This window comes from Musa acuminata, chromosome BXJ1-5, assembly GCF_036884655.1.
Source record: "Musa acuminata AAA Group cultivar baxijiao chromosome BXJ1-5, Cavendish_Baxijiao_AAA, whole genome shotgun sequence".
NCBI lineage: Eukaryota > Viridiplantae > Streptophyta > Magnoliopsida > Zingiberales > Musaceae > Musa > Musa acuminata.
This window is the reverse complement of record NC_088331.1, coordinates 35,462,990-35,535,078: the sequence shown is the minus strand read 5'-3', so window position 1 is coordinate 35,535,078 and position 72,089 is coordinate 35,462,990. Positions and strand designations below refer to the sequence as shown.

The following is a 72,089-nucleotide window of genomic DNA, read 5'->3' as shown; positions in this document are numbered from 1 at the left end:
ATGGGAATAATTTTTCTTAGATTTTTGAATAAGGATAACTAAATTGTAACAGCAGTAAGATAGGAAATCAGAACCTATTGCAATTCACGGGGAGATCAAAGGATGATCCGCGGTAGTGGAGATGACGATGGAATTTGGTGACGATCTTTAAAGCAACAATTGTGGGAATTGCTTTGGGCAGTTATGGAGGGCTGATGGATGGTTATAGAAGGGCAGCGAGATGCCAAGAACGCTATTTTGATACCAAGTGTTAGAACCCTTGCAGATTCTAAACTTGGGGTTGATCTCTTTAGGGGATCGGCCTCTTTGGAACTCTATAAGGGTTCCTCCCTCCAAGTTGCTACTCAAAGACCGCAGAAAATATTCATTTATTGCTTTTCAAAAGAGGATAAATATATGGTTGTTTATAGGATTTATAAATCCTAACTCCTACCCAAGATTCCTACTCAATTAAGACTCATACTCAAGACTCCTATTCCTTTACAACTCCTAATTCTTCTCTAAGAAATAACCTTCAAACCCTAGCCAACCTCTTCACCTCTTTAATAGGGGTTGGCTTAGGTAGGTTTTACATGAATGCCCCTCTTAATTAGGACTCTCCTAGCTAGAGTCCTAACATCATGTAGACAATAGTTATGAAGACAAATAAGAGACAAGAATATGTAATGCAAATGGGGAATCAATTTGGTTTAGGGATTACCTTTGTAGTTTTTCCTTCTTGTGATCACCAAGAGGGTGTTTGAGATTGATCCTTGATTTAGCAAAAAATGGAGATTCTTTTGAGTTGTTAGAGGGAGAGCAAGAGGACCAAGAAGTTTAGGGCACTTTGGAAAGGTGTAGAATGAGTTGGGGTCGGTTCTACCACCGGCCCTAGCTTGTTGTTTATATAGGGCAGGTTGCGGGCGGTGGCACTGCCAGTTGGGCGGTGCAACCACCTACAACCCGTGACCAGCTGGGCAGTGCTACCGCCAGTTGGGCGGTGCCACCGCCTACAGGCAGTGAGCACTGCTTGCATTGAGGTGTGGTGCTGACATTGTGTGGTTCCTTCTTGCAAGATTTTTATCATTATGAGGTGCACACACTCATTTGCACAAACATCATAAATTCTATTCTTGTAAGAGGTGAAAATTTGCACCATAAGTTCATGATTCATATACACATCATATAAAATTCATACCATAAGTTCATGCATCATATAAAATTCATACGCAAACATCGTATAAAATTTGTTCGCATACTATAAGTTCATGATTCAAGTGAATGATCTTGTAAAATAGAATTCGATAAGAAAATCAGGAGAAAAATTTAAAGGGGAACTAATGTATCCGAGAAATTTAGCATACCTAATTCTCTTCTTATAAAATCAAATTGTTCCTCAATCAAAGGTTTTATAAAAATATCAGCTAATTAATATTTTATGTTAATAAATTCTAAGATTACATCATGATTATTAACATGATCTCATATAAAGTGATGCATAATGTTAATATGTTTAGTTCTAGAGTACTAGGATTTTTCATTAAACATATTACACTTGTGTTATCACACTTTATAGGTATATTCTTTAAGTGAATTTCATAATCCTCTAAAGTGTTTTTCATCTATATAACTTGAGCATAGCATGCACCTGCTGTAATATACTTAGCTTCAGTTGTGGATAATGCAATTGAGTTTTGTTTCTTAGAAGACTAAGAGACAAGTGTGTGTCCTAAAAATTAACATGTTCTGGATGTGCTTTTTCTATCTATTTGGCAGCCAGCAAAATCAACATTGGTATAACCAAGCAATTCAAAATTTTTAGAGTTTGAATATTATAATCCTAGTTTAGGAGTTCCTTTTATGTATCTAAAAATCCTTTAGACAGCTTTTAAATGAGATTGCTTGGGGTTAGATTGAAACCTAGCACAAAGTCCTTTGCTAAACATGATGTCTGGTCTAGTTGCGGTGAGGTATAGTAAACTATCTATCATACCCCTATAAGCTTTTTGATCAAAGCTTTCTCCACCTTCGTTAATGTCTAACTTAGTGGAGGTACTCATAGGAGTATTGATAGCCTTTGAACTATCCATATTAAATTATTTTAGCAATTCTAATACATATTTTGTTTGACTCATAAAAATGTCATCATTAAGTTGTTTGATTTGCAAGCCTAAAAAGAAAGTTAAATCACCCATTAAACTCATTTCAAACTATTGGTTCATACTTTTGGTAAATGATTCATATAAAGATTCATTCGTGGAATCAAAAATAATATTATCAATATAAATTTGAACAATAAAAAAATTATTTTCAAAGTTTTTAATAAATAATATAGTATCGACCTTGCCTTTAGAGAAATTATTTTGGATAAGAAATGAGCTAAGTCTCTCGTACCAAGCCCTCGGGGCTTGTTTTAATCCACAGAGAGCTTTAGTCAATCTAAACACAAGATTTAAAAAATTATCATTCTCAAATCTAGGAGGTTGTTCAATATAAACTTCTTCGGAAATAAAGCCATTAAGAGAAGCACTTTTAACATCAATTTGAAATAATTTAAAATTATTACTACTAGTATAGGCAAGGAGCATCCTTCTGGCTTCTAATCGTGCCACAAGAGCGAAGGTTTTTTCATAATCGATATCTTCTTCTTGGTTGAAACCCTTGGCCACTAATCTAGCCTTGTTTCTAACCACGATACCAAATTCCACTTGTTTGTTTCTAAAGACCCATTTAGTACTAATAACTAAATGGTCATTTGGCCTCGGAACAAGCTTCCATATCTTATTTCTCTTAAATTGGTTTAACTCTTCTTACATTGCGATAACTCATGAATCCTCTTTCAAGGCCTCGTCAATGCATTTAGGTTCAATTTAGGAGAGAAAAACAATGTTGGCACAAAAATTCTTAAAAGAAGAACGAGTTTGAACCCTTTTGATGTGTCTCCTATAATTAGCTCATTAGGATGAGCATCTATATACTTCCATTCCTTGGGTAAAGATGTTTTAGAAGAAGATGCATCCAAGTTGCTAGATGGAGAAAGAGTTTCATTTAAATTCAAAGCATCAAAATTAACATCATCATAAAAATCATTTTTCTTAACTTCAAAAACTTTATTAAAAACAACATGAATAGACTCTTCTATAACCAAAGTTCTTTTGTTAAAAATACGAAAGGCCTTAGAAATAGAAGAATAGCTAGGAAAAATCCCTTCATCGGATTTTGCATTAAATTTTTCTAAGGCATCTTTTTCATTCAAGATAAAACATTTACACCCAAAAACTTTAAAATATAAAATATTAGGTTTTTTGTTGTTCCACAACTCATAAGAAGTTTTAGAAAGTAATGGTCTTACTAGAACCCTATTCATGACATAGCACGCTGTATTTTCGGCTTCGGCCCAGCAATATTTAGGTAGGCTATGTTCGTTTAACATGATTCTTGCAATTTCGTGTAAGTTTCTGTTTTTTCTTTCTATTACTATATTTTTTTGAGGATTTCTTAGAGTAGAAAAATTATGGTTGTATCCATTAGATTCATAAAAATCATAGAAATCACAATTTTGAAATTTATCACCATGATCACTTCGAATTGATGAAATCATAAAATCTTTTTCATTTTGAACAAGTTTACAAAACTTAGAAAAATACCTAAAGCAATCACTTTTGTGTGCCAAGAAATAAGTCCAAGTATATCTACTATAATTATCCACGGTGACAAAGGTGTATTTGTTATCTCCTAGTCTTGATATAACAATTGGTCCGAACAAGTCTATATGAATTAATTGTAATGGTCTAGAGGTGCTTATTTGGTTCTTTGATTTGAAACTATCTTTTATTTGTTTTCCTAGTTGACATGCATCACACACATTGTCTTTTACAAACTTAATATAATGAATTATTCTTACAAGTTCTTTAGATGAGATTTGAGAGATTAGTTTCATGCTAGCATGACCTAATCTCCTATGCCAAAGCCAAGGATCGTCATTCAAAATTGAAAAACACATTTCATTACAAAGATCATAAATGTCGATAGTGTGTACATTATTTTATTTTAGGGCAATTATAGATATGTTTTTGTGTGCTTTTTCAATAATGTAAGCATTCGATTCAAATCTAATGATGTATCCTTTATCACATAATTGACTAATGCTCAAAAGGTTATGCTTTAAGCTATCAACTAATAACACATCTTCAGTAAAGAAGTTGGATTTGTTACCTATGGTTCCTTTACCAATGATTTTACCAATGTTGTTATCTCCGAAGGTGATATATCCTTTGTCTAGACTAGTGAACTTAGAGAATTGAGATGAATCTTCGGTCATATGCCTTGAGCATCCACTATCAAGGTACCATCTCTTGCTCCTAGCTTATGACGATAAACATTTCTCGTCTCTAATAGCCATTAGTGCATAGTGAGCAACTTGCTTAGTGTTGGTTCCTCTTCTTCAGATGCACTTGAGTCATCCCACGTTGCTTTAAGAGCCTTCTTCTTCTTTGGTTGTTTCTTCTTTACTTAGGGACATTTGCTTTTGAAATGTCCCAGCTTTTTGCATTTGTAGCATATGACTTGTTCTTTCTTGTGTTCAAATTTATTTTTAGTATTATTTCTAATTTTATTCCGTTTTATGAATTTTTTGAACTTTCTTATCAAGAGTGACAAGTCATCATCATAGTCCTCATCACTTGAATTTTCTTTCAAGTGGTCTTCTTGAGTTCTTAGTGTCATATCCTTTCTGTTCTTTGGAAGGTTGTTCTTAAGCTCTTTATGAGCATTATAAGTCATCTCATAGGTCATTAGTGACTCGATTAGTTCTTTAAGAGGAAAGTTACTTAAATCCTTGGCCTCTTGAATGACCATTACTTTAGGGTCCCAACTCTTTGGAAGAGATTTTAAAATTTTATTAATAAGTTCAGAATCCAAGAAATTTTTACTAAGTCCTTTTAGACCATTGACAACATTTGTAAATTGGGTATATATGTCTCCAATGGTCTTACCTGGTTTCATCTGAAACAACTCATAAGTATAGACAAAAAGATTAATTTTTGACATCTTTACTCTACTAGTGTCTTTATGAGTAACTTTGAGTATGTGCCAAATATCAAAAGTCATTTCATAAATAGATACTCAATTGAACTCATTTTTATCTAAAGCACAAAACAAGGTATTCATAGCCTTAGCATTTAAAGTGAATGTCTTCTTCTCCAACTCAATCCAATCGTTCATTAGAATAGAAGACTTTTGAAAACCATTTTTGATAATGTTCCATAGGTTAAAATCTATAGAAATTAGAAAAATTCTCATTTTAGTCTTCCAATATGTGTAACATATTTCATTAAACATGACAGACGTGTAATTGAGTGACCCTCTTGGTTGCCGACAAATGATATCTCTCTTAGGTTTTAAACCAAACAAGAGTGACCGAGTTCTGATACCAATTGTTAGGATCAAGAGTGGCACTGGGGGGTGGGGGTGAATTAGTGCAGCGAAAAAAAAGCATTGATTTCAAAGAATATGTGTTTCTATTCAATTCATTTCGTAAAGATATTGAACTTGAAAGCTTTTGTAAGAGTGCAAAGAGAAGGTTAAGGAAGTTTGCAGTAATGTAAATTGCACAAATAGAAAAGCAAACCAGAATTTAGAGTGGTTCGGTCGTTGTGACCTATATCCACTTCCTCCTCCGTCGAGGTTACTGGTGTCCACTAATGGTCTTCCTTCAATAGGCGAAGACTAACCACCTCTTTATAGCACTTTCTCCTTTTCATGGTTTTAGGAGATAATCCTTACAAGTCTCATACCTCTCTTGAATGATCTCAATACTTAAATTGAAAGTTATCACTTTTTTAAATTTGAGTTTACTTTAATTCAATATGGTATATTGATAGGGGGAGTTTAGTTAAACTCTATCATCAATTGGTTGTCATCATCAGAAAGGGGGACATTGTTGACTCTTAGATTTTGATGATGAAATCAATTGGTGAAGTTATAATCTAATGTGCATTTGAGTGACGTAGGACTAACTTCAATGATAAATCAATTAAAGTAGGAGAATCAAATATTAAGCTAGAGTGGAATATGTCAGAAGATTAGACGTTGGGCCTAAGGATCAATTGACATGCTGATAGAAGGACTTCGTGCTGTAAGTTTAGGCATCGAGCCGGAAGAATCGAACATTGCACTAAGATTGGATGTTGCGGAAGTCAACATATCGAAGAAGAGGATGATGCACCGAAGGATCAGATGAAGCATCGGATGAACTAATGACATGTCAGATAATATAATATTCACATTTTGTAATCATGTGTGTCTAGATCAAAGTAGGTTAGGTCATAATTGAGTTAGTTTTATGTGTAACCCTAAATCAATTAGAGGCCCATTGGGCCTGATTTGGGGCTGAGTTAGGCTCATTGAGAGGCCTATTCAGTGACCCACATATGGATTAAGAGGTGGCACCACTAGAATATACGGTGGTACCGCTCAAACATAGTCTCCCAGACCATGTCAGGTGGTGGTACTACCCAGTGTCAGTGCTACAAGCGATGGTACTGCCCAGCATAAGTGGTGGTACTACTAGAACCTAGGAAACTCGGGATGAGATCTTTTTTGGCTCTATTTTTGAAGTCATTTGGGGTCTATAAATACCCCACTCTTTTGTGCTTAGGTAAGCAAGAAATTGAGTAGAAAATGGAAAAAATATATTTGAGAGAAAAAGGTATAAACTCTCTTGAAGTATAGAGTCTTTTCCTCCTAGGTTTAGGAAGTCTTCTAAAGGGAGGACTGATGTATAATGTAAAAGAGAGTTGTAAATGTTCTCTCCCGAGCCTATTAAAAGGAGAAAGAGTTGTAAAGGTAGTTGATCTTCAGCTATTGAAAGAAAATCGGTAGTGAATGCCGATGGCCTCGACTGAAGAGGAATCAAGAGTGGACATAGGTCGGGACAACCAAACCACTATAACCTTAGTTTGTATTTGCTTTATGCTTTTCATTTATTTTGTAAACTGATTTAATTGCTCTCTAACGAATGTTTCAAGTTAAACTCATCTTTCCGATATAAGCTTTATCAAACTAGATTTTAGAATCAACGTAATTTTTTGAAAGCACTAATCACCCACCCCCCCGCCTCTCTTAGTGCCGAAATGGTCCTAACAACATCTTCTAAGTTAATACAACTAATCCAAAAGATGACATCTTTTGGGTTAATACATAATATATAACCCTAAAAATATAACAAACAATATGGGTTGAACATTTATATCATTAATTTCTACTAACACTTGAATGAGAGAAAATAGTTAATATTATACTTTTGGATATTAAGATATTGAATACCCAAAAATTATTGATTCAAACATTTGATTATCCTGCAATTGTTAGATTATGTAGCCCTATCTACTTAGGTAAGATATATTATAATCTGACTAGATTCTAATGATGGTAAGATATATTATAATCGACTAAAAGAAAGAAAATCTAATTATAATAAGATTCAGTAGGAGATTACTTTAATGGGAGGAACTATCATAATTATCATCACTCTTTGCTCCACTTATAAAAGGATAGGGCCTCCTAGGGACAAAACACTAATTATTAAGATTACATATCTATCCTTAATCTCCCTAATCTATCCCTCATAGCAATCTTGTGACGAATAGGAAGAGAGGAGAATATGAGTTTATTTCTCCTTATAGATTGGTATTACTGTGGCTTTCAGATTTAATAACGATGCACCTACAGATTAGATAAAGGCATCTTGAATGACATCGACCTGAATGACATCCTAAATGACATCCTGAATGAAATCAAATTTATTATGATTTTATGTTTACAATTGGTATCAAAGTCATATTTCTGAAATCAAATATCTTAGATATGTTTATTAGCATCCATCTTGATGCTAATAACTTGTCACTTGATTTTCGATGGTTGAATGATCTATCTACATTATTGATCTATTTTCCTATCACATCCATCTTGTCACTTGCTTATGGGCAATGTAAGATTCCACATGTTTGATCAATAGATTATTATTGACAACTTACTATTGACAGCATAGTTGAGAGTGATGGCCTCTAATGATCATTGGTTTAGTCGTTGGCAGCGATTGCATACAGGTGTTGCTATACAAAGTAGAAGCTCAATGGGGTGTGACAAAGGTGGTGGTCGCATGCACGGTTGCCTCTATACAACAGTCTTGCGATGGTCAGCTTACCTTAGTCACAAGAAGTTATAGTAGTGCTGCTACCTACAACAACTATAGTGCTTCCTTTGTTCAATGGCTATAATAATGCCGCTATAGTGGCATTTACTAGCCATGACCGGAATTGATTGGAAGTCAAAGGTTGTAGTTTCTAACGACTAAGCGGCAAACAAGAATAGCTATGGAAATCAATGGGGTCGTCGAGTAGATATGATAGCACAACTACATGCCATGGCGATTGTGTGAGCTCGTTAATCCATGCATATGTACAATCGCATGGTGGGATGACGATCGATGGCACTCGATCACCTGCACATGGTAGCGGAAGTGTTCTATTGGTTAGGAACCCGTGCGCAATGAGAACAACCATGCTTGGGTGGTGCCACTGTAGCACAGCACAGTGACTAATGAGATCGTTGATCGATTGCATGAGAATAGTTGTGCCACCGTAGTAGGCATAGGTGGTACGTAAGCGGAGGACAATCGTGCACCGCAACGGTCACATGCCTCATGCAATAACAAACGAGAAGAGAAGGAAAAAAAATAGTGTCTCATTTATTAAAATTATAGTTTGTCATTATAAATATTGTAATTTTAATTTATATCCTTTTGGTAATTTTTCATTTCAAGAATAATATATTTTCACTATATATCCCAAAATAAAATTATAGTTTTATTCTTCAAAAATAAAAAAAAATTCTTATATGTCCTCAATTACAAAATTGACTAATTTGATTTATTTCGATCAAATATTTTGGTCAAACTTGATCCTAATTGTATTTTAATTACTTGATTGGATTTAGATTTGATCAATCATGTTTTGACTGAATTTGAGAATAATTAATTTTTTTATCAATTTTTGACTTTAGTCAACTTTAATTTGACAAACTTAATTGGGCTAATATTTAGCTCAACTTTGGGCCTACCTGATTAAATATAATTGACTCGTCTAATTTAGGGTTCTATAAAAAAATTAAATATATATATATATATATATATATATATATATATTATGATTTTTTAATATTTTTCTCATATGATATATTGATAAAATTTTATATGTGACAATTAAATTCTAATTATTATACTTGGATATTTATTTAGGTATTACATGCATATGTTTAAAATTATTAAATAATATCTATTTTTATATAAAGGTATAATTTATATTTTATCATGATTATAGTTATCATATGAGATTTTTTTTCTTATGTTAATTAATATTTAATAATTATTATAGTTATTTTTAATTATTATTAAACTATTTTGATATAAATTAGATTAAAAAATATTTGATGAATATTATTTGTAATTTATATCCTTAAGTATTATTTAATTGGTAATTGCCAAAGTGATTTACGATGGTAGACTTTTGAGATATAACTTATAATAAATATTTTATCATTTATAGGATATTTTAAATTATAGTATTAGTTTTGTAGTTATCAAAGTGGCCTAGACCAATAGCTTATAAAATTATATTAAAGAATTAGTTCTAAATAATATTAAAAAAATATTGATAATGATACATACTTAAGAGATTTAGATAATCCTAAAGAAAAATCTATTTTAAATAATTATGTGATGGGATAAGATAATACTATTTTGGACATCCTTGTAGTTTAGAGTTGTATACCTAAAGATAGCAATACTATTTTACAAAAATGATATTAGACAACCATAAATAATTTTGAGTAAACACTACATATATCTATACTTTTAGCCAAAGATAAAATATAGATAATATCAATAGTTTATTATATCTTGAAAACTCAAAGTGTTAATGTTGTTTTACATTTTACGTTGATACTTCCTTTTATACACTCTTATGCTTCTAATATTCCTGTATTATCTGGTTTAAATTACTCAAAATGGTTAGAGTATGTGTAGTTCATATTAGGTGTATTAGATTTTTCTTGGATATTCTTCTATCTTTAAAGCTTATAGAGTTTTCAATAAAAGATCTATAGTTATTGAAGAATCTATTCATATTATTTTTGATGAATTCTTGAAGCTATGAAAAGTGATTTTAATGATGATTTTAAATTTGATAAACTGAATTTGAATGAGGATTTTACTCCCTAAGACAACTTGGATATATCTACTTCTAAAGAAGCCTTATCTAAGGAATAAAAGTATATAGATACACATCCTAAAGAATTAATTATTAAAGATATATTAAAAGGTATTTAAACTCATTCTTTGCTAAAAAATATTTGTGTAAATGCTACTTTTTTTATCTCAGATTCATCCTAAATGGATTGATGATGCTCTTAAAGATGACTCATAGGTCTTGACAATACATGAAGAGTTAAATCAATATGAAAGAAATATAGTTAAATCTTAGATCTAGTGATCATCTTATAATTGGTACTAAATGAGTCTTTAAGAATAAATAAGATGAATAAGGTATTGTAATCGAAAGCAAGACAAACTTAGTGGCCAAAGATTTCAACTAAGAAGAATGCATAAACTAGGAGGAGATCTTCACTTCTATAGTTAGACTTAAAGCCATAAGGATACCTCTTGTCTATTTCAAATGGATATCAAAAGTGATTTCTTAATGGTTTTATTTCTGACAAAACTCATGTTAAACAACCACTAGGATTTAAAAATGATCTTTTCCTAAATCATGTTTATAAATTGTCTAAAGATCTATATAGGTTTAAACAAGCCCGCAAGGCTTGGTACGAGAGATTTAGCTCTTTTCTTATTCATAATATTTTTTTAAAAGATAATATCAACATCATATTATTTATTAAATATTTTAAAAATAATTTTCTTATTATTTAAATTTATATTGATGACATATTATATATAGCATAGATTCCTTTATATATCTAACTTGAATCTCTATCTAATCAATCCAATACTTTGCTTCCGAGTTCCTACTCAAATAGTCATCGCCTCAGTGAAGTTCCTCCAAGCACACTTTATGGATTTTAAGGCATGTTCGGCTATTTCAATCTTTTCTTTATGATATTTAATTTTACTTTTGCTCGGTTTCAATGCTCTGGATTATACTTCTCTCGTGAAGAGTAGTCAACTTGTTCCTCACTATTTTAACTATCACACTCCTCTCGAGCAACTCTAGTAGTTTGAGGGTAACTCTGCACTTGTACTCATGTTGTGATCGTTTGAGGTTATTGCCCCTCTTATGTAGCCTTGATCAATTCGTCATCGTCTGTGTGTGAACTTTGTTATTTGCGCAAATCACTTATCCACTCTAATATTAAAAATTATGAATTTAATAGAAATTACCTAAATCATAAGGTATTCTTATGATATTTATCCATAAAGGATCAGTCAAGTGTAAACTCGTAAAGTCTTAAAGGCCTAAAAAAAATAGGAAGTTAATTATATTCGAAAACAAGTAACAGACAAAACAAAACTTACGTCTCGCTCAAAATCACATTTTAAACAATTTAACAAGCACTTGGAAGAAAAGAAGAAAATAAGAACATTGAACATTAAAAATATAGCCATATGTCCAATAGCAAGTGCTTAACCAACCAGACATTGCGGTGAGTGGCAAACCTACACAAACTTTCAAAATTAGAGCGTAATACTATTAGAAAGCCTCGTTTAATCTTATGTCATGCGGATGGTTTTAGGGTGCTTGAGACGATTAATGTTTTATGACATTCATCATACACCACATTATAGGCTTGAAAAATCAGATTATGAGACATGAAAACGAGACTGCTTTGATCTAATTGTACCATCTTCGGTAAGTGTTCACCACAGTAGTGTTTTGCACACAAGGCAGCAAGCCGTAGAAGCGAACAAAAGCCAACAGTATCCTACGACTTAAGCGGATGACGGTTTGTCGACAAAGCCAAACAACCATACAAACGAACAAAAGTAACGAAGATGTTGCGGGAGATAGCGGTTTGTTGACAAAGCTAAAAAAGACCCGCGCAGTGGCCGTCCATGACAAGGCGGCCAACTCACAAGTGTCAAAAGTGGGAGCGAGTGGTTTCAGGCAGGTACATGAAAGGAGGGTTCTAATGCCACGGTTTCTACATGGAACCGAAACGACTCTATAAAGCCACCCGTTACTGGGTGGATAAAACTGGCTAGAAAATGAAAGCGGGTAGCATGCAACGTTACTGGGAAGGGGTTAGAGCTAGATTGGGATTGGGATTGGGATTGGGATAGCATTGGATCGATCCAGCTGGAAAAACGATCTAAAGAACATTTTAATGCAGATTTTAATTACCTGTTTTATACATGCACCACTATGTTAATATATGACAATACCAACTATTAAGTGTAAAGTGGAAACCCCACCATTAGATCATGAATCTCTTAACTTCCAAGTTCAAATCAGATTTCAAGACTGACTCACAGATTTTAAAGTATTTTTTTTTATCCATCACAGCATCATATGCCAAAGGTCACTTGCTGGGCAACTCCATCGTCAAATATACACATTTTGATTTGAATTACCAACACATTGGTTATTCTCGTCCACTGTCAAAGAATACATGCATCAGCTTCAAAAATCGAGAGAGACAACTCGGTTGGAAGCTAAAAAGAATACTCTCTCCCTACATACGTCTGTTATTGTACATAGACACTACTTTCTACAACAAATTGCCTTTGATCGCTCCTAACTGACATGACAACACCATCGCCATAACAGATTGATGCAGATGAAAGCTAACGAACCACTGAGATCTGAAGAACTATTTCACGACACATGAAGATTCTGAATTTCAACTTTCATAGCTTGGAGATTCTGTTCAACCTTTGCCAACTCATCTTGTGTTTTCGCCAGCCAATCTATTCTGTCCTGAGCTGCTTCAGCATATGGTTTACCGGTAGCTTCCACAAAGTGATTCAGCTTCTCAATGCTATGCTGCAGGTCCTTCTGCATAGCCTTCTCAATTTCATGCGCTAACTTATCAGCGACCCTCTTGACCTTCTCTACTGCTTGTCTCCTTCGTGCTGGAAAATTTGAAATTGCTAACCACCTACAATATTATATGGCAAAACATAAGAAAATGATACTTCATGTTTCGCCTAAAAAACTAGTATCATTTTTATGCTCCTCCCTTGTATTGATCAATAACATGCAATCTCCAATCAAGTCCATGACAAAACTGAAGTTAGAGATATTACTTGAATTGTGCAAAAGTAAAAACAGTTACTGCGAATTCCAAATTAACACTATTTTTAGTGTAAATCACTGCAATCATTAGAAAATTTACCAAATCTAGTTTTATTTAAACAAAATTATTAGCTACTTAGCCATGTATAAACACATATGTATTATAGAAACACACACAAGAAGCTGTTAAGTCCCAACTTTCGGGCCCAAATACATGAATCTTTCTTACCATTGAGCAGTATCACTTGTTAAAATGCCTTTTCATTCCTTTTACAGTTCCTAATAAGATTTTAGTAGGTCTTCCTAAACGTCTTGGCAACAATGTCCATATGATCGATGCTCGTTCAGCATCCAATTCACAACCTTCTCCAAGAGCCTCAAATCTCATCTCTGGCAATCATCTCCTATCATCCATCCATCCCTCCTCTTTCCCTCGGTCATCACGACACAGTAGCAGCACAATACAAATCCTCAACATTGCACTTCATGAATTCCTGACCCAATAAATTTTGGACCAAACTGATCAAAGTTGGAGGACCACATTGAATATTACTTTTTACATCCTTCTTCCTGAATATTAACTTATATCCACTTGGAGATGCTTTAAACTTTAAGAGCATGAGATAATGCAGAAACCAAACAACTAAAACATTTGAAGGCAAAAGAACTAATTATATGACAAGAGAGGAAGAAAGAAACATTGAGAGTTACAAGGTTTGAAATATCATACCGTACCGGCGTTTCAACATTCATTCGGTACGGTACGATACTGTATACCAAGTGATATACCACTCGGTATATATATATATATATATATATATATATATATATATATAATTCGGCAACGTTGTCTCTCCCTTCTTCCCAAGCGGGGCGACGTCGCCTCGTTTATATATATATATATATATATATATATATATATATTTTTTTTTTTTTTTTTTCCTTCTCCCACACGGGGCGACGTTGCTGAGGCGACGTGACATCGCTTTAAAAAAAGAATATATATATATATATATATATACCGTCCGGTAACGGGCGGTCCGTGTACCAGTCAACTGACGGACCGGTACATACCGTCCGGTACAAGCGGTATTATTTGAAACTGTATACCTTGGAGGGTTAGCAAGGAGAAAAGGATTAAAAAATTAATGATGTTCAATCAAAGGTGTTGTGTTAATTGCTGCAGAATATCTTCAAGTCAGAAGCCTGACAACCTCTCATCAGAATAAGAAAGTAAACCATTAATAGTTTGCAACAGTTAAACAAATTACAACTACTGAAGTGTTGTAGTAGCATGTGATGGTCAAATGCAACCCTGAGAATATAAAGCTTAGCTAATCATCTGTAAATTCAGAGGCTCAGATAGATACCAGTTATATTTGTAGAATCCAATTAGTCAAAGTTATATATATGTACCAGAAAAAATGATGCAGTTCAGTGCAAAACTCAGTACCTTAAACCCATAATGGGACAATCATAATTTGCCAACCCAATTTGGAATCCCTTTTGGCTGGCAATTTTTATTTTTATAGAAAGAAAAAACTAGAGAACTAAGTGATGAACATCCATAACATTGTTTTTATTACCTCTTGAAAAGATTTTCTGAAATATTTGGAATTAAAATATTTTTATTTAATAAATACAGTGCAAAAATTCATGATCATTGAATTTGTGAGTTCAAGATACAAAGTTCTCCTGCTTTACACCAATTGTCACGATCTAATCTGATGGGATAATTGACCTCTTAACCAAGGATTAAAATATCATACCATACCAGAGTTTCGACATTCGGACGGTACGATATGATATTGTATATCGAGCGGTATACCGCTCGGTATATATATATATATAATTCGATGACGTCGCCTCATATATATATATATATATATATATATATAAGATTATATATATTTATATATAAATATTTTAATATATATTAAAAAATATATATATATTTATATATATATATATATATATATATATATATTTATTTATTTATTTATTTATTTATTTATTTATATTCCGTCTGGTAACGAGCGATCCGTGTATCGGTCAGCTGATGGACCGGTACGTACTGCCCGGTACAAGCGGTATTATTTGAAACTGAATACCTTGCTCTCAACAAGCTTGAACACTTGACTCAAAATGTTTAAGCTTAACAACAGTATACTCATTAGACCCTTTAAGTTATTCTTAATCTTATCCTGCTTTCAATGTGGACTAAATCGGGATGTTATAATATCTTTAACTTAAAGGTTTAATGTCCTCATCAAGGTTTGAATCAAACACTAACATGATGTATGTGAGGGTTAGCCCAATTGTAGCTCCATCCATAGAGAGCTCTTTCTACTTAATCCTCTCACCATACTCTAATATTAACTCGACTTTGATACCAATTTTATCAGACATCTCTAAAAGCCTTTCACTGCTAAATATTGGAAGAGATACTTAAGAAATGAACATCAAAAGTATTATGTGAACCCTAAAAAAGAACGAATGCAAAATTATCTTATTTAAAAGGAAAAATACAAAAAAAAGGAATGTTATGAACAAGGCCAATGTTCTTTAGTTCAGTGTTAGTGAATGTTGCCAGCTTCGTAATATTTAGAAACAAAAAGTACAATCAATGTACACTTTAGGTTTTCCTATTCAACTTTGATGTCACTTGTCATATCAGCATCAGCATCCAAATCAATCATGTATAGCAAATCTGCACAGATCTTCATTAGTTATTCACTGAATCCACATATCTTCCAAACCTTTTTTTTCATTCACTCGATTAACATTGATTATTAGGTGCAACAGATTGTAATTGTACATTTTGATATTGGTTCTAGAGATTATCATAGATTGTTTTGAATCATGAAAGAGATTACAAGAAACCATGTACTGTATAACTCAGATCAGCTAGGAAAAGAAAAAAACATGAGTTGTTCTCACTCATGCAAAAAGTTCTAGCTATTTTACAGAATTAGCATTGCATGCAACCTGGGACTACTCTGAAAATTAAAAGTGCTATTGAGAGAAATATCTTATTTTTTAGCAGAAATCCAAAATAAGAATAAATACCCAAAAGAAGGGATCTTTTCTGGATAGTGGGCTTTCTGTGAAGTGATCAAATTATATGAAAGAGATATGCTAAACAGATATAGGAGAGAAAAAAGATCAAATAAAGGTTTAAGAACCCAGTTGCTCATTAGGAACTTTTGAGTCTAGCACAGATTAAAGAAAGCTAATTTCTTGGAAAGGCTTAATACTCACCCACCAGCAGAACAAAAAGCAAGAGCAAGAAGATCTTCCAGTGTGGTTGGCAGGACGGATGTAAGAAGAGAAGCAGATAGTCCTGCTGCTCCTAGCCCTCCAAATGTTCCTACAACCTGCTTAGAAATTTAAAACAGTCAAATGGTTAAATTTATAACCAATAAAGAATTTCATTCAAATAATTAGAACAATATAATTGTCATCTCAAAATATTTCAACAACAATAATATACCTAAGAAATATCTTAATATTCCTAAGTCATACATCAATATTCAATGCTTATTACCATGAAGAACCATAATAATACACAACTCGATTCGAGTTAATAGTAAATAGACACCTCAAAAAATGTTTCAACGCACTTGGACTTTTTATGTTGATGACCAGTCATTGTAATCTAGAATTTTGATGACGACAAGTGTTACGGCATACTAGTGTACTATGGCCAAAAAGCAAAGAATTTAATGGTATAACCTGATCTAGATTCCAAGCTAAACAGTTCTATATAGACTTCTATACCTGACATGCCTTTCTCATTGAGGAGTCCATTGATTGAGAACCATAATTATAGCCCTCGGCTAGAATTTAGTCATATATTACAAACTGAAATTTACAAGAAATATTAATATATGACATCAAAGCAGGATATTTTTCTTTCAATTTTCCTTCAAAGCATATTTATTCAATAACCTCTGATCCTCTTCTTATGTGCTCTCTAAGCAATGCGTATGGGAATAAACTAAACCATACATACTCATGTTGTGGGAAGAACAGCTAATCCCTTCGCCCTACAAACTGTCCTCCAAAAATGACATAGATACGTTCTGAATTGGTATATAACTAACCAATCGAACACTCTATTTACCAGGGCTTTTTTGCCCTACTTGAACCTTGTTTGGGACTCTAGGGACCCTCTGATAGCAGTTGAAGATAATGACAAAGTTGTATTAATTTTGCTAGAAAAGAACTACGGTTTCATCATATGGATGCCTCCTTTTCTTTCTTTATGCCCTTGGTTTTTCTCCTTGAGTCCTCCCAGCAGAGTTAGATTGAAATAGGGCTTTCCATATAATGGTAAAGCTGGACTGCTATGTTCCAAATCCTAATCCAGCTAAAGTTAATATACCGTTCTTGCTTGCATCCAGCTAAGGGGAAAGGTACATATCCTTTGAAAATCACCAATCTAAAAAATATAGAATATATTGATGTCAAAAAATGTGAACAACCCTAAAACCAAAATTTCGCTAGTAAACTAGTAATATAGCTTCCTATATATTTGATAAGTAGACTATTTTTACATGAAATCCCTAAAACCTACAATGTTAGGTGCTCTTTTGGGCTTCCCTTCTGTTAAATGTCATAGAGAAACAAGGAAAAACAAAGAAGCCAGTAAAAAGTAACCTTTTTGCGGAAGACAAAAATGTGAATGTCACATATCACTCTTTTTGATAAACCATCTTGAACATCAAATTTTAGTTTCTATGCCCTGTTAGATAAGTATTTATTTGCAATCATGTTCTTATAAATTCCAAAATATACTAGAAGTTTAAAACCGCCAATTAAATTCCATAAATAAGTTTGGATAAAGTAAGATCCTATCACAATCAAATTAAATTCATATATAATGAGAAAATTTTGCTAGGATCTATCGAACTCATCATCTTAGGAAACAAGTTAAAGGTAAATTGTGAGAAACACAGTACCTAAAAGCAAGGTTTGCTATATCAAAGTATACTGCCTGGTACGGGAGGTACGTATCGGTCCGACAAGTGACCGGTACGTAGACCACCCTATAATGGGCGATACCATTACATGACCCCTTATCGCCCGGCACGGGGTTTGTATCGGTAGGTAACAATCGAAATCCAATCATTACCGATCAGTACAAGTCGGTAATGATCAGATTTCAACTGTTACCAGCCAAGTGTTGAGATTGCCCTGTTTCAAATGGTCTAAGTAACTGTTTGAACCATTGGAAAGGGTTTTTAAACCCTTTCCGCACTTCTCTTTTAGTCCATTTTACTCTCTCAATCTCTTCAACTCTCTTAAACTCTTTTTCACTTATATCTCTCTCTCATTCTCACATATTCATTCTCCTAAACTCAACAAAATTATGATTTATGGATTAGATCAAATTTGGGAGGATTAAGAAAAAGAACACTCTAACCAAGAGATATGTGTTCTCGTTTTAGATTTTTATTGATTTATGAGATGATTATATTCTATATGCTCAATGACTTAATGTCTAATATGTTGTTTAATATATTTTTGATGGTAGAATAATGTTAATTAAAGACTAATTAAGGCCTTTAATATTGTGATTAGTGTGTTTAATGCTGATTTTTTCAAAATTAGACACTTAATGGGTCAAATCTTTGTATTTCATGGTGATTTATATGTTTGTGATGGTATAATAGGTGTAATTAGGTTTTAATTAAGATTTTTAATACTATGATTAGTGATTTTAATAATGATTTAATCAAAATTTAATCATTATTACGTCAATTCAATGCCTTTAATATCTATTAGGGTGTTTGAGATGTTTATAGCGGTAAAAAAAGACTAATTACGAATTAATTAACTATGTTAGTACAGTGATTAGTGTATTTAATTACGACGATATCGAACCCATATTGGGTCAGTTAAATGTCAGTGTTTGGCATATTTATAATGATGATAGAAGAATAATTAGTGGGTAATTAACTATGTTAATGGTGTGATTAGCATATTTAATGATGATTTCATCGTAATTTAGGATCAAATACATGCATTTAATGCTTCTTAGGGTGTTTGATATATTTATAGTGGTAAAACAGAGCTAATTAGGGTTTATTTAAGTTTTTTTGTTGCTTAATTAGTGCATTTAATGAAAAATTTAATGGTATTGAGTTAATTCTACGTATTTAATGCTGAATAGGCTGAGTGACATGTTTATAATGACAAAATAAGGTTCAGTACGTATAATCGCACCTTATTATTTGGTTCAACCTTGGTAGAAATATGGCACCAAAGGAACAAACATATTAGTTATTTGAAAAGTCCTGGGTGCCAAAGTCCCACAAAGCTTGAGGTGCTAGGCACTAGCTTAGGCGTCTGCCTGAGCGAAGCGAGATGCTCTAGAATATTATAATTAAAATAATATATAACTAAATAAAAATATGCTAAACATGTTTATGAAGACCAATATTAGAATTAAACTGCTTTGTACACTTGTTATTAATTCTAAAACCTAATATATAATTTCAAAACAATAAAGATTAGAGATTTAACAATTACAATTAACAATAGTTAAGAGGGGAAAAAAATCGTTAACAGTAGTAGAGGGCGGAAAAAACAAGAGAAAAGTATCATCGATGGTTGACAGTGGGGAAGGATAAGGCAGTGGTGATGGAGGAAGCTACGGACGACAACAATAGCAGCAGAGGAAGCTGCGAATGATAGTCACGGCAACGGAGGAAGTTGCGAATAGCGGCGGAAGCTGCGGACAACAGTAGTGGCATCGACGGCATCGACGAGAGCTATGGACGACGACATCGTGGACGGAGGAAGCTTCCGAAGTGTATGTCAATCGCGGAGGTAGCTACGGTCCTCTCCCTCGATGGTAAAAGGAACTGCTAGCAACAGAGGCAGGAGCGCTTTCTAAGGTTGATCGCTCGAGGTCACCCATGCATGCGGGGGTGACTTTTGCAAGTAAGAAAGGGGATCACTGGGTGTCGAACGAGACTTAAAAATTTGGTTTGGTTCAACTATTTTGAACCAGGCACTCGCTCGAGGCACCCAACGCCTAGGTTCGGGCGAGCACCCAAATGGTACCTCATTGAAGCACGCTGCCTGGTTTATTGTTGAGGCGCTCGGGCCTCGCCTCACCTTGCCTGAGAGCCTAGGCGAGTGCCCAAGCGCCCATTTAAATCACCGAGGCACATGATAACGTTTAGGATCATGCCCGAAAGATAGACGAGAACCATTATTATCGGCAATGCATTTATTGTGATTACATCGACAAGGGTGGAGAAATAACCAAGGTAAAGATGCATTTGGCCGGTAAGTATCCTAATGTTGCAACATGCAAGAAGGTTCCGATAGAGGTCGATAAATCATTTGAAGACAAGTTATAACAAGCAAGGGAAGATACAATGAAAAAGAAGGCAAGAGTTGAGGAAGAATACGATGGGGCTACACAGGAGTTCATTTATGACGAATATGAGAGTCGTGATATTGAAATTGACCCAGATCTCAAAGCTGGTAGTCGTGCATCATTAGAGCATTAGTACATATACGAGAAAGCAATGAGGCATCGACGACCTGACTCATAATGGGAGCATGGCGATGGTAGTGGGCTTGTGCCATAAGGAATCTAGAGGTCAACCAGCGTGAGACAACCAACTGCCCCTCAATTAAGCTGAATTGGTAGCATGAAGTAGGGTGGAATACATGGTTTTATGAGAGGACTTGGCAGGAGGTCAGTATCAAATATTATTGATATTAATCTGCAAGCCTATCCTCCACAAATAACAAAGCATACATGGATTGATGATGCATATACAAAAGAAAAGAAACGGGATATTAGGAAGGCAATTGCAAAATGGTTCAACATCCATAGGATTTTGTGGATTTATAAGAGGATTTAATAGAAGGTCAGCACTAGATATTATTGATATTGATCCGTAAGCTTATCCTCCACAAATAACAAAGTAGACACAAATTAACAATGTATATACAAAAGAAAAGAAACATGATATTAGGAAGGCAATTACAAAATGGTTCAATTTCTATAAGATTCCAACAAATACAGCCTAAGGTCCATATTATCAGAGCATGATCTCCTCTATTCAAAAGTCTGGCACGAGGATCTAACCTCTAACACCGAAGGAGTTCACGATGTATATTTAGATAAGGAGATGGCAGAATTGAAGGATTGAATCAAATCCTTCAAGAGGAAGTGGGACGAATATGAGATAACACTGATGTGTAATAATTGGATAGGGCCAACAAGAATGAGTATCATTATTTTTTTTTTTATTGCAACAAAAGGGTGGTTTTTCATAAGTCAGTAAATGATTCCAAGAAGATTCAAGATGCAAACTATATTGAAAACCTAATTGACATCATATTAGAGGATATCGGACCATAGTACATTGGCCAGATAGTCATCGACAATAGAGCTAATTTCAAGAAGGCTAATTTACAATTGATGGAAAAAAGAAAAATATTGTTTTGGACTCCATGTGTAACTCATTATATGGATCTAATGCTGAAGGATATTAGTGAGCTACCATCAATCAACAAGAGTGTAGCTCGAGCACAATCGATCACAAAGTTTATATATAATCATCATTAGGTCCACTCTTTAATGCAAAAGTATATAAATGGTGAGATACTCAAACTTGGAGTCTTTCGATTTGCTACAAATTTCATTGCCTTAAGGTCAATACAACAAAAGAGGCAGGGCCTTAAGGCAATGGTCACCTTACAGGAATGGTCTAATTCCAGGTATTCGAGATCGAGCGATAGGAAAAAAGATGGAAAAGACTAATCTTTCTTTTAGATTTTGAGATACCATGAAAGAAATCATAATAGGAGTAGAATCATTTTATGTTGTCCTCCGTAAAGTCGATATAGACAAGCGTCTCCGAATGCCCAATCTTTAACATATGCTAATTATAGTAATAGAGGAGGTCAAGAAAGTATTCAAAGATGATTTTAAGGCCAAGCAATACTTACAGATCCTCGATCACAGGAATGAAGTTCATATGGACTAAGATATCCATAATGCAAATAAATTCATATTCAATATAATTTAATTCATATTTTTTTAATATTTAAAATATTCTTAATAACAAAATTATTTGTCTTGTAGCATATTATCTTAAATCCAACTATACTGGTTGATACACGCAATAATCATTTTTTAATTTTGCATGTTGATGTACCAAATTTTTGCAATAACATTATAGTTAAAATTGGTCTAAGAACATTCTGGTATAGATATTTGTAATATTATTTAAGACTTTGTATGGAAAAAAATTATTAATTAACATATACAATAATTTCAAATGTAAGGTAGACTAGTAACAAGCATACACCAAGTTTAGTATTCATATGTATGTAATTTACGAAACTCATCATGGTAAAATAAAACTCATTAAAAATATGATGTCCAGCAACTGTTCATATATGGATTGACGTACTAACCAAACATGAGAAGAACTTCAGCCTTACATTCAACTTACCACTTCACGAATCTCCTGCTCAAAAAGTCTTGCAGCTGCAGCAGAACTGAAATTCTCTAACACCTTCATGCTAAAGTCCTCTGAGGTATCGAGACTAGCACATGTTTCCAAATACACCTTACGTTCATAATCAACTGAAGCAGGCCACCGTTTTTCAAAGCATTCCATATAGAGATTTGCTTCATCAGAATTTCTAGATTCTAACCACATTGAGTAGTCAACAAGAAGTCTCTGAAATATCACCATCACAAAAATAAATGACAACGATGTTCAAAGAGATCTTGATTAAAGAAAATGAGGTGATATGGCACAAATACAACATGCTTAAGATGTACTTATTTAGAATGAATACTGGAACGGCTTGTGATTGATTGAATGAGATTATCTATAAGTTATTCTGTTAGCTATAGGCTTTATTTTGAAACAAGTTACTGGTATAATGGAACAAGTTATGATTATACATTGGCTCTCCTTCAGCATGATCCAACTTTCAGAGGGGTTTTAGATAGAGATCCTTCACTCTATACAGGTTGCTTGGGAAACATAAGCACATTAGTCTGTTATCCAGGCTGATGTAGAGACCAGCTGAGTAGCAGTTAGCTCACTAATCTTTTTTATCAGATTCAGTCCTACTACGTCTCAGTTTACACATGCATTTTGCTGCTAAACTAAGTTTCAGAATTTGTATGGATATTTGGCATTACTTGGGGATCCCAGCCTCTCTCAGAAGTTTAAAGGCAAATAAATTTCTAGGTTTGCTTACTAGAATGCTTAACAGAACAGCAACTTGGAATGTCTGCAATTTCTTTTTTGCTGGAAGGTTAACACTAGTATATTCAGTTTATTTCTATGTCAATTCATACATCTCTTCTTGTTGGATTTTAGTAAAAGTTTTGTAAAACTCCAGTTTAGTTTCATATCGGAAGTGGGCTAAGAATAAGATTAAGGTCTGATAGGTATACTAATATTAACTTCAGCCTAGTGATTCAGGATCAATGAAGTTGATAAGTCAATTATCTCATCAAATTGGGTCATAACTATTGGTATTAGAGCTGATCTAATATTGAGCCATGATGAGGGACTCAAATAGGAAATGACTATCCATAGACGAGATACATCACAGCATTGAGCCACCACTGGGCTATGCCACAAAAACACCATGTTAGGCTTTGATTTGAGTTATCCTAGGTCTTAACGAGGACATTAAAACCTTAAGTGGGAAAATTGTAACACCACACCATGTTAGGCTTTGATTTAAGTTATGTTGGGCCTTGATGAGATTATCAAGCCCTTAAGTGGGAGAAATTGTAACACCTTGATTTAGTCCTACACCGAAAGTGGGCTAAGACGAAGTGTGCTAAGATTAAGACTAAGATTAAAGTCTGATGGGTGTACTACTGATAATTTTAGTTTAAGCATTTTGAGTGTATTAGGCTCAATGAAGTTAACAAGTTGTTGTTTCATCAAACCGGGTTATGATAAGTTTTCTAAATAGGCTTGAGTTGTTGATTAGAACATTCCTATCAGGTAAGAAAATGGCAAGAAAAGAGGCCTGCATATTACATTGGGAGACTCTTACCAAGCCTAAAGTCTTAGGTGGTCCTCGCATAAAATATATTTTAATACATTGTTGAGCTAAAGTTATTTTATAAAATAGAATTATTACTTTTATTATGTCCAGAAATGGTCCAGCAGACCATTTTTATTACTTTTAATGGGCTCCCAAACTGGTCTGTCAGAAATTGATCAATCCAGCTCATACCGGTTCACACTGACCTCTATTGACAAGGTATAGGTCGGTACTAGGACCATATCAGCCTACTTAATGAACATTATTGGTACCGGACATAAAATTTAGAACTTTATGGTAAGTATCTTATATTTGTCACCTATCAAATGTCTGGTTACTTTGAGAGACAGTATCCTTGAGAAAAGTGAGAAAAAGATATTAAGAAGAAAAAGAAAAAGAACAGAAAAGAGAGAGGTAGAGAGGTAAAGGGGATTTTATTGATAGTAATACTTCAATTGTATCCCTTAAAGATTACATAGTTCATCTGTTTAAAGAGGTACAGCACTAATTCTACTCCATCTAAGATTATTCAGTCTTATGACCGATCCTTTCTTGAGTCCCAATCAAATTAAAAAAGGGTGAGGTGTCAATTAGTTTGCTGTCCAAACTTGTCCATGCCTTTAGTTCTCTTCCATACCTCTGACAAGTCACAAACTTCTCAAGACCTTATCCTCTTAGCTGTCCCTCCTGGTGTGAGTTGAAATTGACCTGATTTAAGTTCGGATCAAGTTAGGACTCAAAAGTGAACAAAAGTTTGGGCTGCTGCAGTCTAAGTTTGACTAGGACTTAAGAACATCCTTTGGAAAAGATGGCCATTTATAATTATTTACACATAATGGCTACTGTGAATTCATAGTCATGCCTTTTGGCTTGACTCATGAATATGTCTACGTTGTGAGGACTAAAGAAAAATAAATACTAGACTCTTCTTTTGTGGGACATATTTGTTTTTCTTTCCAATAGATACATGGACAACAGAGGTGGGGAAGACCATTTTTGCAGCCCCTTTGCAACAGGAGATATTTCACCATCACTAGTTGTTCCTGGTGAGAGAAAATGCTTTTTGGCATGATTTCAGTCAATTAATTTTTATATCATCTTAAAATGGATGATTACATGTGGACTGCCACTGCCACTAAAGCATTGAAAGTGCAGAAGCAGACTATGGCATCTATGCTAGCATTGGTAGTTCCAGTTTGACAAGACCTTTAAGATCCAGATGGACACATCCAAGACGAGAATACACAGAGTCCTATAAGATCACCCGATAGTATATTTTAGTCAAGCTTTGCATGGGAGATCACAAACAATCAACTTCTAAGGGAGAGCTTCTAGTAGTTGTGACAGCAATTAGAAAATGATAACCATACTTGATGATATGAGAAAATAAACCAACCCCCAACGGAAAGCTTATGTGTGGACTCCCAAACCACGAAGTACTCAACAAACTCCATTATAATTTGGCCAACTCTTATGCCACATCACCTCAATAGTGTATATACGGGAAATCAGAAATCTTCCTCATGGTTGATCCATATGGGGTTCCAATGCTTTGAAAGAGACTTCCTCGCAAAGTAATGGAACAGACTTCTCTCTCTAGAATTTTAGTTTAATTTCTTCATCTCGTCCCTTACTTCACAATAAGAACCGACTTTAGTCTCATTGAAGAACCTGTCGGGCAAATTCCTGACACCCCTCTGTTACGATAGGCTTTTTATCTATTAGTTCAGCTTTCTCACCCTTGGTACTCATATACATTGATTCTCCTTAGTGCAGAAGAATTCATATATGGTTACAAGTCTTATGGCAATATGGCAAGTCTTACATGTCTCAGTTCTAGGAAATGCAAATTTACTTGGCATTTCACTGTTTAACATGTCCTAGAATCCAATGGCTGACTTTTGTAAATTATTATATCAAGATGCATTACATAAATTTTTCTAATAAGGTTGTGTGCACTGACCCTCCCTAGACCTTACATTAGCAGGAGCCTCATGCAGTAGGTTCACTCCTTTTTTGAAACCATGTTGGGCTTAAAATCTATAATGAACCTTTGTCAAGACCATGTTACAAGGTTCTAAATTTTAATTCAGTACTGATATCAGTCTTTGGGCAGACCAGTTCCATACTAATACAATAGGGTCTACCATGTGTCTGTATACAGGCACGAAGAAGAGAAGTGATGGTGGAGAACATACTAAAACCACGCATATCGCTTAGTCTTCACCCAAGATTAGCTGATGGACCAATAAACACCAGTCCAAATCAACAAGTACAAATGGTATATTAAACCTTGTCATGTTATACCATTTACCAAACTTAATTTGTATCCTAAGGTTCCCTTTGGCGGTTCCTACTTTCTTGCTTTCCTTGATGAAATTATCACTGCCAAAAATGCTAGCTAGCTACAGAAATGAATTATCATCCTGAGCATCACATGAGACAGAGGACCTTGACCTCTGGCATTCTCAGTTTCCAAGCATGAAGTAGTTTATCACAGTATGATATACCAACAAGAACTATTTTCATCATATTCCATAATCCATGAGTAATCCTTTATGATATAACAAGTTCCAGCACCACATTTGAGTATGTAACAATTATTACAGCATATATCATTGCTATCAACCCAAAGAACATTCCATCAGTGCCTCACATCCAATGCTTTTGACTAGTTATGAGGAATCCCAATGTGTTTGTCTTCACAAACGTAAGCTGTTTTCAGTAACAGTCAGCTCAAAATTTTGCTACAACAATAAAATTTTCTAATAAAATGTACATTGGAATTTATTTTTATCAATGTATAAATCAATTCACCAAAAGAATTTAGACAAGGACAGTTGAAGTTGAAACCATCAATACTGCAACGTTGGAATTTAGGAACATTGGTCTTTAGTGTAAAGTATTTAGTTAGGACTTATGGCTTTGTTGTTGTTATTGTTGTAAAGAATAATATTATAAAATTCATATTTATGTAAGTATATATAGTCAGTAGATTCCATCCAAACAAGGGCCATTACTGTTGTTGATAGATATATAAGATCATATTTCTTGTTAAGAACAGATAAATAAATTGCATTAGAAACTTAAATTTAAGTTAAATTAGTAGAAAACAACTGTACAAAACAGAGATGAGGATTAAAAAAATATACTTGTGCATCCACAAGGGCTGGGCTGATTATATCATTTTGGACAGCTGAAGTGGCAATTGTGGAACCTGCTTTTTCTCCTCTCAAGGCATATGTAGGAAGAAGGTCAATATTTGATAATCGAAGAATGGAATCTATCAGGTTGACTGCTCTGGCTTTTGCTGTTGCAATCTGGACTATTAGAAGTATTAGTTCATTAAGAGTTGAAAAGAACTGCTAGATAAATCAAGTATTGAAGAAACCATAATCTAGGAATTTAAAACTATCATTTATGGTGACAATTCTTAGTGTTCTGACTAATGTGTCTACTATCACACATACCAGAGACATAATATTCGTTCTCCATGAAACACTCTCACTTTCAATTCTCACAGCATAGTCTTTTACACTGCCGATAACTCCATTAATTGATGTCAAGTCTTCAATGGCATTTTCATACTCTTGCTTCACAATTCTTTGGCAAGACGATAGTAACCGGTCAGCAATTGCAAGTGGCGTTTCAAGTTTCAGCTTTACTCTCTCCATTCCAGTTTCTGTTGTTCCATCTAGAAGACTAAGTAAGAACTTCTCAAGTGCATAAAATCTACTGCTTATCCAACGATGATCATTGGATAAAACTTCTTCATAATCTCCCACACTGTAAATTGAAGAAGACAGCTTGGCTTCCAATGCAGACCGTGCAGACACAGGAAATAACATGATGTTTTCGGCATTAAGCAGCTTACGAGCATTCTCTTTAACAAAACTGGTAGCTTCCTCAAGCTACATCCAATCAGCAATTAACAGAGAATTAGTTGAATGGACAAATCTGAATAGGAGATGAACAAAACAATAATAATAATGACAATATATATATATATATATATTATAAAATTATTAATAACTTGAACAGTAGAGGCTTTAATAAATTAAACCTCACTGGCTGTTCGATAAAGATCTAATTTGTTTAAAACAAATATGACTTTTTTCTTCCACTGTTGGACATACAGGAGAAAGGTGACCTGAAAATTGGAAAGATGAACTGTCAGATACCTTAATACAAAAATAACAGCAGATATACTTCATTCCACTGCTTGAAATGCAAAAAAATAAATATTATCCAGCTAAAGCAAGAAAATGTAAGCAAAATAACCAGCTGAAATGCATTTGAGCATTCATGTAAACAACACTACAAAATAAAGATATGTTATTACTAATAATATATGGAGAACAAGGTCATCACAACATAGAAGTTATCCAGGAAGCACCCTACATAGCTATTGACAGATTCTCAAGTATAACCTCTCAGTAAATAAATAGATTCCAACATTGTGGCTATATTCCCTGTACAAATTTTTGCGTGTACTAGATTAAAAAAAATTGACATAATATAATAATAATTATTTTATTTTTCCTGATCGATAAAATCCATGGCATGGAAAAGAAAGAAAAGAAAAAGAACAAACCAAACCCAATTCGATAAGTTTCTATATCGAATATAACTTATCCTAAGGGTTCAGACCATGGTTTATAATTTCGTACCATACCGGAGTATCGAGCTCAGCTTGGTACGGTACAGTATGAGTATACCGAGCGATAAATTTTGAGGTACCGCTATATATATATATATATATATATATAAGTAAAAAAAAAAAGGTGACATCACCTCAGTTTTCTACTCGCGTGGGGAGAAGGAAACCTTCTCCCCATGCAAAAAAAGGCGAAGAGGCGACGTCGCCTCGTTTCTTCTGCCTACGTGGGGAGAAAAAACGTCGCCTCGACGATGCTCGATTTCTTCTCCCCGCAACGTCGTCGAGGCCTCGTTGCCTCAAATGAGATGGGAGAGCGGCGCCGGATCTCCAGGTTCTCCCTCTTATTTCTTCTCCCTCAGCTAATACCACTCGGTAGCGGGCGGCGACAGTCGAAATCAACCGTCACCGACCGATTTAGAGTGGTAATGGGGCGGAAACAGCCCCAATCAACGGTACTGCCCGATAGTGGGCAGTATTATTCAAAATTAAAATCCTTGGTTCAAACAATCAAGGATGACTTTCAAACTTAATTTGAGATGAACAGTCTAAAGTACATGAATGAGGATTAAGATTAAAATCACTATATCTTGTTATTAAATCTGTTGAAACAGACTTTTGTGCAATATGACTGGCAAGTGGCATAGATCTAAGAAGACATATCCATACTTCAAGTTGGCACATCAACTAGCTGTGTCATTGGGCATGATAACCACAAAGGAGATGCTGATAAAGTAATTTGTGCCATCGATCGATTCCAGTTTGATATGCCTGGTATATTTTGATGTCGTCTAAGATGTTCTTTTTCTTTTACCGATTCCTCAACCATAAGTCAGAAATCAGTTTGAAATCAATGAGGCCAAATCAAACTCATCTGGAATTGATAAATTGTGGTCAATAGTAGCCGACTTCCCAGCCTCAGAGAAGGAAAACGAAGTGGGAAAGAGCAGGGAGGAGGAGGAGAAAACAAGAAGCCATGATGCAGATAAAGACAAGAAATCATCTATGGTTATGAAATAAAGAAGATTTGTTATGTACCATAACTATTACATTGCTCGTCATCCAATATCACATAAGATAAAAAAGAAATAAATTAGGGAGAGAATATAGCAGTCAGAGAGCAGCCTTTACCTCTTATAGAAAATGATATCAGCACAAATTTATTCCAAATCCATGATGTACTCTTTCAAACTTTAAGCCAAGGTGATTAGACGAGCATTGGAGTGACCATTGTTCTTGAAAGAAGCAGGTTAATAAGTTTCAAGCTTGTTTATATGCCATATGGTTATACACAATAGTCATTTATTGCAATAATATCTTTGTACTATATGATTAATATTTATGTTCTAATAAGCACATAGAAGTTATTCATTAATGCATTTTATCCACTTTTTAGTAGCAAATTATATAAATGACAGTTATGTCTTGATTGGTTCTGTTCTGACCAATTTTTCTGGTACGGTAGTGTAGATTCTAGCTAAGCCTCATCCTAATACCAATCTTGTGAACTATAGTTGATAATTCATCTAGCTAAATGTCAACATGCATGAGAAGAACCTTAAAAGAGATGTCGGCACATCAATGAAATGAGAGTTAATATCATGGTATGCAATTTCGAATGGTACCGCCCGGTATTGGCAGTATATACCAGTCCGACGGCATACCGATACGCGGACCGCCCGCTACCAGACGGAACATGCTACAGTGCTTCAGTGCTACATTGCTACAGTAAGAGGAAGAAATATTTAAAACCGCTCGGTAACAGTGATACAGTACTCCAACGGTCAAATTGACCATTGGAGCCCTTTCTCATAGTATTTAAACCTCTTTTTCTCCCCTATTTCACTCCATTACATTTTCATACTCTCTTAAACTATCTCAAACTCTTTTTTTCTCACATTTGTGGTCTCCTAAACTCTACAAAACAATGATTTGTGAATTGAATCAAGGCTAATTTGGAAAGATTAAGAGGAAGAACTTTCTAATCAAGAGGTATGTTTACATAAGGATAATTCGTAATAGACTGAAATACGAACCATGTACAAGATATTCTTCAAAGCTCAAAAAAGATATGTGATACTATTCTTACCTAATTTACATTGATTTTGCTAAATTTATGCTATTACTATATTTATTTCTAACTTAAAAACCCTATCCTAACTTCTTTTTTTTTTTTCAAGTATTTTCAAAGGATTTTACACCTAAATTGACCATTGGAGGAAGAAATTTTTAAAACCGCTCGGTAACAGTGATACAGTACTCCAACGGTCAAATTGACCATTGGAGCCCTTTCTCATAGTATTTAAACCTCTTTTTCTCCCCTATTTCACTCCATTACATTTTCATACTCTCTTAAACTATCTCAAACTCTTTTTTTCTCACATTTGTGGTCTCCTAAACTCTACAAAACAATGATTTGTGAATTGAATCAAGGCTAATTTGGAAAGATTAAGAGGAAGAACTTTCTAATCAAGAGGTATGTTTACATAAGGATAATTCGTAATAGACTGAAATACGAACCATGTACAAGATATTCTTCAAAGCTCAAAAAAGATATGTGATACTATTCTTACCTAATTTACATTGATTTTGCTAAATTTATGCTATTACTATATTTATTTCTAACTTAAAAACCCTATCCTAACTTCTTTTTTTTTTTTCAAGTATTTTCAAAGGATTTTACACCTAAATTAGGTGTACCGCTCAGTACGCCCTGGCGTACCGCTCGGTACACGGTACCGTACCATACCGAGCCAACCTCGAAACACCAGTATGGTACGATATTACATACCTTGGTTAATATGCATAAAAGAGTCTAAGGAAATGTTAACGCCTAACCTAGATGTTTTATAAATAGAAGATCATGTTACCAAGTAGTGATAATTCAATAATTTAAGGGTCAAATTGCATGGCAACACTTAATGATAAAGGGTGTGTCACCAAGTCATGTTTCATTTTTTAATTGGTCTACTCAGACTACATTTATGTTTGATTGTTTGTGCAAAGGAGTCATCTAGAAGCAAAATACTAGCCAACTATTTAGAGGAAAAAACAGAGAGAAATAAGAGGAAGAGAAGGGAATAAGTGATAACTAGACTTAAATTAGTACTTTTCTCATATTTAATTAACATGTCACAAACAAGTCATCATTTAGTCCGTACTATGGACTCCATAGTTTGCATAGAATTATTTGCAGTAATATCATTTTGCATATTTAAATAAGAGAGTATTGCCAGATTAACTACCCAGTGATTCCAGAAGGAGATCACCAATTTGGTGTATGTCTTGCAATGTAAAAAAGTATCCTTTCCATACAAAAAATCTATGCTTAATTCATTAAATTTTTATGCTCTATTTTCTAAAAATACTGGATCAAGCATGTAATATTGGACTATTAAATTTTCAGTAGATTTTCAACTATATACTTCATACCAAGTTTTTAAATACCAGCATATCGCCTGGTATTTACTAGTTCGACAGGGAACCGACAAGTGGACTAGGCAATTTTGTTCAGTCCGATTGAAAGAAACAAGTTTAATAAGCTTTCTACCTTTTTAAAAGTTTTGGCTGAAAATAACTATTGACAGCTGTCAACAGTTACTGATAAGTGATAATAACCTTTTATTATCATCCTGCTTTTTTCCTATTTTCCTCCCATTTCACTGTCTCTTCCCTCTGCCTTGCAGCCTTAGCCATCAAGACCTCTATCTTCACCATTGTCACCATCATACATCGCAATTACTTTCATCCCATTTGGTATTCACTTATCCTCCTCTTTCAGTTCTACCTCTGGTTCCGATTCCTCCACCACCTCCCTCTGGCCAAACTTACTGGCTGGCACAGGGCATACTGACACAGAGTACAACCCACCATACTATTACCATACTAGGGAACGGGATGAGTTTCACATTGAGACTGTAAACCTTGCTTTGTACAGCCTGCACTTTGTTTCCAACTGTGCATTCAATTTTTTATCATCAGAATTTTAGTTTTGTGTTTCAAAAAATTCAGATCAAGAAGCTTAAGTTGGAGTAGAAGGAAAATGATTTTCTTTGCATTTGGGATATATCTAGCATCTGCAATGTGAAAAGGAAACAAGCTCCATAGCTGGAAGGCAGAAAAACCAGAAGTCAAATAGTCAAAGTTTATGTCCTTTAAGTAAATCTAGTATAGAATCCAGCATAATCATCTTAAAATTGCTCAGGATCTAGTTTACATGACCATTTAGGTCATCTTTAATTATTATTTTTATCCTTATATCTTCAATTACATATTAAATTATAACTCTATCCACTTACAAACTTGTGTAAACCAAATGAAAGCTTTTAGATTGTGGCTGTTCAATCACATGGGATACTGATGTTTCAAAGGTCAACCATCAAAGTACCTGATTAGACTGATGGCAACAATGGCCTTGTCTCTTAATAATGCTCGCCATCAATGAATATATAACAAAATATAATGTGCTTTACTCAATACAATATCATAAGTTGATAACCATTCTCGCAAGAAGGGGCTCAAAGCTTTTATCCCCATAAAGAACACTATCCTCATCTGTTTTTCTCGTGTGCATTTTTAATTACTTCAATTAAGTTCTTTTAAAGTTTTAATATGAAGTATGAACCTAAAAATTCGAACATCGAATGGTACAAAATGAACTTTATGAGGGAATTGGAAGGCGATAGAAGCTAAATTGAATAGTTATGACATGATTTTAAATGTTAGCAAAATAGTAAAATAGAAGAATATGGTTGAATGGGTGAAGATGTTGAGGGAATTGGAAGGCGATAGAAGCTAAATTGAATAGTTATGACACGATTTTAAATGTTAGCAAAATAGTAAAATAGAAGAATATGGTTGAATGGGTGAAGATGTTGATCAATGGTAAGACCGGTCTATACATATACTGATGATGTAGGATGCGTCACAATGGATTTTTTTTATAATAGAGTAATAGAACGAGAGGGAAAAAAAGTAATAACTGAAAAATAATATGAAAAGAAACTTTAATAACTACTAGACTCACTCTAGCTCAAGGACTGAACTTCCACGACAAAAGTCTCACACCTCCATCGCATGTGGACAATTGAATATACCATCGGAAATACAACTATGGTCTCATTCCACTCACCCATTATATGGGACAAAACTCAATTTCCTATATCCATATTCTGATGATCCATTACAATGTTCTAGCCTTTTTATAATCTTAAGTACATAAATAAATATATAAATATAAAAATTATAATTGTATCAAATCAGATATGTGATATGATATTTCCTTTTAAGAAGGTAATATTTCTTATTTGATTTGAAAATAGTCTTTCCTCCTTGATAATTTTTTTATTGATATCCTTTCATCTTTGTAGAGATGAATTTTTAAAATTTTTAGTCAAGATTTGTATGTTCAATAAGATCGAAAATGATTTCTTTCATTTTTCTGTAATAGCTTCCTTGTTCTCTTTGTTGAGTAGATGTCGATATAAAACAACTTATTACACATATGAAATATACCTAAACTAATCAAATTTATTTAAATAAGAGATAAAACAAGGACTATAATTTCCTGTCAATCAACCGCGCCAATCTTTGGCCGGTGCGGTATGTACTAGTATGTACCGGGGCATACCAACACATGATATGTCAGAAAGTGCCAACCGTTCAAAAAATGCCTAAAAAATCTCCAAATATCTGAAAATTAAAATAACCTAAATTAGGGTATTTTAATTAGAACTAAATGTAAATTTAGCTCTATTTTAATTAAAAATCCAAAATAAGGAAGGGATACTATATTTATCTTTTTTGGACTTTGAAGAGTAGCTTTACAACACGTTTTAAATGGTTCTTCCATTAATATTGAACAAGAGTGGGAATTTATGAGAAAGAGAGTAATTGAGTGAGAAATATTAGAAGATGTGAGATTGAAATAGGGTGAAAGAGGGGGGAGGGAAGGGAATAAATAGGCATTCAAATGGATCCAACGATCAAATTGTTCGTTGGAACTAATTCAATCTGGGCCCTTGATTGCTTTCGATCGAAATATGACCGTTATTGGTAGGTACAAGTCGATAATGATCAAATTTTGACTATTTTGTTTCACCCTGTATAAAGGGTGTATCACTCAATACACCCCCGAACTACTACACCGCCCGGTATATGGCAGTTCATATTTCGATCAACTATCGGACCAATACATACCACTCATACCATACCATTTTGAGCGATACATCAAATCATGAGATAAACTATATTGGTTTTGCATCATTCGCTTTCACTGCATAGGAATTGGACCCGAGTTCGTATAATTGAAATATAGATCGGCCTTAATGTTGGGATACCTTGGCTAAACCAAAAGATTTGATCCCAAATTTGATGTAAGACAAATAACAATAATTTTTCCATAAAAAATCAAATATACGATATGATTTCGATGATATTTCTAATTTGATTTAAAAAATAATCTTCCCCAATGATATTCTTAACTAATAGAGTTATATTTTTGTAAAGATAAATCTTTAAAATCTTTAGTTAAGATTTGCCATCTTTAAACAAGATCGAATCTTATTTCTTCTAATTTTTCTATAATTGCTTCTTTTTTCTTTTCGTTGAGTAGATTTTGACATGTGATAACTTATAGATATGCAAAATATTCCTAACATAATCAAATTTATTTAAATAAGAGATAAACTAAATTAGTTTTGTGTCATAATTCAAAGGCACCCACTTCATATGGGGCATTATCACCCTTTTTTAAGTATTTTAGCTTCATTCTTCAAGCTCAGTATTGTAAGATTTCTTTTGACATCTTAGTGGTTGTCTGACCAAACAATGCATATATTCACCTAAAGCTGCATACCAACCAAGATGCAGATCTCCCTGGAAGCATGTACCAACCAAGATGTAGATCTCCCTAGAGGCATGTCATTATACATATTGGTTTGTCATATGATGCGGTACCAATTTATTTTGTTAAATATTTGAATAAATTTAATTAATTTAGGATTCTTATGCATATGTCATAAGTTCCCATAACGCAACATATAGAATAATTCGAATCTAATTTCATATATTAGAAGCTAAAAAAAACACAAATGTGGAAATCATGGAAGAAATCGATTATAATTGAAGATTATAAATCCTGATTCAACATATTGCTACAAAGATACAAAACTATCATTGAAAAAAAGAAGATTATTTTCAGGTTAGATTCAGAATGTTTTCTTTGAAGAAGCAAAAACAAATGATATATTTGACTTGATGTAATTGTTTTTTATTAATATATTTTTTTCTTATAGTTGGGCCTATAAAAGAGATTAGAACATTGTGTAATGAAGATCGTCATAGAATAAATATGTAAATTATTATTCTTTTCCCACGTTCTTTTCCACATGCATGAAATGCAAACGTGTGAGATTTTCATACTAAGAGTTTGCTCCCTGAGCGAGAGCGAGTTTGGTAGTCATCCAATTTTATTCTATTGTCTTTTAAGTATCATTTATTCCTCTCTCTTTTTGTTCTCTATCCAAAAAATGTTGCTACTCCTATAATATTTGATTTAGTATCAGAGCTTATCAAGATATTCTGTAATCAAAGCCAATTTATAATTCTTGAACTCTAGATGAGTAATGAGGGACCAATTTATTTTGTCACTAATTTGAATAAATTTGATTAGTTTTGGATTTTTTTCGTAAGTCATAAGTTGTCATATAGCAACATCTAGAATAAATCTGATCTAATTCCTAGATCACTCAATGAGCACAAAAAGAAGCAAATGTGAAAATTATTTAAGAAATCATGATTGTGATTGAAGATTACAAATCCTATTTGAAGATATTGTATTTATCGCTACATAAAACTATCATCAAAAGAAGAACATTATTTTCAAATCAAATGCTGCATGTTACCTTCTTCGAACAAGAAAATAACAAATGATTTATTTGACTTGATGTAATTGTATTTTCTTCCTATTTCTATATTTTTCTTTTTTTCTTGTAATTGGAACTATAAAAAAATAGAATATTGTAATAAAGATCATCCGAGTAAATTGTTTCCTTTTCCTACATATATGTATGAGCGGTGCGAGGCCACATTTGTTTTTCCGATGGTATAATTCTGTCATCCGAGGTGCGAGGCCTTTATTCAACAAGTTAGCTCCTTGAGCAAGAGCGAGTCCAATATGGTAGTTATCTAATTTTGTTTCCATTGTCTTTCAATTATTATCTATTTCTCCATTTTCATTTCTCCATCCAAAAAAAATATTGATACTCATCCTACATCAGATTTGGTATATCACCATATCAGATCTTTTGGTTTAGCCAAGATGTTCTATCATTAAGACCAATCTATATTTCATGAACTCGAGGTGAGTTTGTACACAGCAGAAGCCTATAATACGAGACCAATTAATTGTCATTTATTTGAATACATTTGATTAGTTTAGGGTTATTTTGCATAGGTTATATGTTGTCATATAGCAACATCGAGAATAAATCTAATCTAGTTTCCTAGATTACTCAATGAGAAGAAAAAGGAAGCAAATGTGGAAATCATGAAAGAAATCATAATTGAAGATTTTATGAAAATCTATCGCTACATTAATGGAAAACTATCATCAAAAGAAAATTATTTTCAAGTCAAATTCAGGATGTTATCATCTTCGAACAAAAAAAACAAATGATTTATTGACTTGATGTAATTGTATTTTTTCCTTATTTACATATGTTTTTCTTGTAATTGGACTATAAAAAAACTAGAACATTATAATGAAGATCATCGGAGAATGGATCAATAAATTGTATTCTTTTCCACAATATGTATATATGAGTGAAAGGACCTTAGGAGCAAGGTATGCAATTTCGAATAATACTATCCGGTACGGGCGGTACATACCGATCCGTCAGCTGACCGGTACACGGACCGCCCATTACCGGACGAAATTATATATATATATATATATATATATATATATATATATATATTTATTTATATAAAAGGCGACATCGCATCGCCTTTTTCGACGATGTCGCCTTTTCCGACGAATATTTATATATAAATATTTTATATATAAATATATATAAAAACTTATATATATATATATACCGAACGGTATACCGTTCTATATACCACTCGGTATACAGTATCGTACCGTATGGAGCTAATGTCGAAACTCCGGTACGGTACGAAATTGCGAACCTTGCATAGGAAGTCACATTTATTTTTCTAATGACATGATTCAACCACCCACGTGTGAGATCTGTGAAGGTGTGAAGCCTTCATCTTAGGAGTTTGATCCTTGAGATATATTTCTTTTTATTATCTTTCAATTATCATTTATTTCTTTTTTTCCATTCCTTTATCTAAAAAAATAGATGCTACTCGTCCTACATCATATTAGATTTGATAATTATCAATAAATAAGAGCATGCATCAGTAAGTTGAGTTCTTCACCGTGTGGTGCAAGGCAACAATTATTTTTCTAATGGAATGATTTCATCGTCCACGTGCGAGACATATGGAGTTGCAAGGTCTTTATCCTGGTAATATTCTCCTTGAGCCGAGAGCAATTATTTTTGTTGTCTTTCAATTATTATTTTTCTTTCTCTCTATTCATTTCTATATTATTAAAACAATTCTTATTGGCCGTTGTCCTAGAACAAATTTAATGAGTTTTTTATTTAGCCAAGATATTCTATCATCAAGATTAATCCATATTTCAATCAAGGATTACAATTTCGAATAATACCACCTGCACCGAGCGGTACGTACCGGTCCGTCAGCAGACCAGTACACGGATTGCTCACTACCGAGCAATATATATATATATATATATATATATAATTCGACGAGGCGACATCGCCTTGCGTGGGGAGAAGAGAAGCGACGTCTACGATTTTTTTTTTACTTTATATATATATATATATATTAAAAAAATTCGCCGAGGTGACATCGCCTTGCGTGGGGAGAAGAGAAGCGATGTCATCGAATTTTTTTTTTACTTTATATATATATATATATATACCGCTCGGTATACCGTATCGTACTGTACTGAGGGAATGTCGAAATTGCGGTACGGTACGATATTTCAATCCTTGATTTCAATTACATGAAATCAATGTGAGTTTTTATGCAATGGAGGCATATGATATGGAATCAATTTTATTTATCTCTTATTTAAATAAATTTAATTAGTTTAGGGATATTTCGCATATATAACAAGTTGTCACATGACAACATCTACTCAACACTAAATGTTAAGTAAAAAAAGAAAGTAATTGTAGAAAAATTAAAGAAATCAGATTTGATCTTGATTGAAGATAATAAATTTTGATCGAAGATTTTAAAGATTCATTTACAAAGATGGAAGTCTATCAATTAAAAATATCAAGAGAGGAAGATTACTTTTCACATCAAGTCAGAAATATTTCCTTCTTTAAAGGAAAAAACATATCATATATTTGATTTAATACAATTGTAACTCTTCTTATCTTTGTATTTTCTTTTTTATTCTTGTTATTCAGATCTACAACAAGAGATAGGGCATTGTAATGGAAATCATCAAAAATGGATCAATAAATTGAGTTTTGCTCCCACATTATGTGCGAGTGATGTGAGGCCATAGTTGTATTTTCGATGATATGGTTCCATCATCCATGTGCGAGACGTGTGGAGGTGCGAGGCCTTTATACTGGAAGTGTTTTCATTGAGCTAGAAAGACTCAAATCTATTACGTTTCTAATGGTATGGTTCCATTGTCCAAGTGCGAGACGTATTGAGGTGCAATGTCTTTATCTTGGGTGTGTTCTCACTAAGACAGAGCGAATCTTTATTTTCCTATTATCTTTCTCTTCTCTCTTTCTATTCCTCTATAACCAAAAAAAATCCACGGCTACTCGTCCGACATCATATTGCTTTACTGTCTTCAACAAGGTACCAGAATTATTTGCGACTTATATACATTACTGGTTCATGGATCAAGTCACAAATTAATTCCAGCCCAACTACATTATTCCATATTCCCAACAGAACCTTTATTATATTTCCAAAATTGTCGCATACATCCTATGGTCCAGTAATTCATTGACATTATGTGAAAGTGTCTATTAAAGTCGAGTTCACAATCACAAAACCATACATGTAGTATAAAGTAGCCCAAACACAAAGAACAAAGTTACCTCACTTTCGGTCAGGGGCCTGTCTGCTGATATCACAAAGAGAATCAAGTCAGCACGTGGCACAAACTCTTCAGTGAGGCGTTGTTGCCTTTGAAGAATCACATTTGTTCCAGGTGTATCCACAAGGTTCATCTGTTTTACAGGTTAGTGACTACAAGTATTGCAAGAAATAACATATTGCCATAGGCCTAACAGAATCTGAAAATTCATGCATAACAGAAGAAATTGACAATTTCTAACATGGCTGCTCTGCAAATTGCAATATGTAGACAATATCACTAAGGTAAATCTTTAAGATACGTGATAGCTTAAATTTCTAGCTACAAATTAGAAAAAATCAATTAATTATACTCGAATGGAAAAATTTACACATTCACAGTAACAAATTATAATCATGACTTTACATTGTACAAGTTAATCAAGCAAAAGTGTCTTAAGATTTAAAATAAGCATATGTAACATACACGACAGTCAACAAATGAGTGATGGTATATAGCATAAGTGTCACAAATGATGAATCTAAAAGATAAACGTGTTGAATTAGCTTGGACAGATAGGTAAACAGGATGAACCAGGATCAGCCCATCTGAGTTAATTATGACAGATGTTGGTAAACATCTGACAACGAAAATACTGGAGTTCAGGATAGTTGGACATCAATTTGAATCTTAAGGCCAATCTGATAAGCAAACTTTCAAAATCACTTTATGTAGTAATATATTATTATATGAAGCAACATCAGATACTACATAATTTCTTATGTTTTGCTTAACTAGGATCTTTATTAGCATATTCATATTTTCAGCCATTAGTCTTGCTAACAGCTCAGAATCAAAATTTACAAACCATATTAATAAACAAAGAATGAGAACAAAGAGAATAAAAGGATTATTAAAAAATTTATTCAGATTGTATTTTGGTGTAAAAATAGTTAAAAAGATAAAAGGAAAAAAAACACCATTTCTCATGGGCACCTTGAAATAATAGCTTATTAAAATTTTTGAGGCCATGATACTTGGACAATTAGTAGGTTGTTAGAATAGAATATGCACCACATTTTGAGGTATGAATAATCTTAGGCACTCATTTCATGAAAATTCTATTCAAAAAAGTGTTAAGAACAACCTATTGTTCCTCAAGAAAAGAGAGATCCAATGTCGAGAAAAATGTTTCCATGGTCGTTGTTGACTACAATATTGGATTGTTCAAGCTTCCTTTTCTCAAAATTCTATGAAAGAAAGAACCTACTTCTGATTAATTATCTGTGTGTATCTCTGTTGGTGTATAAAGAATGAAGTACAGAACTGAGACACAAAAACCTAATAAAACTAGTCTCTGTTGGTGTGTTTTCTTTTAGATGCGTAAAGAATATATAATTAAGCAATATAACAAAGTAATGAAGTGCAGAACTGAAATGGACTAAACCTAATAAAACTAACATTTAAATCTTCTTAAGAGGAATTCATTTTTCTTTGGTGATGCCTAATAATGTCAGTAGAAGCAAATGTTCTAGAGGACTTTCTTTTGCATTTCGTGACACCTAATGATGTTAGCAGAAATGAGAAGCCTAGCATTTCAAATTACATGTTGCCCAGCTTTAGAAAAGTGCTCTAAACAGGATAAACAATAAATGTACAGTAATATTGAAAGGAAAACAGAAGACTATGTGATCACATTGGGACTCCAAACAGCTTCATCAAGTTACAGTTGACTCCACCCTTCAGCAGCTCAAAGTAAATAAAATGTCCACATAAAAATGAAACTTTGAGTATACATTTAAGTGCTAAATCTATTTATTTATAAAACATATATAATGTCCTGCCAATAGACCTCACCTCTTCTATTAATAAGTAGAATTAACTAAGTCAGATAACTATAACATATGACAATCAGACATTGCAGGAACTGTTAATCTGAACAAAAATTTAAAATGAAGTTCAGGAATACTGACATCCTTGAGTATTGGTGACGATAAGTAGCAAATGAATTGTCCATCAGGATTTCTTTCACAACGTTTGTGATTGTCAGAGTCCATATCAGAATACAAAAGTAGAGTGATCTCATTTGTAGTGGGAACTACTCCTTCCTCAAGATACCTTTTTCCAAGAAGAGCATTTATAACAGTAGATTTCCCAGAATTAAATTCACCCTAAGAATGAAATGTTGAAAAATTATCATGAGAACAGGAGAATTTTAACATGGAACAGAAAATTATTATATGACAGAAGCATCCAACAAAATATCCTTTTGAAAAGTTTATATTAAATTACCACATCACCAGATTTATAATAATCCACAGTAAATTTAGCAACCAAAGTTCTCGAGGTTAATAGAAATAAGAAAAAGAAATATTGATTAAAGTGGAAATGAAAAGGCAATCACAAAATCAGAAGCAAGTGGAATATTACAAGATGTTCCAACAGTTTATGAAAGAGAAAACATCACGATTGCAGAGCTAAAAGTATGCATAAGGACTGTATATAACTTGTCATCATGTATCAATCAATAACTTAAATTTCTTCAGAACAATTATATGATGATAGTTTTTTCAACAATTTTAGTTTTAACTCACCACAATAACCAGCAAAAATGGCTCACAAAGGCGAGCTGCAGCATCCACAAGAAGCGAAACATCCTTCATCTACCAGCAAACGTATATATAGCTGATGTCATGCATATGACAACTAATCAAAGAAATGAATTCTTATTCAAAGCATTTTTCAACTACCAAATGTTTAACAATAGAAGATCACCATTGGTGTCGCTTTCTGGATAATAGAAACTGCTTCATCTATCAATAGTCTTTCTCTTTCTATCAATTGTATTTCACGATCATCCAACCTTGTAAACCCACTGATCCCCTTTTGTCCATTATTTACAACTCTAGAATCATCAGACTTGGTTCCTGAATTTGGAAATGCATCTTGCAGGATGCCATTAGCCATATATGCCATAGCAAACATCTTCAGAATACCATCATCAAAGGACATCAGGTCATTCAAGGACATAACCATCCCACCAGCACCATATTGGAGCAACTTTGATGCCATTTTTGAAGGTAATTGATTACCATGTGAGTCACTTGTGGTGAAGAAAACTGGAACCTTGATAAACTGAGTAATGGAGCTTTCTTGTCCTGCAACAGATTTGACTGTCTTGATACTCATTATAAGAAAGTCAGCACCCTCAGAACTAGATGCAGTTAGAGCAGAGGCTGTATCTTGCACTGTCCTTGCTACTAGAGGGAGATATACTGAATCAGATCTTGATTTCATCATCATATTCCTTGCAACAAGAGCAGGAATAGCTGTATCAAAAAAGAAACTACGCTAAAATACAAAATGTCAAAGAACTAAAAGTTATTTAATAATTTCTATCTAAATTTGCAAGCAACAAAAAGTGAATAAAAATACATAGGAAGCATTTAAGATTCTCAAAATGTGAAAGATACAGTATCATTTATACAATGGTTAAAAGGAAAAGGTAAGCAGTAATAGAACATAGACAGCGACAAGGTAGGTATGGTCCATATAGATACACTAACAGTACATAGATTTGCAAAATAATAAAGATAAAATACATTAAAAACAAGGCACATTGGGGTTTGAAGTTATCTTCTCAATTCATGTGATATTGTCTAATCCGACCATTAATTATTTCTAAAGAGTGCTCTTTCTTTGAGTTTGCAAAACAATGAGGCTTCTTTTTGTAAAATAAGTAAAGAAAAAAAATCATGCAATAACTAGAAGCACCTTTCACTCAGATGGCTTACATGTGGGGCTGAGTTGGATGAAAAGCAATAATAGCAAAATATAGAAACATTTGCCACTGTCATACACGAAAGTCGAAACTATGTTTGGCATCTAAAATTCCTCCCCCAAAAGTTCCTCATCAGGTGTGGCTTTTGAATGAACCTGATATGTGGAGTCAATAGGTTAGGTCATGATTACACCATCCATGATCCAGTACATCAAGTTTGTGAGTATATTAAATGATAAGAAGTTTTTGTAAGCATTCTTTTGTATGTGTCTCTAAGTTTTTTTTTTTTTGTATTTTATAAATGTAATTAGACTTCATTTAAAATGATGGTGGTAGTTATATGTCTTTTTAAATCTAATAGCACCAACATATCTTTGGTACATGTAACTAGACTATCTGAAATGGGAATGGCAATTCACATCTCTCAAAAGCCAAGGGGTTATGGCACACACCCATGCTACTAAAAACCTTCGCCACTAAGGAAATCTTAAAAAAAATGAAAATCCTAGAAAGGAAAATTGTATGCCCCTTAAATTATATAATGATATTTGTTAAGCAAAGCGCAATGCTGGAAAAGATCCCTACGGCCAACCATTTATGGTTGGAGCCTTGGAGGTTGGACCTTATGTTGTGTTGTTTAAAATTTATTATCCAACTAACTGAGTTTTATAATTCCAAATATTAATTTGCTTCCCTAAACACTTTAATGCCCATAAATTTTTTACCAGTTCAATCAAATTGAAAGAAAAATTTAATGAGCTTAAGGGGTCAGTAGCTTCTCAACCATACATTCAATTTTAGAAAATAAAAATCCGGTGAATCAATGCCAAGATGACAACTGCAGCTTGGTCACAAATGTCTCTCGATCAATTATGGAAACTGAGAACTTAAACACATGATTTGAACCATACACGTGCCATGTAGAACTTAAAGATGATGCAACTTCAAGTAACATCAAAGGGAAAATAAAGGTATAATTGAAATTGATGGTGAATAAAATATTAAAAAGTAAAAGAAAAATCATGGTTGGCCTTATCGGTCCATACCGGTTTATCGACCATCTATCGATATGATATATACTGAGCCGTATCAAGCCATACTAAGCGTATCAACACAGTATATGGCGGCATACCCAAGAATTGAAATATCATACCGTACCGGAGTTTCGACCTTCTCTCGGTACGGTACGATACTGAATACCGAGCAGTATACCATTTGGTATATATATATATATATATATATATATATATGATAATAAAAAATTCGGTAATGTCGCCTCCCTTCTCCCCCACGCGAGACAACGTCGCCTATGTTCTCCCCAGGCGGGGTGACGTCGGCAAGATATACGTATATACACGGTCTGCAATTTCGTATCGTACCAGAGTTTCGACGTTCACTCGGTACGGTACGAAACTGTATACCAAGCGGTATACCGAACGGTATACCGCTTGTTATATACATATATATATATATACATATAGATATATTTATATATATATATATATATGTATACATATATATATGTATATATATGTATATATATGTATATATATGTATATATATGTATATATATATATATATATAACTCGGCGACGTCACCGAAGCAACGTCGCCTCTCTCTTCTCCTAAGCGGGCTGACGTCGCTTCGACGACGTCGCCTCGTTTATATATATATATATATATATATATATAAATTAATATATATATATATAAGATTATATATATTTATATATATGTTTTTTTATTTAAAAGGCGACATCGCATCGTCTCGGCGACGTCGCCTTTTCCTTCCCCACGCAGGGCGACGTCGCCTCGTTTATTTAAATATATAAATGTATATATATATAATCCAAAAAGGCGACGTCGCGTCATCTCGGCGACGTCGCCGAACGTCGCCTTTTTCTAAAATATTTATATATAAATATAAATAAATATATATATTATTTTATTATTTTTTTCGTTCCGCTCGACGCCCAGTAGCGGGCGGTCCGCGTACCGGTATGCCGTCGGACCAATACGTACCGCCCATACCGAGCGGTATCACGGACCGATACGTACCGCCCGTACCGAGCGGTATCATTCAGTATTGCCTACCTTGCATATATATATATGTATATATATATATATATGTATATATATATATATATGTATATATATATATATACATATATTTATATATATATGTATATATATGAATATATATACATATATGTATATATATACATATATATACATATATATAACAATGTGCGATGTTGCAGAAAAATGATATACATATATACATATATATATATATATATATATATATATATAAATACCATCCGGTAGCGAGTGGTCCGTATACTGGTTTCCTGTCGGACCAGTATGTACCGCCATCATTTGAAGCTGTATACCTTGGGCGTACCAATGTACCACCCGTACTGGTCTCTTGTCGGACCGATATATACCACCTGTATCGAGCGATACGCCGTGATATGGCGAACCTTAAGAAAAATACATTTCATCAATTTTCAACTACAAAAAAAGTGAAGAGGATATTTTCAGTCTAATGAGGGAGAAGTGGTTAAAGATAAAAGAAAGAAACCAGCATGTGGACAAAAATAAACATTTTGGAGGACTACTCACTTTGGAGTGTAATATACCAGGGATTTATAATATATAGCATACAAAAGAAAATATATATGTAACAACGCAGAAATGGATGATTAAGGTGATTGAATAAAGAGGAAATCCAAACAATTCTTGACTAGAACTATAATATGACAATTTTATGCTACGTTTTTAATTTCGAATACCGGATGGTACGTACTAATCCGCCAGCAGACCAGTACGCGACTGTATCGAACGATACGGGCTATAGCAGGTGGTAACAGTCGAAATTTCGATCGTTACCGTTACCGACCTGTGACAGTGTTCCAACGGTCAAATTGACCGTTGGAACCCTTTCCAATGGGTTTTTAAACCCATCCTCCCCCTTATTTCACTCAATTTTACTCTCACACTCTCTTAAACTATCTCAAACTTATTTTTTTTCACATTTGCATTCTACTAAACTCTACAAAGTAACGATTTGTTAATTGAATCGAGACTAATTTGGGAGGATTAAGAGGAAGAACTTTTTGATCAAGAGGTATTCATTCTCTTGCTTTAATCAGAGAGTAATTAAGATATATAATATTATGTTTAGTGTGTTTAATATTCATTAATTCGAAATTAGACACTTAATAGGTCAAATTTTATATTTCATGCATATTAAATATTGGAAGATATTTATGATGGTAAAATAGGTTTAATTAGGTTTTACTAAAATTATTTAATACTGTGATTAATGATTTTAATGATGATTTAATCGAAATATGATGGATTTTGGATCAATTCAATGTCTTTAATGCATATTAAGATGTTTGACATGTTTATAGTATTGAAAGAAAAGTAATTAATGGGTAATTAACTATGGTAATCGTGTGATTAGTGTATTTAATGATAATTTCATCGTAATTTGATGTATATTGGATCAAAATTTACGTATTTAATGTTTCTTTTATATGTTTCGTATATTTATGATGGTAAAATAGATTTAACTAGGTTTTATTAAAGTTATTTAATGCTGCGATTAGTCATCTTAATGATGATTTAATCAAAATTCGATCGATTTTAGATCAATTCAATGTCTTCAATACTTATTAGGGTGTTTGACATATTTATAATATTGAAAGAGAAGTAATTAATAGATACTTAACTATGTTAATCGTGTGATTAGTATATTTAATAATGATTTTATCATAATTTAATGTATATTGGATCAAAATAAAGTATTTAATATTTTTTTATGTGTTTCACATATTTATGATGATAAAATAGGATTAGTTATGTTTTAATAAAATTATTTAATGCTGCGATTAGTGGTTTTTTTATCGATATTAGGTCAATTCAATATGTTGATGCTTTACAGCTTATTTGATTTAAATTTCATAAGATCATGACACCAAAGGAACAGCCACATGATGATGCATGGGTTTATGCCCAAAAAACAGATGGGAACCGTCATCAATGGCAATGTATTTATTGTGACTACATTGGCAAGGGTGGAGGAATAACTCGGGTGAAGATACATTTGGCCCGCGGGTATCCCGATGTTGCAAAATGAAAGATGGTTTCGACGGAGATCCGTAAATTATTTCAAAGCAAGCTACAACAAACAAAGGAAGATACATTAAAAAAGAAGGCAAGAGTTAAGGAAGAATATTGTACGGCTACGCAAGAACCAGTTTATGATTAATATGAGGGTCGCGGCAATGAAATCGACCTAGATCTCACAATTGGGATTCGTGCATCATTGGAGCATCAGTATATGGTCGATGAAGCAATGAGGCATCGACGACTTAACTCACAATTGAAGCATGGCAGTGGTAGTGGAATCTAGAGGTCGACCAGCATGAGGCAGCCAACTGCTCCTCCTAAGTTAGGCTGAACTAGTAGCATGAGGCATGGTGGACTCCAGTGATTTAAAAAGCGCTAAGCGTCAAAAGGCGCCAAGGTGCAAAAATGTCCGAGGCGCTAGGCGCTCGCCCGAGCGAAACGAGACGCTAAAATATAAAAATATATAAATTAATTAATAAATATAATTATTTAAATAAAAATATAATATTAAATTAAAAAAATCTTATAAAATCATAATATCATTTTAACAAAAAATCTTAAAATTTGAAACAATAACAATAATTTAAAATAAATAAAAATTAGCAGTATTAAAATCAAAATAATATATTATTAATCTAATAAATAAAAAATAATTGTTATTAGTATACAGTTAACAGTATATTGTTAATATATTGTTAACAGTATACTATCGAGTCGATGTAAGTAGAGGGAGTAACAGTAACAGTAACGGCAATGGCAGCGGGAGCGGGAGCGAGAGCGACGATAGTGGCAAGCAGCGACAGCAGTGGTAGTGGCAGCGGCAGCGATAGCGGTAGCAGCGAGCAGCGATAGCGGTAGCAGCGAGCAGCGACAGCGATATAAGAGTAAGACTAAGGCTGCTGACTGAAAGAAGCAGCAACGGTAGCAGGAGCGGTGATAGTGACAACGGTAGCAGCGACGACGAGCAGCGATAGCAATGGCAAGCAGCGACAACGAAGACGGGCAACGATGATGGAGAGAGGCAGCGGCAGTAGAGAGGAAATGTCAGCGGTAGAATCACGAGCAGGGTTAGGAAAACATTAGGTCCACAGATACTGAATCTTAAATACATGCTGATTTCAGTAAGAGAGGAGGTCAGGAAAACATTCAAAGATGATTTTAAGGCCGACCAATACGTACGGATCATTGATCGTCAGACTGAAGTTCATATGGATCAAGATATCCATAATATAGGTAAATTCATATTCAGAATAATTTAATTTATTATTTTTTATACAATAAAAAATCAAACTAACAAAATTATGTCTTGTAGCGTATTATCTAAACCCGGCAATTCAATATCAGTATACTCTCGGAACGCAAAATGATCTACAAATGGCACTACGAAATGTTATATATCGACTCTTGCCAAACAGTATTGTTGCAGCCGATGCTCTTATGGATGGTCGATTATTCCGAGAAACAATTAGTTCATTCTCCGATGTTGTAGTTATCATGTCGTTACACTATAGATCCTGGTGAGAAAAAGTTACACATATTGATTATCAATTATATTTGATGTTAATTATTTGTTATGATAATAAAATCTTATTTATATATTTTTGCAGTTGAGTTGTGGCTATAATTTGGAAGGGATGCACCACATTTAAGGAAGGTTGCCGTTCATGTACTTTTACAAACGACAACATATAGTGGTTACGAACATAATTAGTTAACGTTTGCATTGATTCACACGAAGGTCCACAACAAACTCTCGTATAGACGATTAGAGAAACTAGTATATGTCCATTATAACATACGGCTAAGGTCGCAATGTGCTGAGCAGGATAAGGAGCCAGAGGAAGTATCTAGAGGAACCAAATATTGATCCCATCAACCTCTAATTCTATAAAGAAGATTCAGAGCCGATGTTAGAGTGGGTCGAAGCGGCAAAGAACCAAGAGGATCCTCTACTTGATGAGGTGGGAGATCCTCAACGTCCTTCGCGTTTTATCACCAAGGAAATAGAAGAAAAGGAAGCACAACCCCAGCAGGTGGAAAATCCCCCTCGATCACAACATGGCAGGAGTCAAACTACTCGAGGAACTACAAACATCCAACGGTCATAGTTGTCCGCCCAGCGTGGAAAGGCAAAGGGGAAGGCAGTAGCATTAGTCGCATCGTTGGAAAGAATTTAGTCAAGCGACGAGACACCTTCATAATCGCATTCAGCAACTTGCTTGGTCCAGAGACATGACAGCAACACGGACAGCAATGCCTCAACGGATGATGGCAGCGATGTCAGGCAGTCGTTGGTCTCGTCTATACAACTTGAGGGTGGTGCATAGACCGCGGAGCAATATTTTACACATGCCACCCAAGATTCAGATTATAGAACTCGATAAGATACTGATCAAGTTTATGCGCGGAAGGGGAAGGGGAAGGGGAAGGGGAAGGCAGCGGATGAATTTGAGCAGATGTGATAAAGCCTACATAATGTAGACACAAAACGAAGCTCATTGTATTCACAGTTGTCGTATTATGGAGAATCATATGGCTAAAAGTAGTACGGTGATAGTTGGTCATACTTCTCTGAGCAACAGTATGATATGAAGCACTAGATCCGTAACGAAAGTAGAAGCTCTAACATTCATTAATACATGCCTCAGGAGCCGCCTCGGACAAATGTGATTCATGGCGATCAACCTACAATCATCAGTACATTGATGCACCAATAGCATACGTTGTATAAATACACTATTTCGTGGGATCAATTTCAGGATTAGGTCCAACAAATATATCATACTAATATCTACATACGTGATTATTTAATTCATTTGAATTTTAAAATTTATATTGTAACAAAATAATCTAACAATTCAAATGATTTTTCTGTAGATATTTCAATATTTACAAAAGGAAAATCTGTAACGGACCGAAATACGAACCTTGCACAAGGCTATTCCTTAAAACCCGAAAACGATATGTGACACTATTCTTACCTAATTTATATTGATTTTGCTAAACTTATACTAATACTATATTTATTTCTAACTCAAAAACCCTATCCTAGCTTTTTTTCTATTTTTTTAGTATTTTCGGAGGATTTTACACCTAAATTAGACGTACTGCTCGGTACACTATATCGTATCGTACCGAGCAAAGCTCGAAACTCCGGTTCGGTACGAAATTTCAATCCTTGATTTTATGAAAGTTACAACCAAAACTCAGACTAGGTTTATTTGTTTTGGGCCGAGTTGTTATGTTACTTCTACTTTGCCTACTTTTCTGAACTTATGTTGAATTGTCATAATTGTTTAAGTAATGGTTTGACATTTCTAGTAGCAAACCTATGCCGGTCCCCGGCAGTAGTAGTACAGATCTGATACATCTTGACACAATGACACATGGTACATCAGCATGTGTCACGAGACTTCTCTGAAGATTTGAGTATATATGGTGTTGAGAAACATGCCACAGTCTGTGCCGCTGACCCGACCAGCCATCTAACCAGTACATACCAGTCCAAGAAAAATATAGAACCATGGTGTGTGTTATAGCCTAACAACATTTGTGTGAGCTTACTGCTATATCATTTTAATTCCTAGTCCCAAACCAACTGAAGGTTTGTGGCATTAGGAATCTGACACCAAATATAAACATGTACCTTAACTAATTTCGTTATATGGCTAAGTCACCATTTGGAAGTGATGCAAAACATTTTTACCACCTAGCTACCGAAGCTGTGAAGATGGAGTAACAAGTTGCCCAAAAGGACCCATCATATTGGCATAGGATGTGGCATAAAACATACAAGGAGTATGAAATTGTTTTCAGTTAATCCAAGTAAAGAAGTCAGCCCAAGTTCAAAGTCAAGCTAACAACATAGAGTATAAGAAAGCATCTAGAGGAGTTGGAATTTGTAAAAATAAAGTTTAGAAATATAATGTAATATATAGGAAACGTTAAAACATGGCAATGGTGTAAATTTTACAATAGAAAAGGATTTTAAGGACAATATTAAAGAGATGAAGAATTGGCAAGCAAATTTTATTCGTTAAATTTTACATTATGAGAATGTATAGTAAGTGTTATAAATGTTTATGTTCCCAAATAACAGAGGAGTTTGTGATGATAAATAACTCTACAATTGGGATATTTTCAAGGATTGAAATTTTGAACCATACCGATGTACCAAGCATTACTCGGTATAGAACGATACAGCGTACCGAGTGGTACGCCTAGAAAAATATATAAAAATCAATTTTAGTACCGAGCGGTATTAAATATAAAAAAATAAAAATATATATAATTAATATATAAAAAGATATAAAATATATATCTTTTTATATAAAAAATATATATATAAATAAAAATTCAATATATAAAGATATAAAAGATATAAAGAAGATATGGCGTACTGAGCAATCGCCTCGTCGTCGTCATCTCGTCTGCGGCCTTCGACGTCAAGGAGGAAGGGAGAAGAAAGACGACATCAGAAGATTCTTCGTGCAACGGCAGTGGACGAAGGAGACTGTTCGAAGATGAAGAAGGTCGGGGTCTTCGCCACCTTCCTCACGACCGCCTCTTCCATTGCTCTCACCGCTGCCTCCTCTGATCCCCGCGCCTCCAGCTCCCCTCCAAAGAGGTATGACTCTTCTCGTCGTTACCTCCTAGATCGGGATTGTCGAGGGAGAGCAGAACCGGATTAGGATCAAGAAAGGGCGTGGAAGACAAGTTCAAGCCGAGGTTCGACGGGCTCAGGTTCATCGAGACGCTGGTGACGGCATATCGGTGATTCCACGGTACTCTTTCTCGACACTTCTCCCTCTTTCTCGATGCTTCTCCCTCTTCTTCAAATGCCCTCTTCTTCCTCGCCTCGCCTCATCGTAGCCAGGCTGATACCACCCAGTGGTGGGCGGTCCACGTGCCGGTCCACTGGCGGACCGGTACGTACTGCCCGTACCGGGTGGTACGGAACGGTATTAAAAACCTTGGTTATTTTCTGAGAAAAGGGTTAAGACAAGGTGTTGCTACATCACCTTTTTTATATGTCGTAACAATGGAGTTTCTTTCTTGAAGATTAGCAAAGATCACAAAGCCAAATGACATCACATCGCATCCATTATGCAACAAATTGATGTTTCAACATCTAATGTTTCATATGACCTCTTGCTCAGTAGGGATGATTTTGAATCATCAAGTATTATGCAGACAACAATTACTGACGTCTCAAATGCATCAAGTCCAGAAATAGATAAAAGACAACAGCACTGTATATTTTGCTCAGAATCAAGGACATTAAAAAGATCTTGGTCCTGGCTGATCTTCAATACAGGTGGCGAAGACTGACACTATGTCTAGGCATACTTTTAGTAACCACAAGATCAAAAGAAATTATTGACCACAAGACAGGATTGTTACAATGACAAAGAATTGGACTAAAAGGTTTTTATCTTTTCAAAGGTTCTAGATGATTCAATATAGCTCAATATTCATACTTCTTAAAGTAATTACGAAGAAACTACAAGTAATTCAGACAGATTGCAAAAGAAGAGTTTGCCAAGTCGTATAAGTGAGACTGTAAAGCTAAATATTGCAGAGGAATGCAAAGTAGCTTATGCTCAAGAAAGTGATTAATGGCTGAGATGTGGAATATTCCAATGTCCTCTATTTTAGTAAGGAATTTGTCTACAGTTTCCTGGGATTTGCACTGATAGCATACCGAATGGTGAGGTTCAGGACTCCAGGCTGACACCCGTATATGAGTTTTTGTCTTTTTCACCTAGGATCTGGAAATAGATTCTCTTAATTACAAAAGAAAAACTCTCTTCTTCTTTTTTTTTTGTCCTTTGTAAACATAATATGCTACACAAGCATATTTATGCAACAGTTGACAACAGATAAGTTATCCTAAATCCTTCATGATCATAGTTCAATGGAAGCTATCATCGAACTATGACGGTGACAATTGAAAGCTACAGAATATGAGAGAACCAAAAAAAGTTGTAAATATAGAAGAGCGAAACGAGCTAAACTAGCATCACATGTACAGGAAGATCAAAATACCACATATTGATACTTACCCGAATCTGACAGAACCACTCCGCTGGCCCCGACAGCAGCTGCAATGTCAACACGCTCTGCAATCAGAAGATAAGCCCTGTCACGGAGAAGCGATTTCAAGGCACAGGCCGCCTCGTAAAGCCTGGCACCGCTCTGGTCGCCGCCGTCGAGCACCACCACTCCGACCCGTTTTAACAACGCAACGTCGACGTCGGCCTCCCTTTCGAGCACCTCATCAACGCTCAACCGGAGCACCAAGGTGGGGATATTTAACTCCGGCCGCTTGAAGCCACCAGGAAATAGGGTCCTCACCTGCTTCTGCCTCTGTTGGTGCTGCTGCTGCGGAGTGCCTGAGAAAGAGGAAGATTGGTCTCCGATTGCATTGATGGGTTGGGGAGCAGCTCGGCGTTTGGAGAAGGGAGGCCGGTGGAAGATATTTAGTAGGATGGGTTTGAATAGGAGAGGGAGGTGGGGGGGGCGACGTGCAGAAACGGGATAGTGACAGGGACTACAGACCACCATCGGATTCGGCGAGAACAAGGCAAAAGAGAGGGAGCGAGGGGCAGGAGGGAGGAGAATTGAGGTGGGCTCGAAAAGAGAGGAGAGGAGAGGGAACCGGAGAAGGGAAAAAGGAAGGGAAGAAACACTTATCTGCTCGTCGATGGAGTTGTTGGATGCGTTCAGCACTGAGACTGCCAACAGAGGCGGCGTGGGTCCCAGCTAGATCTATGTCATTACAGAAAAAGAAAAAAAAGAGGAAAATTACGGATCACAAGTTCCTCGGCAAACACCTGCTTGCTATCTTCCTCTTCCGAATATTTTTCTTCGATGTTGTCGATGACCACAAAATTCCTGTAACTTGCAACGCTGGGTTTAAAAGACTCTACAAGAAGGGAGAGAGTAGATGATCGATCTTCGATGAGACATGCTAGCGATCCTCTAGATGTAGTGTAAGGAGTCAAGAAATGAAATTTTTCAAATATTTAAATGGAAAGATTAGTCTTTTAAAAAATAAAATTAATCAGAGACTCGGCATATGTTTCATAAAAATAAAAATTATAATTATAATATCAATTCAAGAGTTTTTTTTTAATACCAATTCAAGAGTTGAAGAATATTTTTGGCATACGTTTTACTTCTCTTTCCTAATTATTTTTCTTTAGTTGTTTTTTAATTAATCCTTACGTCGCCTAAGCCGCACCTAACACTGGTTCTTGAAACCGATAAATCAGGCCATTTCAAATTTGGAATCAAAGTTGAACCAATTTCAAATGATTCTAATTTTATCAATTTTAGAACTATAGTCAGATTGGTTTTGAGTGATTTTTGGTTTTGAGTGATGATGAAATCAATTAGTAAATTAATTATCTAATACATGTGTTAAGATAAGTGATATAGGACTAATTACGATAGTGAGAAAGGCGAAATGATTAAAGTAGAATCGAAGTTAAGCCAGAATCAATGATTGGGCATCGAGCCAGATGAATCGGGGGATACACCAAAGGATCGTCGATGCAATGAAAGTTCACCAGAAGTTCGTCGGGAGTTCGTTGAAAGCTCGTCAAAAGATTGTGGGGAGTTCATCAGAAGCTCACCGAGAGTTCGGTTGAACCATTGACGTGCAGGATAACTTAGTTCGGTGGTACCGTCAAAGCCCGGTCTCCGAGGCTTTGTCAAGCAATAGTACCACACAGATTAGGTAAAGGTACCGCCCAATATCAGTTTGCAGGTGGTGGTACCGTCAATACCTCAAAAACCCGAGATGAGACATTTTTTGGCTCCATTTCTGAAGTCGTTGGAGCCTATAAATTCCCCACTCTTTCCTGCATAAAAAATCATGAAAGTGTGAAAAAAAAAAGTCTTATGATATTGGGTTGTGGAAGTGTTAAAAAAGTGCTAGGTGTCCCCCCCCTCATTCTTTAGCTTTGTGATCAATCTAAGAGAAGTGTGAGGCTTGTAAAAGTTCTCCTAAACCCGTAAAAAGGACAAAATGTTGTAAGTGTTGAATCTCGAATTTTGATGATGAAGTCAATTGTAATTTGTTTGATCTAATCTATATGTTGAGAAAAATGTATAGTATTAACCACGATAGCAGTAAGACATAAAGCAAGTGTTGCCGAAGTCAAGATCGAGATCTAATTGGGAGTTCGAGAGTTTGAGAGTTCGACGGAAGTCTGGATGTTCGTCGAAAATTCTACGGGAACCAATTGAGAAGTCCAGGAGCTTGCCATAGAAGCTTGCCAGAACTCGCCAAGAAAATCGTCGCAAAGTCCAGGAGCTTGTCGGGAGTCCGTCGGAGCATTGCCGAGAGTTCGTCGTATGTTCACTGGAAGTACACCGGAAGCTCGCCGAAAGAGCAATTGACGCACCAGAACATGAAGTGCAGTAATCATGTCTTAATTATCATAGTTAGAGCGTAAATTAAGTTAGGATTGGGAAGTAATTCCACTAACTTAATTAGGAGCCAATTAGGCCCTAAGTCGGGCTGGTTTGGGCTAGATTCAAGGCCCAAACAGGACAGTGAATTCCTGGCCAGTAGTGGCACCACTAGGGCCAGCGGTGGCACCACCTGGGAGACTCGATCTCCCAGGAATTTTGGGCGGTGGTATCGCCCCTTTCAGGCGGTGGCACCACTAGCAGTTATTGCTGCCAACGGTGGTACCACCCCTGTCAGGCAGTGGTACCGCCAGAGCTCGGTCTCCAAGCTTTGTCCGGCAGTGGTATCGCCTAACGGTAGTACCGCCCAGACTGAGGGGTAGTACCGCCCAGTATCAGATGTCAGGTGATAGCACCGCCCAGTATCAGATGTCAGGCGATAGCACCGCCTAGTAATGGCGGTGGTACCACTAGTACCCGAAAATCTGGGATGAGACACTTCTTGGCTCCATTTTTGAAAGTCATTGGGGTCTATAAATACCTCACCCTTTTCTGCATGAAAGGGCAATGAAATCTTGATATATTCTTGAGTCTTTGAAGTGTTAAAGAGTTATAAAAGTGCTAGAGTTCTCCTCCTCCCTTTCTAAGTGTTGAGATCATTCAAGAGAGGAGTGAAACTTATAAGGGTTGTCTCCTAAACCCGACAAAAGGAGAAAAGCTATAAAATGTTATTAGCCTTTGTCTATTGAAGGAAGACCTTTAGTGGACACCAGTGACCTCGTCGAAGGAGAAATCCGAAAGTGAATATAGGTCATATTGACCGAACCACTCTAAAACTCGGTTTGCATTTACTTTGAGTAACTTTCTTTTATAGCAAACTGCCTCTCTTCCTTACTGTGCTTTAACTACGTTTACATATGCTTTCAAGTAAACACCTTCCGAGATTGGCTTTAATGGTACGAAGACTTTACAAAATCGATGCTTTTCATTTGTGCAATTTACATTGCTGCAAACCACCTTAGTCTTCTCTTGCACTTTCATGAAAGCTTTCAAGTTCAAAGTCTTTCCGAAACGGATTAAATCGAAACCATTATCGTCGGAATCGGTTTTAATCGGAACAAGTTTTTTGAAACAACGAAAGTTTTTCATTGCACTAATTCACACCCCCCCCCCCCCCCCTTAGTGTCATTTTTTATCCTATTAGTAAGAGGGTAATTGGTCTTCGCATATTGAAGAAAGATCATTAGTGGATGCTAATAGCCTCAACGAGGAGGAATCGGGAGTAGATGTAGGTCACAATGACTGAACCACTATAAATCCAGTGTGATCTCTTCCTTGTCATCTGTATTCTACATTTTCTTTATATTATCTATTAACTTGGCTGCTTACTCCACTTTACACCTTCTTTATGTTAAACACATTTCCGATATGCGTTTAATCGAAACGAAGTTTTCTAACTTGACGTAAGTTTTTACAAAAGCACTAATTAACCCCCCACTCCTCTTAGTGCCAACTTGATCCTAACATTTGATATCAGAGCGGGGTTACTCTCTATTTGGTTTAAAACCAAAGAGAGATGACTTTTGCCAGCAATCAAGAGGGACTTTCTATCACTCGTCTTCCTATCTTTAATAGAACGGACTATGTTAGGAACGAGTCGGCACTAAGAGAGGGAGGGGGGAGGGGGGGGGGGTGTGAATTAGGGCAGTAGTAAAATTACGTCGGTTCTGAAAAATACTTCGTACGATTAAAACCGATCTCGGAAAGATAGATTGAAAGCGTATGTGAGTGTAGGCATAGTAAAAGCATAGTAAGAAGGAGAGGCAATTTACTATAAAAGAAAATTGCTCAAAGTAAATGCAAACCGAATTTATAGTGGTTCGGTCATCGTGACCTACATCCACTCTCGATTCCTCCACCGTCGAGGCCACTAGCATCCACTATCGGTCTTCCTTCAATAGGCAAAGACCAACTACCTTTTATAACTTGATTCTCCTTTTACCGAGTTTAGGAGATAACCCTTACACCCCCACTTACTCATCTCTCAAACTATTTTAACACTTAGAACTTTGAGAGGAGTTTCACACAAGATTACAGCAGCGTTTCTTTCCTTTTTACGCTCAATACTTGTGTATATTAACCAAGGATGAGAGGAGTATTTATATGCTTCAAGTTAATTCAAACTTAGAGCCTAAAAATGTCTCATTCCGGGTTTTCTGAGTACGGGTGGTACCACCGCCTAGTATCCTAACACTGGGCAGTACCACTGCCCAGTCTAGGCGATACCACTACCTGACAGGGGCGGTACCACCACTGGTAGCATTTACTACTAGTGGTACCACCGTCTAGACCACCTGGGAGACTGAGTCTCCCAGGTAGTGCCACAGTCGGGCAGGCTTTCAACATCCTAGTTGGGCCTTGAATCCGGCCCAAACTAATCCAACTTCGAGCCCAATTGACCTCTAATAGAGTTGATGGGATTACCTCCCAATCCCAACTCCAATTATGTGCTAACTACGATTCCTAAGACATATTCTAAGCAAAATAAGTCTGGTTTCTTCCGGCCAGCTTCTGACGATCTTTCGGTAAACTTCCGACGATCTCTCGACAATATTCCGGCAGACTCCCGGCAAGCTCCTGGACTTCACGATGATCTTCTTGGCGAGTTCCGATGATCTTCTTTGGCAAGCTCCTGGACTTCTCGGTTGGTTCTGACAAAACTTCCAACGAACGTCCGGACTTCCGACGAATTCTCGAACTCCTAATGAAATTGTGTTCTTGACTCCGGGACTTCATTTTTCTTTATGCCTTACTATCGTAGTTAGTCTTGCACACATAAAAATACACTTCAATTTAGACAATTATTACTAAGCATTAATCATATTGTTCGGCATGTCATTGGTCTATCGATGCTTCGTTTGATTCTTCGACGCATCATCCTCTCTTGCGGCCTATTGCCCAATCGGCCAGTTGACCTCTACAACTCCGATATCCTTGGTGTAATATTTGCTCTTCTTGGCTCGATACCCAAATCCATGGACCGAAGCCTTCTACCGATATGTCGATCGATCCTTCGGCACGACGTCTAATCTTCTAACATGTTTTCCTCCGGCCCAACATGATTCTTCCTGCTTTAGTATCACTCAAAACGCAGATCAAATCATAAACACTTATCAATTGGTTTTATTATCAAAATATGAGATTCAATAGACTATACTTATTAGAAAACTAGGATGAGAATTTTCTTACTTTCTATGGATTTCGAATTGTGGAACATTATTAAAAGCTATTTTGAGAAGTCTTCCAAACCAATGAATGAATGAAATAATTTAGAAAAGAAGACATTTTTCTTAAATGCTAAAGCGATGAACGCTTTATTTTGTGCTCTTGATTAAAATGAATTTAATCAGGTTTCTATATGCGAAACTACACATGAGATTTGGCATAGATTCGAAGTCACACACGAAGGCATAAGTAGGGTTAAAGAGTCAAAAATTAATCTTTTAGTATATAATTTTGAGTTGTTTTGAATGAAACTAACTGAAACCATTGGAGACATTTACACATGTTTTACGAATGTCCTTAATGGTTTAAAAGCACTTAATAAAGGTTTCTAGAATATTGAACTTGTCAACAAAATACTAAGATCCTTTTGAAAAGTTAGGATCCAAAAGTGACAACAATACAAGAAGCAAAAGACCAGAATAACTTTGCTCTTAAAGAACTTATCGGATCATTAATAACCTACAAAATGACATGCAAAGCACATGATGAACATAAGAACAACCTTCCAAAGAATAAGAAGGATATGATACTTAGATCTAAGAAGTGATGACGAGGACTTGACACTTCTAATAAGAAAATTCAAAAGATTCATAAGAAGAAACAAAACAAAATTTATAAAACAAGATACTAAGAACAAAAATAAACTCAAAAATGACACAATCATATGCTACAAATGCAAGAAGCCAGGGCACTTCAAAAATGAATATCCCCAAGTGAAAAAGAAGTTATCAAAGAAAATGAAGGCACTCAAGGTTACTTAGGATGATTTAAATGTATCCGAAGATGAGGAGCTACCCAACAAAGAAGAAGTTACAAACTATGCATTAATGGCATTTGGCGACAAGGTCAATGACTCAATCGAAGCTCATTTATCTTTTAATGAATTATTAAATATTTTTCATGATTTATTTGATGAATGTAAATTAGTTAGTAAAAAATATAAATTAATAAAAAAGGAGCATGCTTCTCTTGTTAGTGAATTTGATAAATTAAAAAATGAGCATGATGATAGTATGTTAGCTTGATATAATGAGATAGATTTACTTAAGAAAGACTGTTTTACTATAAGAAATATTAGAAAAATTTAAAATAGGTGATAAATCTTTAAGCATGATCCTTGCTAATAAGGCTCATGTTCATATGAAGAACGGAAGGAATTGACTTCGTAAGTAATACTCAATAAAAGCCAACTATCTTCGTTAAAGGATATACATTACATGTCTCATCGAGAGAAAAATATAATTTTTATGGAAGATATGGTCATTTTACTTACAAATGCCCATTTAAAATGTATAGTTCAGACAAATTAGTTTGAGTTCCTAAAGGAACAATAGATCACTCAATGATAGGTAGATCTATTTATGATGAACCCAAGGTTAAATGAATACCTAAAAGTAAACCCCCTTTCTTGTAGGTATGTCTACAATCACAAACTAGAAGCAAGAGATAGCACCTTGATAGTAGATGCTCAAGGCACATGACCAGAGATCCAACATATTTTTCTAAGCTCACTAGCTAAGACGAAGGATTTGTCATCTTCGGAGACAACAACAAATGAAAAATTATTAGAAAAAGAAATATATGTAACAAATTAAACCTTTTGATTAAAAATATTTTATTAGTAGATGGTTTAAAGCATAACTTGCTAAACGTTAGTCAATTATGTGATAAAGGATATAACATCAAATTTGAATCTAACACTTCCATTATAGAATTACCATACATAAATAGATCCTTGATTGCCTTAAGAACTAACAATATCTATTCTATCGATCTTGATTTTTGTAATGAAACTTGCTTTTCAGTTTTAAATGATGATACATGGTTTTGGCATAGAAAATTAGGTCATACAAGTATGAAACTAATTTTATAAATTACAACTAAAGAACTTGTAAGAGATATGCCTAAAATTAAATTTGTCAAAGACAAAGTTTATGATGCATGCCAACTAGAAAAATAAATAAAAAGTAGTTTCAAATCAAAGAATCAAATAAGCACCTATAGACCACTACAATTTATCTATATGGATTTATTTGGACCAAATTGATATGACAAGCCTAGGAGATAGTAAATATGCCTTTGTAATTGATGATGATTTTAGTAGATACACTTAGATATACTTCTTGACTTACAAAAGTAATTATTTTAAATATTTCTCAAAATTTTATAAACTTGTTCAAAATGAAAAGAGTTTTATAATTTCATCTATTCGTAGTGATCATGGTAGTGAATTTTAAAATTATGATTTTCAAAATTTTTGTGAGTCAAATGAGTACAACCATAATTTCTCTACTCCAAGAAATCCATAACAAAATTGAGTAGTTGAAAGAAAAAAATAGGAGCTTATAAGAAATGACAAGAACCATGTTGAACGATCATAGTCTATCCACATATTTTTGGGTCGAAGTCATTAATACGACATATTATGTCATGAACAGGGTCCTCATAAGACCATTACTTTGCAAAACTCCCTATGAATTGTGGAATAATAAAAGATCCAGTATTTCATATTTTAAAGTCTTCGAGTGTAAATGTTTTATTTTAAATGAAAAAGATACTTTAAGAAAATTTGATGCTAAATCCGATGAAGGTATTTTTATTGGTTATTCCTCTACTTCTAAAGTATTTCGTGTCTTTAATAAAAAAACTTTAGTTATAGAGGAATTCATTTATGTTATTTTTAATGAGCTTTCCGAATTTAAGAAAAATAATTTTGATGATGATTTTTATTTTTATGATTTAAATTTGAATGAAAAATCTTCTCCCCTAAGCAACTTGAATACATCTTCTTCCAAATAATCCTTACCTAAGGATTGAAAGTATATAGATACTCATCCTAAGGAGTTAATCATTAAAGATACATCAAAAGGTGTTCAAACTTGTTCATCTTTTAAAAATTTTTGTGTGAATGCGGAATTTTTATCTCAAATTGAACCTAAATGCATTGACGAAGCTCTAAAAGATGATTTATGGGTCTTTGCAATATATGAGGAATTAAATCAATTTGAGAGAAATGAGGTGTGAAAGCTTGTTCCTAGACTATTTGGTAATTGGTACTAAATGAGTCTTTAGAAACAAGCAAGATGAACTTGGTTTCGTGGTTAGAAACAAGGCTATATTAGTGGTCAAAGGTTTCAACTAAGAAGAAGGTATCGATTATGAAGAAACCTTCACTCCTGTGGCTATACTTGAAGCCATAAGGATTCTCCTTGCTTATGCTAGTTGTAATGATTTTAAGTTATTTCAAATGGATGTTAAAAGTATTTTTCTTAATGGCTTTATTTCTGAAGAAGTTTATATTAATCAACCACTTGAATTTGAGAATGTAATTTTTTCAAATCATGTATTTAAGATGTCTAAGGCTCTCTATGGATTAAAACAAGCCCCTAGGACTTGATATGAAAGGCTTAGATCTTTCCTTATTCAAAATAATTTTATGAAAGGTAAAGTTGATACTACATTGTTTATTAAATATTTTAAAAATAATTTTCTCATTGTCCAAATATATGTTGATGATATCATTTTCGATTCTTTAAATGAATCTTTATGTGAATCATTTGCCAAAAGTATGAGTCAAGAGATTGAAATGAGCTTAATAGACGAATTAACTTTTATCTTATAATTGTAAATTAAACAATTAAGTGATGGTGCTAAAGCTATTAAATTTTTATTAGTTATCCTTTAGATCTATTGAATCGATTTAATATAGATGGTGCTAAAGCTATTAATATACTAATGAGCACTTCCATAAAATTAGATATGGATATTAATAGAGAATGTTTTGATCAAAAGAATTATAGGGGTATGATAGACAGTTTATTATACCTTACAACAACTAGACCTGATATTATGTTCAGTGTTGGACTCTGTGCTATATTTCAGTCAAATACCAAGTAATCTCATCTAAAAGCTATGAAGAGGATTTTCAAATGCCTAAAAGGAACTCCTAACATAGGATTATGGTATCCAAAAACTAAAAATCTTGAATTGATTGCTTATGTTGATGTTGATTTTACTAATTGTCAAATAGATAGAAAAAATACATTCGGAACATGTCAACTTTTAGGTCATGCAATTATCTCTTGGTCTTCCAAGAAATAAAACTCGGTTGCATTATCTACAATCGAAGCTGAATATATAGCAGTAGGTGCTTGTTATGCCCAAGTTATATGGATGAAAAACATATTAGAAGATTATGGAATTCACTTGAAAAATATACCTATAAAATGTGATAACACTAGTGCAATATGTTTAACAAAAAATCTCATTCGACACTATAGAACTAAACATATTGACATTATGAATCATTTTATTAGAGATCATATTAATAATCATGATATATCTTTAGAATTTATTGATACTAAATATCAATTAGCTGATATTTTTATAAAACCACTAAATGAGGAACAATTTGATTTTATTAGAAGAGAATTAGGCATGTAAATCTTCTGAATGCATGAATTCCTTTATATATATTTTAGATTTCTCAACTTTTGAAAATTGAGTTTTCTCTCTATCGAGATCATTTCCTATCACCTTCTTGAAGTTTTATGGAATTTTGCTATACTTGATCTTTTATGCGATAATCATTTTCTATGAATCCTTCTTCCTTCTATTTATAGGAAAAGGGATTTGATTCATGAATTTTTTTATTTTTTACGATGAATCATTTCTCTTTGCAAAAGTAGAAGCTTGATTCAATGAAACTTGTTTTTCCATGGATTTGTTTTGGTTCAAATCCTTTCATGGATTTGGTTCTTGATTTTTCTTATAAAGAATGAATTCCTCCCTTATTCTTATTTTTATGATAAAAGGAGGAAAGAAACTTGCTATCTCAAGAAGAACCAAAGAAGAACCAAAAAGTGCTTGCACATCTAAAGTAAAAATGCTAGCTTGTCCATTTAAAGAAGCAAAAGTAGTTATTATAAAAAGTTTATGCCTAACTTCTCATTTCATAAATTTTCTAGCTTGGATAAATTGGTGTAAAACTTACTTGAATTGTTTAAAATACTTACATAAATTGTTGAATAATTCTCTTTTTTTTTATAACAAAGAGAGAGAAATGTTAATGTTTGGAATCATGCCAAAATGATGTTGAATATGGTATCATGCATGAAGTAATAAATGGTTAAAAAATGCTTTAGTATCATGTATATTATGTTAAATTTAGTATCATGTATGAAGTGATAAATGATGCTTTAGTATCCTATATGTTATACCCAAAATGATTGAAAATATGAATGCTTTAGTACCATGAATATCATACCAAAATGATGTTAATTTTACTATGATGCATAAAGTGATGAATGCTTCAGTATTATATAGGTCATGCCTAAAGTGATGTTGATTTATTATCATGCATGAAGTGATGAAATTGTGCATGCTATGCTTTGGTGACTTGAAACTATGATGATACACAATGTATGCAAATTTAATTTTGATCATTATAATTAAAATTATTTCACTTGAATTCAAAGGTTATGATTCCTTTTGAATTCAAGTTTGTCTTATCTTAATATGACATATAGATAGGGGGAGTTAAGGTTAACTCCGTATCATCAATTGGTTGTCATCATCAAAAAGGGGGAGATTGCTAAATCTTGGACTTTGATGATGAAATCAATTGGTGAATTAATGATCTAATCCATGTGTTGAGATAAGTGATGCAGGACTAACTATGATCATGAGAAAGGCAAAACGATTAAATTAGAATCAAAGTTGGGTCGGAGTCAATGATCGGGCATCAGGCCAAATGAATCACGGGATACACCAAAGGATCGTCGATGCAATGAAAGCTCACTGAAGTTCATCGAGAGTTCCCCGAAAGCTCACTGGAAGTTCATTGGGAGTTCGTTGAAAGCTCACCGGAGGTTCACTGAGAGTTCGATTGAACCATTAACGTGTAGGAAAACTTAGATTACAAGTAAAGTAATTGTTTTAGCCTTAACTATCATAGTTAGGACTTTGATTTGAGTTAGTTTTGAGAAAAATCCTACTAACTTAATTAAGGGCCAATTAGGCCTTTAATAGGGTTGAATTATTTTGGTTGGATGGCTCATTCAGCCACTTGGAGCCACATCAGGTAGTGGCACCGTCCAGATTAGGCGGTGGTATAGCTTGAGGCATGACCTCCTAGGTGGTCTGGACGGTGGTATTGTTGGCAGTTATTATTGCCAAGCAGTGGTACCGCCTAGATTGGGCGATGGTACTACTAGAGCCTGATCTCCGAGGCTCTGCCAAGCGGTAGTATAACCTAGACTGAATGGTGGTATCGCCCAGACTAAGCGGTGGCATACCTAATGTCAGTTTCTTGGCGGTGGTATTGTCCAATAATGGTAGTGGTACCATTAGTACCTCGAAAACCCGAGATGAGATATTTTTTGGCTCCATTTCTGAAGTCATTGGAGCCTATAAATACCTCACCCTTTCCTATACGAAAGAGCATGAAAGTGTAAATAAAAGTCTTGTGATATTGGGTTGTGGAAGTGTTAAAAAAGTGCTAAGTGTCCTCCCCCTCCTTCTTTAGTTTTGTGATCAATCTAAGAGATATGTGAGGTTTGTAATGATTGTCTCCTAAACACGTAAAAAGGAGAAAGTGCTGCAAGAGGGTGGTTGGTCTTCACCCATTGAAGGAAGACCATTAGTGGACACCGATGGCCTTAACGTGGAGGAATCGGGAGTGGATATAGGTCACGACGATCGAACTACTATAAATTCGGTGTGATCTCTTCCTTGTCATCTCTATTCTGCTTTTTCTTTATATTACCTATTGACTTGGTTGCTTACTCCACTTCACACCTTCTTTACGTTAAACACATTTTCAATACGCGTTTAATCGAAACGAAATTTTTCGACTTCATGTAAGTTTTTATGAAAGTACTAATTCACCCCCTAGTGCCAACTTAATCTTAACAATTTAGGTTTATGCACTGAATGGGAGCCATCTTTTTCAAAATTTTATTTTATTTTTATTTAATAAAAATCAATTTTGTGCAACATAATTGATAAATTTTAATATTAAATTTTCATCAAAACTTATGTATAGAAATTCAATACATGTAACAACATGAATTAAGTAATCCCTTATAATTTTTATTAATCGCTATTAGTGTCAAATATTCTTATTAGCCACTTTGGTCCGATCATCAACATATGCTCGAGCCTTAGTTGATTCGGAGGTCGCATTCAAAATAAGTCATATCTCTCAGCACGGAAAGTTTAGTCGACAACTACTGTTCACACTATAATTGTTAAAAATTATTTTATAATAATTGATAAAATTAGAACGGTTGTGGAATGACGCACCCATTATTGAAGAATTAGAAAAGCTAAAATTGTGATGTTGTCAACAAACTCAAAATAAGTAATTAGATAAATATCAAGCTCGAAATTTGAGTCTATCTACTTATTAGATTTATTTTATCTTTGCAATAATAGTTGTTGCCCTCTACTAATTCTATCACATTCATCAACTTGATCCTTTTTAAAGATTGTCTATTATAAATTACATTATAATGGTCATATAAGTCAATAATTATTTTTTAATTTTCTTCATTTTTTCACTAATATCAACATCAAAATGTCAATAATCATAAAAAGTGGACAAATAATTGTGCAAACCATCAATTCTGCGACAACAATAAAAAACGAAAGCAACAAGGCAAATAGATTGAATATTTAAAAAATAATTAAGTCATTTAATTTTCATTGTCAGTCATGTTCAACTCAATATCATTTTCATATTCTTCCATTGCATTAATAACATTAATATATTTAATTAAAAATAAAAAAGCTATAGGATTATAAACATCAAATAAAGTATAAGTATTGAATTCCATCATGTCTAAACATTCTTTGGAAATCTTGAGTCAAAATCTTGTGCACTCTTTTATTACTTGTGGATGAGTTCACAAACATAAAATTGTTTGCTTAAAAATATAAAAAAAATATTAAAAAATCTAAGACCTTTTTTGTATACATAAATTTTAAACATGATAAGTACATCTAATTTGAAAAAATATACCACCAAAAATCAATTAATAAACTTGTTCCAATAGAGGAATAATGCACTATTTATATATAAAAAATTAAAAATTAAAAAAGGGCATTTTACCAAAAAAAGTGCTCATACTATTGGCATTTTATTGGATGGTGCCCCCTTTATTCATTTTTACTTGGAGGTACCCTATTTTGTAGATGATAAAAAACCTCATGAACCAAACTTATCATAGCTTGGCTTGATAGGATAACTAACCTATCAATTTCGTTTGGGTCAAATCATTAGCTAAAAGTACTTGAATCAAAGTTAATACTAGTATGCTCATCAGACCCTTATAATCTCTCACTTAAGGGCTTGACATCCTCGTTAAGACTCGGCATAGCTCAGATAGAACCATAGCATGGTGCATGTGAGTTATAGTCGAATGATGGCTCTATGTCATGATGAGTTATTTGGCTCCATTCATAAGTAGTCTTTTCGTACTTAAACATCTTTACCATACCCCAATACTAGGTCGACTATGATACTATTTGTCATGATCTGATATGATGGATAATTGGTTTATCAATTTTATTTGACCTAAATCATTAGATAAAATACTGAAGTTGAAGTTGATAGTAGTACATCTATCAAACCTTTATAAGTCAATCTTAGGTTTACCCACTTTTGATATATGATTAATTGGGATGTTACAAAACTTAATTGAACCAATGACTTCTGAATTGTTTGAAATTAAACCAATTTAATTAATCCTTCTTTCCCTCATCCTCACCCTTTTCCTCCGCCTCATTCCCTACACTATCTCCTCCTCCTCTCCCTTTGTCTTCTCCTCATCCTTTGCCTTCATCTCCCTCTACTACCTCAACCTCCTCTTCCTCCTCCTTTTATCTTCTCCTCATTCTTTGCCTTCACCTCCTCTCCCTCTATTGCCTCTTACTCCTCCCCCTCTGTCTTCTTCTCATCCTTTGCCTTCACCTACTCTCTCTATACTGCCTTCTCCTCCTCCTTATCCTCTACATTCACCTCTTCTTCCTCTGTTGTCTCCTACTCCTTCGCATTCTCTCGGTCTCCTCCTCATCCTTCACCTTCCCTTCCTCTTCCTTCATTGCCTCTTCCTCCTCGAAGAAATAAATTTCATACAAAGCAACATGTTATTGTTTTGGATAGAAGTAGCAAATGCCATAGTGACAAATGTTCCTTGTATTAGCAATTCAAGGAGAGAATTACTATGATCATGTGACAAGTTTTAATGTAATTGGTATTATGTGAATCCTTTGTTTCACTTGTATTTGGTATATATATGTTTACTGTGATATGTATGCATGTTCATATCATTGTTGTAAACTATCGTATATTGTTATTATGAATACTATGATATTTATCAATTGTGAATACTTTGATATATATATATATATATATATATATATATATATTGAATCTCAGATTTTGATGATGAAATCAATCGGTAAATTATTTGATCAAATCTATATGTTGAGAAAAGTGTGCATGATTAACTACAATAGCGATCAAGGTATAAAGCAAAACAAAGTGTTAGAGTCAAGATTGAGATTTTGTTGGGAGTTCGAGAGTTCGTTGGAAGTCCGGAGGTTTGTCGGAAATACTACCAAAATTGACTGAGAAGAAGCTCATTGGAACTTGCCAAGAAGATCGTCATGAAGTCCAGGAGCTTGCTGGAAGTCCGTTGAAAAATTACCGAGAGATCGTTGGAAGTCCGGCAGAAGCTCGCCGGAAGAAACATAGACTTACCGGGCTAGTTTTGTTTAGTGTGTGCCTTTAAAATCGTAGTTAGTACATAATTAGGATTAGGTTTGGAAGGTAATCTCATTAACCCTGTTAAGGGCCAATTGGGCCCGTAATTAGACTGATTTGGGTTGGATTTAAGGCCCAACCAGATTGCTGGACCCTGTCTGATGGTGGCATCGCTAGATTGGGGCGATAGAATAGCCTAAGGAATGGTCTCCTAGGTGGTCTGGATAGTGGTACCATCCAAATTGAGCGATGGTACCGTCGGCAATTATTACTACCAGGTGATGGTACCACCCTATCAAGTGATGGTACCGTCAGAGCTCAATATCCGAGACTCTATCAGGCAAGGGTATCACCAGACTAGGCGATGGTACTATCTAGTTTCAAAGTGTTAGGTGGTGGTACCACCCAATACTAGCGGTGGTACCGCCAGTACCCCAAAAACCTGAGATGAGACACTTTTTGGCTCCAATTGTAAAGCCATTGGGGCCTATAAATACCCCACCCTTTTCTGCATGAAAGGGTAACAAAGTGCAATCAAAGTGTGGAAAAATCTTTAAGTGTTGGGGTGTAAAAGTATTGTAAGAGTGCAAAGAGTCCTCCTCCTCCCTCTCTTTAGCTTTGTAGTAATCCAAGAAGAGGTGTGAGACTTGTAAGGGTTATCTTTTAAGCCCATAAAAAGTAGAAAGTATTGTAAAGAGGTGGTTGGTCTTCACCTATTGAAGGAAGACCATTAGTGGACACCGGTGAACTCGATGGAGGAGGAATCGGAAGTGGATATAGGTCACAACAATCGAACCACTATAAATTCCAATGTGTTCTTTCCTTACTACTTATTCTCTTTACTGCATTTTACTTTACCTCATTGCAAACTATCCAATCCCCTCTTCTCTACTCACTTGTAAACTTATTCGAGTCAAATTACTGGTTTTCGTCAAACTTAGAATTTTATCAAACAAAGTTTTCCGAAATCGTTGAAATTTATCATTTTTATCCATTGCACTAATTCACCCTCCCCTCTTAGTGTTATTCTTGATCATAACAATTTGTATCAGAGTGAGGTCACTCTTATTTTGGCTTAAAACCCAAGAGAGATGACATTTACCGGCAACCAAGAGGGTCACTTAATCACACGTCCACCCATGTTCAATGGGACGGATTACACCTATTGGAAAAATAGAATGAAGATTTTTCTAATTTCTATGGATTTGAGTTATGGAACATTATGGAAAATAGCTTTCAAAAGTCTTCTCTTCTAATAAATAATTGGAATGAGTTGGAGAAGAATTTCGCTTTAAATTCTAATGCTACGAATATCTTGTTTTGCGTTTTAGATAAAAATAAGTTCAATCGAGTGTCTATTTGTGAAACGACTTTCGATATTTGGCATACACTCGAAATCACTCACGAGGGCACTAGTAGAGTAAATGAGTCCAAAATTAATCTTTTAGTCTATACTTATAAATTGTTTTGGATGAAACCAAGTGAGACCATTGGAGATATGTACACCTAGTTTACGGATGTCATCAATGGTCTAAAAGGACTTAGTAAAAAATTTTTAATTCAAACTTATTAACAAAATATTAAGATCCCTCCCAAAGAGTTGGGATCCTAAAGTAATGGCAATTCAAGAAGTCAAAGACTTAAACAACTTTCCGTTCGAAGAACTTATTGGGTCTTTGATGACCAACGAAATGACTTGCAATACTCATGAAGAGCTTAAGAACAACCTTCTAAAGAATAAGAAGGATATGACACTAAGAACTCATCAAGACAACTTGAAAGAAAATTCAAGTGATGAGAACTATGATGATGACTTAGCACTATTGACAAGAAAGTTAAAAAGTTTTATAAAAAAAAATAAATCTAAAAATGACACTAAAAACAAAATTGAACCCAAAAAAGAACAAGTTATATGCTTCGAATGCAAGAAGCTGGGATATTTCAAAAGCGAATGTCCCCAAGTGAAGAAGAAGCAACCAAAGAAGAAGAAGGCCCTCAAAGCAACGTAGGATAATTCGAACGATTCCAAAGGCGAAGAACAAAGCAACAAGGAGATCGCCAACTATGCACTAATGACTATCAGAGATGAGGTAAGTAGATCATTAGATATAAATTTATCTTTCAATGAGCTTTTAAGTGCTTTTCATAATTTGTTCGATGAATGTAGAATAATGAGCAAAAAGTTTAATTGTTTAAAAAAGGAGCATGCCCTTTTAAATAATGAATTTGAAAAACTTAAGCATGATAATCCTTCGTTACCTCTATGTACTAAGTGTGAACACTTATAGGTATTTAAGAAGGAAAACTTGCTACTTATAGAAACTCTAGAAAAGTTTAAGGTTGGTAGCAAGTTCTTGAACATGATCCTTGCCAATAAGGGTCACATTTATAGAAGAGGCAAAATCGGATTTGTGAGTAACTCTCACAAAAATCCAACCCCATTATTAAAGGCCCTACCTTGCATGTATCACCCCCCCACCAAATGCAACTTTTATTGTGAACTTGGACATGTTGCTTATAAATATCCCATTAAGAGA

At 34.4% G+C, this 72,089-nt stretch overlaps 1 protein-coding gene across 5 annotated transcripts; it reads right to left on the bottom strand.

The window, feature by feature from the left end:
- Positions 1-12,593: 12,593 nt before the first annotated feature.
- Positions 12,594-54,793, bottom strand: LOC135674153 (probable transmembrane GTPase FZO-like, chloroplastic). Of its 5 annotated transcripts, none has more exons than XM_065183691.1 (11): positions 54,143-54,786; positions 42,932-43,485; positions 42,751-42,819; positions 42,130-42,327; positions 40,179-40,310; positions 28,414-28,500; positions 27,821-28,261; positions 27,503-27,670; positions 22,781-23,011; positions 16,551-16,666; positions 12,594-13,152 (listed from the first exon to the last, which is right to left on the bottom strand). In XM_065183691.1, the coding sequence occupies exons 1-11, from the start codon at positions 54,642-54,644 to the stop codon at positions 12,870-12,872; spliced, it is 2,781 nt and encodes a 926-aa protein (XP_065039763.1). In that variant the 5' UTR covers positions 54,645-54,786; the 3' UTR covers positions 12,594-12,869. The 5 variants fall into 5 exon arrangements, with proteins under 5 accessions (XP_065039763.1, XP_065039765.1, XP_065039761.1 ...); XM_065183693.1 differs by having other exon boundaries at positions 42,932-43,463; positions 54,143-54,265; XM_065183690.1 differs by having other exon boundaries at positions 13,023-13,152; positions 16,555-16,666; positions 54,143-54,790.
- Between the last annotated feature and the right edge of the window lie 17,296 nt (positions 54,794-72,089).

What these genes read in the sequence shown, in the direction of transcription:
- LOC135674153 (XM_065183691.1), bottom strand. Translation starts at nt 54,644, where the DNA reads ATGGTGGTCTGTAGTCCCTGTCACTATCCCGTTTCTGCACGTCGCCCC. An exon ending in GAACGAATATTATGTCTCTG is followed by an intron (nt 27,671 to 27,820) that starts GTATGTGTGATA and finishes CTAATAGTCCAG; the next exon opens with ATTGCAACAGCAAAAGCCAG. An exon ending in CAGCCCTTGTGGATGCACAA is followed by an intron (nt 23,012 to 27,502) that starts GTATATTTTTTT and finishes GTGATATTTCAG; the next exon opens with AGACTTCTTGTTGACTACTC.